At 38.7% G+C, this 72,089-nt stretch overlaps 1 long non-coding RNA gene and 1 pseudogene across 2 annotated transcripts; both read right to left on the bottom strand.

Moving 5' to 3' along the window:
- Positions 1 to 54,187: 54,187 nt before the first annotated feature.
- On the bottom strand, positions 54,188 to 55,879 carry LOC145162408 (uncharacterized). The gene is made up of 5 exons (XR_013739088.1): positions 55,748 to 55,879; positions 55,615 to 55,674; positions 55,445 to 55,527; positions 55,039 to 55,119; positions 54,188 to 54,207 (listed from the first exon to the last, which is right to left on the bottom strand). It is a non-coding gene; the product is annotated as an uncharacterized LOC145162408 (long non-coding RNA).
- Positions 55,880 to 56,016: 137 nt separating this feature from the next.
- LOC145163707 (DNA-directed RNA polymerase III subunit rpc8-like) lies at positions 56,017 to 59,302 on the bottom strand (annotated as a pseudogene). Its single transcript, XR_013739718.1, has 9 exons — positions 59,177 to 59,302; positions 58,620 to 58,688; positions 57,096 to 57,110; positions 56,867 to 56,962; positions 56,707 to 56,785; positions 56,510 to 56,599; positions 56,359 to 56,428; positions 56,168 to 56,254; positions 56,017 to 56,084 (listed from the first exon to the last, which is right to left on the bottom strand). The product of XR_013739718.1 is annotated as a DNA-directed RNA polymerase III subunit rpc8-like (transcript).
- Positions 59,303 to 72,089: the final 12,787 nt, after the last annotated feature.

The following is a 72,089-nucleotide window of genomic DNA, read 5'->3' as shown; positions in this document are numbered from 1 at the left end:
AAAAAATAAAAAAATAATATGTAAAAGTTTTTGTTTTGCCTCTAAATTAGGGTTCTTCGTGTTTCTCTGTTAACATTTCGTGGTTTAAGTAGAAGTAAAAGAACATAATTCAGATTTTCTCCTCTTTGTTCTTCGTTTCATATCGTTTCTGGGTTTTCGTTTCACTAATGCTGGAGTGAATTGATTTGAAAAATGGGGATTTCGAGTTCAAAAGCAGAGACTTGTGAAGCTTTGCGATTATGCAAAGAGAGAAAGAAGTTCATCAAACAAGCAATTGATTCAAGGTACAATTTAGCAGCAGCACATGTTATTTATGTTGAATCCCTTCAAAACATAGGAATCGCCCATCATAAATTCGCAGAAAGAGAAGTAATCTTAGACTCATCTTCAACCACATATGCCGAGAAACCCCCACCGCCATCTCCACCACAGATTGACCACAATGGTGCCGCCGGTGGCGGTGGCGACCAATCGGGTTTTCCATCTCCATCTCCGCTGCCAGATGTGAGCTTAAATTACATGAAATCAAGTGGGGCTGGAGATGTAACTATTAATGTAAACCCATCGAAGAGTAGTAATTGTAATAAGATTTATGTAGACGATGTTGAAAATCCGTCATTCACAAATAGGTTTTTGTTTTCCAAACTTTAGACAATGCAACTTAGATTTTTGTTTTCCTTATCAAGGTTGAACAACCGTTTTAAGTTTCTCTGCTCACAGATCGTCAATCTGAACAAGTTTCTGTTTAGTGGTTTTACATGCACGATATGTATTTGATAAAATGCATGAGTGAAATCTTGAAACAAGAATGATGTTTAAATCCATGGTTTGGTTAATTGTCGAAATGTTTCATGACCAATGATGACATGGTTGTGGATGAATATGATTTTATGAACCTCAAGCTGCAAAATTGATGGATTTAAGCTGTTTGATCTGCGTTGAAGAACCATATTTAGATGCTACTACTGATATTTTTTACTTCATGAAAGCTTACTCTTTGAATGTGATGAACTTAGTTAGAAATGTTGTGGACCAAAGTTTAAGCATAACAATCTGTTTCATTTTTAGCGTCGTTCTAAACTCGAACGATGGATGTGGTTTGGCGTTGTTGATCTGTAGCAGAAACAGTGAGGATAAGAAGAAAAAGGTAAAGTAAGAAGTGGAGTTTGCCACGGAAGAGATTTAGATTTTCCGGCCACCGTTGGTGGTGGTCAATTTTGGGTTGAATTAAAAGTCGAAGAGATGAAGATTGAAGAATAGGTATTTGAAATTGTTTCAGTGGAGTTGAGGTACATTGTGAGTTGGAGTAAGTGGGTTTGTGTCGGTATCTGCTCATATTTCAATCCGTCTCCACCAAAATTAAGAAACGGTGAGGATAGGTTGAAGGGTGTGGCCGCGGCCTGGGACCGCGGTTTGTGCCACCTGGACCGCGCACATCGCCCCCAGGCTGCGGTCTTGTGCGGTTTTGGCCGCAGTGCGGTTGTAAAATACCGTGGTTTGTGATTGGTTGGTGGTAAATTTGACCGTTAAATGCGTTTGCATTTTTTTTCTTTTTTCTTTTGCCTTTCTTTCCTATATATATACATATACACTTCATTTGTTTTTAACCACAATACAACACCTTTTCTCTTATTCTTTTTAAAAATAAATCACCAATCTTTCTCAAAAATGTCATATTCTCTCGATCTTCATTTGTTTTTTAAGTTTTTAGGATTATTTTAATGTCATTTTTTTTTGTATAATGCGATGTAATGTTTTTTGAATTTTTAATGTAATGTTTTTTTTAATTTTCAAGTAATGAAAAATTATGTTTTTTTATTAAAAAAGAAGTTTTAATTAAAATAGCTAAAAAAAAAAAAAAAAACATAAATAAAAGTGTGGCACCACTCCCTTGGTATGGTAAGAAACCACACTTGTGTGGTAAAAAATGACGTGACGCTTATGTGGCGGGGGAGGGAGTGCGGTTTCGGTGGCACCACTCCCTCCAGCCTAAGAAGAAAAAAGTAAAGTAAGAAATGAATATGATTATGGGTTTTAAGGTTTTTGGGATGATGGATAAAGAAGATGAAGATGGTGATTGTACACTTTGAGAGAGAGACCTTTGCATATTATATTTTTTATTTTTTAAAATAAGTGAAAACATCTTAAATCTTAAATGGTCACTATGTTAGTGAAACGACGAAAATGCATTTCAGTTAACGGACAAAACTTAACGGAGTTACCAATAAGGACCGATCGTCAAAAGTTTGGAAAGCACATGGACCATCTATGATGTTTTTAAACCACATGGACTAAACTTCATATATGTAGAAACCATAGGGACCATTTATGATGTTTTTTCTAACTAAAATTATCATTATATATCATATGACCAATGTATATTATGACTATTAAAATAGAACTTCAAATTTTGTATATAAAGAAGTTTTTAGAAATTTATGAAAAATTAGCATATTGTTTCTTTTAACAAATTTTATTTATTATTGATAATACATATTTATTCATCATTTTTTATTTGTATTTTATATTGTCATGTTTTTCTTTATATATGTTTTTTACATTATATTATTTTAAAATTTTAAATAAAACAATGTTTTTTTTAGACAAAACTTCAAAAATGGTCGCTGTGGTTTTCAAAAATATCAAGTTTAGTCCCTAAGTTCAAAAAACCTCACAGATGGTCCCTGTGGTTTCAAAACTTTTAACAAATGGTCCTTTTCGCTAACTCCGTTAGCTTTTGGGCGTTAAGTGAAGGGTATTTCCGTCATTTCACAAAAGAGGGACCATTTATGAAGTTTTTTGTTATTTAAAAAAATATAATTATTTAATAAAGGGTCTCTCTCTCTCTCTCTCTCTCTCTCTCTCTTTCTCTCTCTCTCTCTCTCTCCATGTCTTTTTCTTCTTCCTATAGAACCCACACATACATACACACTCTAAAGCAAAACACCCAAATCGATTGGAAACCTCATCAAATTTATGCTCACTCTGACGTGTAGCGGCTTTATTTACTTCCACTGTGGCTTTACTTGCTGGGTTGCCGGAAAAGATTCAACAGCCAAATCTGAATTCTCCGGCGGCTGTAAAGAAATCGATGAACATGCACTACTGTGTAATTAAAAAACGATATGCTCCTCTATGTTGTGGGTATATTTGCAATCATTAAGAGAAATCGAGATTGAAATAGAGGAAGGAAGGAAGGAAGTGACCTTGTTGCTATTGTTTTTGGTATGGATTGATGGTGGTGGTTCTGGTGTCGCAGCTGCCGGTGGTTGTTGCAGTGGAGGCTGGTGACGACTATGATCGGAGGTGTTGATTGTGGTACAGAGGTGAAATCGATTCCTCCATCTTTTTTTTTTTGCTCAGATTCATTTGACCCAAATTGTAGGTGGGTAACTATGGGAATATGCTCATGTAAGTTCTAAAACCTGCAAAAATGTACAACAGAGGTATTCGAAAGGGATGGGAGTAGGATTTGGTTGGTGAAGCACACCGGTCAATGAGAAAACCATCCAACAGAGCGATTCCTATTTCAAATGGGTTGACATACTATTTTCATGTTCTTCACTGTGTGTGTATGTGTTTCAATTTTTCAATGTGTGTATTGGACCCCAATCAAGTGTGTGTATCGAATCGAGCAAGTTTGTTGGCAGTTACAGAGGAAGCATCATGAATGGAGATACTTATTTTTGATCAATTTTGTTGATACATACTTGCAGATATAATTTTGATTTGGGTGTTTTTCAATCGAAAACACTTCCTATCACCCTCATACATTCACCGCTCCACCCCAACTGTCTTTTCATTTACATTATGATTTCATTTTGAAAATATAGTTTTCTCTAGGTTATTAAAGATTGGTTGAGCATTGAAGACAAGAGAAATGGGAATCCATGGTTGCACCAGGTGGGTATAAGAGAGAGAGAGAGAGAGAGAGAGAGAGAGAGAGAGAGAGAGAGACCCTTTATTAAATAATTATATTTTTTTAAATAACAAAAAACTTCATAAATGGTCCCTCTTTTGTGAAATGATGGAAATACCCTTCACTTAACGGCCAAAAGCTAACAGAGTTAGCGAAAAGGATCATTTGTTAAAAGTTTTGAAACCACAGGGACCATCTGTGAGGTTTTTTGAACTTAGGGACTAAACTTGATATTTTTGAAAACCACAAGGACCATTTTTGAAGTTTTGTCTTTTTTTTATAACTAATTCTTCTTTTTTTTTCAGCCTATTGAATTTTATATTTCTTTGTACAATATGATTATATTAATTTAAAGTAACGATATAATATATTTACCATTTACATATCAAACTTGTATTATAAATAGATCTATGCAAATCTAATATAATGATTATTTAAAAAAAAACATTTTAGTTATTATCATACAACGAATGATTATTATTTTTATATTCTATATATTATAGTTTATCAACCGTGGTTTCCACGGGTTATAACCTAATATTATATACATATTAAAAAGTGAATACTATCAAGGATTGAACCGTGAGTTTACTGCTTTAGCCATCGACTTCCTGGTTTAGCCATCGGAATGTAAGTAATTTCAAATTTTAGTCGACACTGCCTTCTCCACTCCAATAGACAGTGTTCCAAGGACACAACCCAATCCCTTCCTCCACTTCCCCTTAGACCGGAGGGTGTGCTCACCACTCACTTTTTCTATGTCACATCAGCTTTCCATTCACTCACAAAAGTCAGGTCATGATCACCTTTCATTACCATTTATTTTTTATCTTTATATATATATATATATATATATATATATATATATATATATATATATATTATCAGGGGCGGAGCCAGGAATTAAGATTAAGGGAGGCTTAGATCACAATAATAGACATGCTAATAATTTGTTGGTTGTTATTTTTAATTTTAAACCTAATGGAAAAGGTCGATATTATTTTAGTGTCAATGTAAGCAAGTCAATGTATGTCAATGACGAATCTAAATAGTAATATGGTATACGAATCATGATGTATGCCAAAAAAATTTTAAATGCGGTAAAGTAGATTTTCCACGGTAGAGTATGGTTATATAATTACGATGAAATAAAATTTTAAATAATATCATGTAAAACTAAGTATAATTTAGATATACAAATAACTATTTGGATTAAATACAATTAAGGATATAGTACTACTATTATTATAAAAATAAGTAAATAACTATATATTTTAATAATAATTCCTAAATACATATAAGCACATAGCAATAAACATAAACGGTAGAAAGAAATTAGGTCTCCTAATGCGAATGCAAATTTATGATACCATTTGATTTACAAAACAATCTATCTTGAAATAAAGTTATAAACTAGATGGTAATCTAACTTTCTAAACATTTAAAATAAAAAGAATTAAAAAAGAATAAAATGATGACCATGTAAAATCCAGCAACACATTAGCACATCTAGGGTACAGATAACAAAAATTGGTGTTGGAACTACAAGCAGCACATATATCAAAAACTAAAACCATCATTTACGAATATTTACAACAAAATGTCCTTTCATTTTTACCTTAAACAAAGAAAGAGATAGAGTTGGTGCTCACTCTACAAATAATTTTTCGAAGAGAGATAGACATGAAGGAGATCAACGCCTGTGTTTCCAGGATGAAGGCTGATGTTGAGAAGAGGAAAATGATGGCGGCGAAGGTGTGTAGGGCTGAGACGATTCATCCTAAGAGGATATGGTGGGAGCAAAAGACGACTTGTTTTCTTTGAATTTTCTTCTTTTTAACTTCTATCTTTTGCATTTTTTTTTTCATTCTTTTATCCAACATTTTCTCCTCTTTTATCTCTTGCCAACTGTAGTTTGTTATTTGTTAAGATTATTTTTATTTTTTTGCTGAGTAAAACGTGTATATATAACTTGAATAAATTTATTTCTTTTGAAATCTGCTTGGTCAAAGGATATCCAATTATCAGCATTAGATTTATCGTATGCAATTTTTGGATGGATGCACCCACCCAAGTGTACGTACGTAATAGCCCAAATTGCTAACGAGAGACAAGTTGGAGGGGGTTGAGCACCGGCTAGCCCCCTACTACCTCCGCCACTGTATATTATACAAATATTATACTCTTTTTATAGAGAACTGAAAACTATGAATTTTAATATATATTTTCTTATAATTTTTTAGTATATATATATATATATTAATAAATATTAAAAAAGCTGAAAAAAGAAAAAAAAAACTTTAACTTGTTGTCCAATCGGGAGAGGAGAAAGAACGTGAGGAGGATACCACTCACCCCTAAATTGGCCTAAACCGCACCTAGGGTGTGGTGTTCCTTGGTGCGGTTCCCACTTCCATTCACTCTTCCCGCGTCCACTCCGTCCGGCCTTAATGAGACATGTTTCATACTTTTAATTGCCTCAAAATTCTCCTATATCTCTATCTACTTCACCCACATGGACGAGAAAACCAACAGAGCTATAACACCATCATCAAAAATCCTCACTGGCTGCAACGACGACGATGCCATAGTGGACATATAGTTAGTTCTTTTCAATGGTCGGACTCCATTTACCTCTAATTTATGCCAATGTCGTGTTTGGGGTGTGTGGGGTGTGTGGCGGAGGTGGTTACCCCAACTAGGCTATCGATTGAAGCTTTTGATTTTTTTGGAAGCTTTGATTAAGTAAATCTTCCAAATCTTTGTTGGAACTTTGTTCTACACAAAACAACATATGTGGGATTTGTCCCACATAGGAAGTTGAGGAAACCTTTTCCCAACTTATAATTTTTGTCCCACTCATTTAATCAAATGAACCAAGTAATGGGTCAAGCATCTTGGGTTTGGGTTGTGGTGTCGGGTTAGTCATATTGGCTCTTGTGCCCTTCTTGACTAGAAAATCTATTTTTATTATGATAAATCCGTAATTAATTATTAATTAATTAATTTTTTATTTAGTAAAATTCTATTGATTAGAGATTTAACTGCTTGATAGTTTTTAGAAGTTATTGTCGGTTGGTGGTTTACAACCACCATTGGAAGCCTATAAATACTTGGAGCCTGACAAAATTCTGAGGCTAATGAAAACACACACATTCTCTTAAAAATTCTTTCTTGGTATAAGATGGAAGAATGGTGATTTTTGACATATTCAAGATCTGTTCTTGAATTGATTGTTGTATCCTCAAGACAGACCCATACCAGGGCAATTTCTGTCTTAGGACACTACAATTTGCAGGCCTCAATCTACTTATTTTCGTGGTTGTAATTTGTTGTAAACATCAACATTTAAGTATGTATTTTGATTTATGAATCTTTGACATATAAATTCGATTTATTTATGTTTCTGTTTGTTCACTTACGTGTTTTGATTGCTTTTGTGATCACAATCTTACGCCTCATTGCTTCCTACTTTCTCATAAGATAACACCAACAAGTTTCAGGTAACGTCCCCTTTCTGTTTTGGTTTCATGTACATATATGTCTATTTCCCCTGTAAAAGTTGTCAATATTCCTCTGATTTATATAACATAAGATTCGCTTCTTGATCTTTAGTTGGTTATAATGGATGTCATGTTTCTTTAACAGATGTACACACCAGATGTTCGTTATTTTGCCTCTTATTTATTAAGTGTTTGTTCCTCCACCGGTTTGAACACATGCACAAGAGAGTCGTTATTGTTACTTAGTACATGAATGATTACACTATAACAAACCTCATTTTGACCACAACTTTGATTTTCAACCTCTGTCCAAATTTGAAGAGTTTTATCAGTGTCACTTTTTTTTATAAAAAGACCTTTCATCAGGTACTTTTATTGATTCTTACTTGTATTATCAATTTTGTATGCAACTAAAATAGTTAAGAGGGGATACATGTATTATTTTATCTTGAGTGTTGTGAATTCATTCATGATCGGGTTCTGAGAAACTATTGTGAGTTTTTTTACATGTATTATTTTATCTTGAATGTCGATGTTGTTTTAGTGAATTCATTCATTATCAACATGACTGACAAGCTACTAAGCTACTTCGAGTTTTTTTTCCAATTATTATTTTATCTTGAATGTTGATGATGTTTTAGAGTCTCAAAAATTATTAATAAAAAAAGAAAAAGAACCAAATTTGACATTCTCTTGTCTAGTGTTTGCGTAATAAAAAAAACTTTCTTCTCTTCTTTTTGTTTATATTTGATTATTATAATTCTTGTATTACAAGGATATTACGCAGAAGTGTTTGTGATTTTTGATGAAGGTGTGACAGACAGTCTCTTGATAAAAAAATATTGAAATTTAGTGTGCAAATTATTTTCCATTTCTCTTTTTGTATGAAGATGAGTTGAAGCTTTCTCGAATACCCAAACATTTAGCATAATTCCAAAAGAACGACAATTGTTTCCGTTTTAAAGGAAGAAAATAATAGAAAGTTCACATCCTTAACCACCGAATTGAAAGGGGCTCTTCACTAATCTATACTTGATTACTTTATAGTCATGTATTCTCCAAAACCCTCAAACGATTTCAGTCAAAACTCCAGTTCAGATTCGTTTATCCCTCCTATATATGTACATGTATATTATACAGTAACCATATATCACATATTCATAGACACATGTGTTGTGCGATCAATTGAAGATAAAGGGGGCGTTTGGATGTGCATTTTATAAGTGATTCTTGTCAATTAGATAATGTAAATCAGTTGATTAGTTGCTTAATATTAAAATTAGTGACCGTGTGGTAACTTCATATCTATCTCTACAATTTTATTAAAGCAAGGTATTGCTTTGATCAGAAAAATAAAAATCTTAATCTATTTTTGCCAAATAATTAGGGTTATTGTGATTCATTTGAAAAAGCACAATGAAATACTCCATTAACAAAATTTGTAGGATGCAAAGCTAGGAACTTTATAATGGTTATTCCCATAGACAACTATGAATGCTTTGAGGTTTGGTATTGGATAATTCATAGATTTTTTTTGTTGATGACCTAATTTTGCTATCAAAGTTTTGAACATTTAACTGTGTAAGATTTCCTGGTAGAGCCACAAATATAGGCATAATTAATTGTATAATATCAAGTGTTCCCCTCCCTCCTTGAGGTTGAGGGTTCAAGTCCCGTTTGGGACATACGTAGAATCAGGAGTAGTTTAGGATTAGATAGGATTTGTCGTTCAAATAACATTTTAATTGTATAAACATTATACGGGCTATAGAGCTCAGTAAGAAAGAATATAAGAAAACAAATTTGTGTATATAAATGATCATGTGCGATTTTGTTTCAACTGTGAATATGGAAGTATTTGAATTGTATATGTGACATCTCCATTTTCACGGTCATTTTAAAACTTTTTATTTATGCTTATTTAATACGAAAATTTACTCATTAATGCAGAATTTGGTCCCGTAAAGGCATTTCCAAAGAAATGTTTCCATTGATTTATTAAGGTTAGGGATCCCACAACTGATACAAAAACATAAGCAAAAACATGATTATTACCGGCCTTACAACATCTTAATGACCTACATTTCCTTTAATCTCTCATCAAGTCCAAACATCAAATATCTTCGTATCGTTACCTATTATACAAACAAACTGTGCCAGGTTAGGAAACTTGGTGAGTGCATAGGTTTTCAGGCCACAATAATATAGTTAATTATGTTTAATTATCAAACAATTAACCCAATTACCCATCCTTGTTTTCTTCTTTATTCTCCCTTAAGGATCTATCCTAAGGGTAATTTTTAATCATCGTTGTTGACAGTATTGTTACAGGGATTTGTCCGCAATACATGTCAGTAGGTTTCTTTCTGTTTTCATTCCTAAGGAATAGGCACGAAGTCCACCGCTGCTAGTATTTATCTAATAGGCATGAAATCCATCGCTACCAATGTTTACCTAATAGGCACGGAGTCCATTGCTGCCAGTGTTCCACGAGATGGTCATGAATAGTCTGGTGGGCGTCACCTATACTTTGTTAGGTGACTACATCATTGGTACAGTAGTACCATTCCTACATCGTTGGCACACTAGTACCGTTTCTACATCGTTAGTACACTAGTACGAGTTCTAAAGTTGTGGCATTCTATCATTGTCTGCATCTTTCATCATATTGTGTCATCCTATCTTTCGTCGTACTACGATATCTTTCACCACCCTTCGTTAACCAATGTATAATATTGAAAAAATACATATACGGTATAAATCATATAAACTTATCTTTATAACATTTCATCTAACATATAACATCTTTGCACATAAGCACATATATCAATTAATTAATTAGATACATCATATCCATGTGTAAGATGAAAGTAACTATACATTGACCTGACTTAAGGTGGGTAGCTTAGGAATTTGGCAGTGCTCCGCCAATCTCCTTGACTTTTCTTCTGACATGACTTGGATACGAATGTCACTAGTTCTTAGTTTAATATTTTTGGTGATTAATGATGTAACGTCCCATTTTTCACAACCAAAAACTTTCCATTTTTATTAAGGTAAAACTTCCCAATTTATAAATTCATTATTAAGAAAATTGTTTATTCCAAATTACATTTGTTCATAATCAGAGTATTATGATGAATGTGAAATCCTCATTGCTGCTGATGAGTGTGTACAGTCCCGACTTCGCCTTCCCATAATCATCGATGATACCTGAAACTATAAACAACTGGATAAGCATAAAGCTTAGTGAGTTTCCCCCAAAATATCCCATACGATAAACATACATGCATGCATAATGGCCCACAACCTCCTGGTTGGAATGCCCAGGCCCAATCAGTCCCTTGGATTGGAATGCCAACATGCAACGGGTGCAATCAGCCATCGGGCTGAAATACCCAGGGTTTGTTGGCCTACCACCACAACCCAAATGCTCTTCTAGAGCGTCCATGCCTACGACTTATAGTCGGCCCGCACCAGGTATCTTAGCCTACAACACAAAGTAGGACTGCCTCAACCCACCACTACCATATGTCGACATATAAATAAACAAGGATCAAATAGGCACATAATACCGGAAAACATCAAACATACAACTCACTACCGCCTACAAGTCCTGTCACAACATACAGTACTGTTACCAACCATCCTCCATGAAATGTGTAACCATAAGTAACCAAGGGTGAGATAGCCACCCGAACAGATGATCTTACTCTAGATCCACAACCAAACAAGGAACATGTAAGAAAGCCTAGATCAAGAGTTCTCAGGCTATCCTATATGACCATAGACAGCCCCTAGGGCACTCCACTAGAGGATAACCGACATGTAGAGATAAAATACGGTTCTACATATCACTATGGCAACACGACATACTCGATACCAGGATATAACTCTAACAGATCACCACAACATAATAACATACTCGATTCCAGGATACAGATCTAACAGATCACTACATCATAACAACATACTCATCTCACAATCATCACTTAGCATTCTAAGTTTAAGTCTAGAAATCCTACAAATTTCTTAGTTCGCTTAAACTAATGCTTTGATACCAACTGTGACATCCCCTAATTTCTCGGCCAGAAAATACCGATTTATTTTATGCTTTTTAAAATAAAATCAGAGTAATCCTTTTAAAAGATGTTGCGGAATTTGTTCCCAAAACAAAACATGATAAAAGTTTATCAAAACCTTTCTTTATGAAATATATATTTTCATTTCATATCAAAACCTCGGGATGTCATGTTCCGATACAGATCAAAAGCATAAACAAGACATTATAAGCCTTACAACCGTTATTTACAACTACTGGCCTATAATCCAAAAATCACTCATCATCATCATCCGACTATGCTCGGGGTCCACTACCTGTAATATAAAAAGCTGAGTGGGTCACACTTGGAAGCCTGGTGAGCATATAGGGTTTTCAACCCACAATAAATAAATTTATTGTACTTAAACATCAACAATCAACCAAATTACCCCAACCCCATTATCTTATTTATTTCTTAAGGGTTTACCCTAAGAATCAACTATCACTCCTTACTAAGGATTCATCCTAAGGAATAGGCACGAAGTCACATCGTCGCCAGGGTTTATACAACAGGCACTAAGTTCATAGCTGCCAAGGTTTATTCAACATGTGCTAAGTCCATAGCTCTCATTTATCGACAGTATTATTCATAGGAATCCCCCCTGCAATACATGTCAATGGGTTTTTAGAGTACAACAGATGAACATATAGTTCACACACCTACAGGTTGCGGGCCTGCTAGTGTTCCGCAAACCGTCTAGAATAGTTCATGGTTGTCATCCATACTCTGTTGAATGACGGGGGCCAGCGTTTGGGTAAGTGATTCTCTCAAATTTCACCACTCACCCTCAACTCATGATCAATATCACTGATCATCTCATTTATCCAACTCACCTTTCATCACACCCACTATTTCATCTACCCATGTTTTACCCAACATTTTTTGTAGATAAAAATACATATACAGTTTAAATTATTTAAAAATCTGTATAAATCATTCATTCAACACCCATCTCAAATAAACAAACAATATATATTCACACAGCACGTATTTTATGTAAAATACTTCATATCTATGTGTAAGGTGAAAGTAACTACACACTCACCTGATTTAATGAAAATCGGGCAGCAATTCGTTTCCTAAAACGATCGTTTCTAATAAAACCGGGAGTTTTATTCAGAAACCGGGCTCTGCGAGGGTTGGGCTTCAAAACCGAAAAGATAAATTTTCCGAGCTTCTCGGGCACTTCGGGGCGTGTTTCGGGTGCTATAATCGATATTGGGGCTTCGGGGGATGTGAAAATAGCCAAAATATTGAAAAAGGGGCCAAAATTGCCAATTCTTAAATTCTAGCAGGGAGGGTTCGCACCCTCCTATTTATAGTATGCGAGGCTCCTGGTCCAAGGGCTGAGAAGCCTCCACGCGTCAGCAAATCTGAAGAGTAGTCCCATGGCTCGCACGTGGGTTGCGCATGCGAGGGCCTCGCTGGCAGCTTCTAAGTGGACCGAAGTCCGGGTCCGAGGATGGGGGGCTCGTGGCTCCTGCGAAGCTCGGATGGGTCAAGGCGACACGGGGCGCCCATGCAAGGTTCCAGCGCATCAGACACATCATCGATTTCGGACACATGGCACGATTTGAGCGAGGGTGACGTGGCCGAAGTCCACGTATGCGAAATTTCCCGGTTTTGACATTTTTTCTCGATTTTCGCTCCAAAACTTCTAAAATCCATAACTTTCGCATACGAGCTCCGTTTTTGACGTTCTTTATATGCACGCGTAGGTAAAATTACGCTCTACAACTTTCGTTTAGAATTTGTTGGCTAATTTTGACTTTAATTTTTATATTATTATTTTTAACAGACCGGGACAGGAAATCCGTTAAAAATTCATAACTTCTTGATCCGACGTCCGTTTTCGTCTGTCTTTTTACCGTTGTGATACTATTTACGAGACCTTCGATTCTCGTTTAGGTTGTGTCGGCTAAAAATCATTCGATCTAAAAATTCGAGTTTTTAGCTGTCTACTGCTAATCTGAAACTTCGAAAAATCAAAACTTTTTCATACGGAGTCAGATTTGGGCGTTCTTTTTATACCTACTATCGGTTTAACGAACACTTCGACTTTCGTTTAGATCACTATGGCTAAAAAGTAGTTTATCAAAAACTCACTTTTTACGACATTCGGCACCGTGCCGGTTTTGTCGCGAAACTTCGACAGGTCATAACTTCTTCGTTATAACTCGGATTTCGGCATTCTTTATATATCCGTAATCTTTGTCACGACCACTACAACTTTCTTAATAAATATCGACTTTATCTAATATTTATTTCTGACGCTCATTTTTAGTCTTAATTAATTAAACCCTAATAATTAAGCATAAAACACATAGTATTCACATAATTCCTTTTCATTTCTTCAAAATGAGTCACAAAGGTTAACCTAGACTATCATGTCAATATTAATGCCTAGCCTAGAAACTCGGACGTTACAATTCTCTCCCCCTTATAATGATTTTGTCCCCGGAATCACACATCAGCAAACAAATACGGGTAGCGACTCATCATGTCACTCTCCGTTTCCCAGGTGAGATTTGGCCCATTCGTATGTTTCCAACACACAAGCACTAAATCGACCATCTTGCGTCACAACGTTTTAGTCTTACGGTCAACGATTGCCTCAGGTTCTTCCATTAACCTCTTGTTCTCATCCAACCTTAATTTAGAAATGGGAATTATGTCGGGCACACCTCCCGTGAACTTTCTCAAATAACACACATGAAAGGTGTTATGAATACCCTCTAGTTCTTCCGGTAATTCTACCTTGTAAGCTTGATTCCCGATCCTCTGAAGAACTTTAAATGGTCCAATAAACCTTGGACTCAATTTTCCCCTTTTACCAAATCTTATAAGTCCCTTCCACGGCGAGACTTTAAGTAAAACCGAATCTCCAACTTCGAATGATATCGGTTATCTTTTCGTGTCAGCATAGCTCTCTTGAGCAGCTAACATCCTTTCCCTAATCACTTTCAACTTTTCAGCTGTCTGATGGACTATTTCAAGTCCCATAAACTGCTTTTCCCCAGCTTCCAGCCAACATGACGGCGTTCGACACTTTTCCCCATACAAAGCATGATAAGGTGCCATCTTGATGCTTGAGTGGAAACTATTATTATAGGAAAATTCTGCTAAAGGTAAATGTTCATCCCAGTTACCTTGGAATTCTAGGGTACATGCTCTCAGCATATCCTCCAATGTTTGAATTGTTCGTTTGCTCTGACCATCGGTTTGCGGATGGTAAGTTGTACTCAAACACAACTTAGTACCCAATTCCTATTGTAGACTCCTCCAAAACCTTGAGGTAAAACGGCTGTCACGATCTGATACAATCGTTATCAGAACACCGTGAAGCCTCACAATTTTCTTCACGTAAGAATTCGCAAGTTTATCCATAGACCATTTCCCGTTGGCTGCTATGAAATGCGCACTCTTAGTGAAGCGATCAACGACCACCCAAATCATGTCGTGACCGTTCCTTGTTCTGGGCAGTTTAGTCACAAAATCCATGGTAATGTCCTCCCATTTACCCATGGGTACAGGTAAAGGTTCTAAACTCCCATACAGTTTCTGATGTTGTGCCTTAACCCTAGCACAAGTTACACACTCGGCCACATACTTAGCAACATCGAGCTTCATCGTCGGCCACCAGTAATGGGGTTTTAGATCCCTATACATTTTTGTACTGCCGGGATGAATCAAGTACATGGTTTTGTGAGATTCTTCCATCAGAAGACCTCTTACTCCTCTCGTATTAGGTACCCAAATCCTATCTTTGAATACCTTCAATCCTTGACCATTTGTATCAAACACCAACGTTTTTCCCAAACGTTCCTCCTTTCGGTCATTTTTCTCTAAAGCTTCCTCCTGAGCTTTCTTTATACTTTCCACAATTGTCGAGACGACTTCAATTCTCAGCGCTCTTGGCCTTTTCTTTTCAAGATTTACCTTCCGACTGAGAGCATCAGCAACAACAATTGCTTTACCAGGGTAGTAAAGTATCTCACAGTCGTAGTCCTTGAGTAATTATAGCCAGCGCCGCTGCCTCATGTTCAATTCCTTCTGATTAAAGAGATATTGAAGACTCTTATGATCAGTGAAAAGTTTTCATTTAGTACTATAAAGATAGTGCCTCCATATCTTTAAGGCGAATACTACCGCTGCCAACTCCAGATCATGAGTGGGGTAGTTCTTTTCGTGCTCCTTCAATTGCCTCGATGCATACGCTATCACTTTATCCCTTTGGGTCAGAACACAACCTAACCCAACTCCAGAGGCATCACTATTAAACTGTGAAGTCATCAACTCCTTCAGGTAACGAAAGAATTGGTGCTTCACACAACTTCTTCTTTAACTTCTCAAAAACTTCCTTATGCTTCTCATTCCAAGTATAAATAGCTCCTTTATGGGTCAAAGCTATTAATGGAGTCGCGATCGAAGAAAAGCCTTGGATAAATCGGCGATAATATCCGGCTAATCCTAAAAAGCTTCGAATCTCCGTAGGACTTTCAATCGTAACCTTCAAGTTACAAAATAAATCCTTATTAAGGACTCCTTCTTCTTTTTAGAATAAGCACTTTCCTTCATTTATTGTAACAGACCGATGGGTCATGTTCTAATGATCTCTCATCGTATAATGCACTACTTAGACTCATATCTCCTAGGGACAAATTTTGGAACAAACTATACCTTCCTTCATGTTCTAATGTGATACAATCACAGTTCAACATGTATCATTTCTAACTACCAACTTCTTTAACAATGAGTGTGATACTTCTATTGATCGCTTTGATCATCTTTCAATTCAATCTTCTGGCTTAAGTCAAATGCTACATCGAATTTGGTTCTCGGAACCACGTGACACACTCATCTTAGTCGGACTCGATTTGATATGACCTCTAAGGTCGGAATAACAATCATCTTCTTAGTCATTACCGAAACGATGGTAACGATAGACTAGAACAAGACGGAATCAATTACTAGCTCCTTGGTAACCTTGTGACTTTTCCTGATCCAAGTACGAGTCCTGTGCTTCCGGTAGTATAGGCCTCTACTACCATTCACACCTACTCATACTCGTCCCAAGTATTGTCTCGCAGTTCTCCAAATCACCATACAAGAATTTCACATAGTCATTCAATTCATCAGATGACAAAACCAGGGTTTACATTATTTCCTTGAAACGATTACACAAAGGCTCAAGTTTACCCTATACTATGCCTCTAATAGGTTAAACCACTTATTACTATTCACATTACTACTTAATAACTTGATCTTCGGGTATCAAGTCTTTACTTCTAATTCCAAGCATTGATATTTGCTTCGTCAAGGATATTCTAAAATTCCCTTGGCGTTGGCGGTGCACTTGGCCTTGTTACTTCATTTTTCTTCGGAAAGTCCTTAGAAATATGGCCTTCTTCCTTACATACATAACGCACCCCCTTGGGAATCATACACTCATTGGCGTAATGCCCAATTTCTCCACACCTAAAGCACTTCACCTTCCTGTCACAATTCCCAGAGTGTTTATTTTTGCACTTCCCGCACCATTTTCCTTTACCTCTTCTTTTGCCAAACTTTGAGAATATGTTGCTCTTGTTGGGCCTTGAAGACCCCTCAAATTTCCTCTTTTTGTCAACTTCAACCTTGTTGGCGGTCCTGTCATTGATCATTTCTTCAATAGACTTAGCAACCCTGATAGTTGCCTCAAGAACAGATGCCTGGCGTACTGGCACAGTAAGTTCATCCTTACTTTGTTGAAGTAAACGTTTTGTTTCTTCCATCTGTTCATCCAACATCGTACGCACCATTGCCTGCACCCCAGTCATCGTGATTGGCTCAGGCTGCGGATTATCGTTTCCGAATTCACTTTGCGTACTCGCCATTTCGATCTATACACCAATCGTAGGTGAATTTAGATCTTTATTTTCGATAGACGTTAAATCTTCGTTATTACTATGAAACGTTTATATGTTAGTTCTAATATAGTAATCATACGTTTAGAATCCTACACACATAAGGTTTCCAGATCCGGTCGGCAACAGACCATAGATCCGAACAAATAATGGCATATATGGCAAACATATAACATTTAGCACATAAAAGCATTTTAGGCATCTTTCCTAAAATAGACTAGTGCTCGTGTCTAAAATATGGTAGACACTCATCTCACAATCATCACTTAGCATTCTAAGTTTAAGTCTAGAAATCCTACAAATTTCTTAGTTCGCTTAAACTAATGCTTTGATACCAACTATGACATCCCCTAATTTCTCGGCCAGAAAATACCGATTTATTTTATGCTTTTTAAAATAAAATCAGAGTAATCCTTTTAAAAGATGTTGCGGAATTTGTTCCCAAAACAAAACATGATAAAAGTTTATCAAAACCTTTCTTTATGAAATATATATTTTCATTTCATATCAAAACCTCGGGATGTCATGTTCCGATACAGATCAAAAGCATAAACAAGACATTATAAGCCTTACAACCGTTATTTACAACTACTGGCCTATAATCCAAAAATCACTCATCATCATCATCCGACTATGCTCGGGGTCCACTACCTGTAATATAAAAAGCTGAGTGGGTCACACTTGGAAGCCTGGTGAGCATATAGGGTTTTCAACCCACAATAAATAAATTTATTGTACTTAAACATCAACAATCAACCAAATTACCCCAACCCCATTATCTTATTTATTTCTTAAGGGTTTACCCTAATAATCAACTATCACTCCTTACTAAGGATTCATCCTAAGGAATAGGCACGAAGTCACATCGTCGCCAGGGTTTATACAACAGGCACTAAGTCCATAGCTGCCAAGGTTTATTCAACATGTGCTAAGTCCATAGCTCTCATTTATCGACAATATTATTCACAGGAATCCCCCCTGCAATACATGTCAATGGGTTTTTAGAGTACAACAGATGAATATATAGTTCACACACCTACAGGTTGCGGGCCTGCTAGTGTTCCACAGACCGTCTAGAATAGTCCATGGTTGTCATCCATACTCTGCTGAATGACGGGGGCCAGCGTTTGGGTAAGTGATTCTCTCAAATTTCACCACTCACCCTCAACTCATGATCAATATCACTGATCATCTCATTTATCCAACTCACCTTTCATCACACCCACTATTTCATCTACCCATGTTTTACCCAACATTTTTTGTAGATAAAAATACATATACAATTTAAATTATTTAAAAACCTGTATAAATCATTCCTTCAACAACCATCTCAAATAAACAGACAATATATATTCACACAACACGTATTTTATGTAAAATACTTCATATCTATGTGTAAGGTGAAAGTAACTACACACTCACCTGATTTAATGAAAATCGGGCAGCAATTCGTTTCCTAAAACGATCGTTTCTAATAAAACCGGGAGTTTTATTCAGAAACCGGGCTCTGCGAGGGTCGGGCTTCAAAACCGAAAAGATAAATTTTCCGGGCTTCTCGGGCACTTCGGGGCGTGTTTCGGGTGCTATAATCGATACCGGGGCTTCGGGGGATGTGAAAATAGCCAAAATATTGAAAAAGGGTCCAAAATTGCCAATTCTTAAATTCTAGCCGGGAGGGTTCGCACCCTCCTATTTATAGTATGCGAGGCTCCTGATCCAAGGGCTGAGAAGCCTCCACGCGTCAGCAGATCCGAAGAGTAGTCCCATGGCTCGCACGTGGGTTGCGCATGCGAGGGCCTCGCTGGCAGCTTCTAAGTGGACCTAAGTCCGAGTCCGAGGAGGGGGGCTCGTGGCTCCTGCGAAGCTCGGATGGGTCAAGGCGACACGGGGCGCGCATGCAAGGTTCCAGCGCATCGGACACATCATCGATTTCGGACACGTGGCACGATTTGAGCAAGGGTGACTTGGCCGAAGTCCACGTATGCGAAATTTCCCGGTTTTGACATTTTTTCTCGATTTTCGCGCCAAAACTTCTAAAATTCATAACTTTCGCATACGAGCTTCGTTTTTTACGTTCTTTATATGCACGCGTAGGTAAAATTACGCTCTACAACTTTTGTTTAGACTTCGTTGGCTAATTTTGACTTTAATTTTTATATTATTATTTTTAACAGACCGGGACAGGAAATCCGTTAAAAATTCATAACTTCTTCATCCGACGTCCGTTTTCGTCTGTCTTTTTACCGTTGTGCTACTATTTACAAGACCTTCGATTCTCGTTTAGGTTGTGTCGGCTAAAAATCACTCGATCTAAAATTCAACTTTTTAGCTGTCTACTGCTAATCTGAAACTTTGAAAAATCATAACTTCTTCATACGAAGTCAGATTTGGACGTTCTTTTTATACATACTCTCGGTTTAACGAACACTACGACTTTCGTTTAGATCACTAAGGCTAAAAAGTAGTTTATCAAAAAGTTACTTTTTACGACATTCGGCACCGTGCCGGTTTTGTCGCGAAACTTCGACAGGTCATAACTTCTTCGTTATAACTCGGATTTCGGAATTCTTTATATATCCGTAATCTTTGTCACGACCACTACAACTTTCTTAATAAATATCGACTTTATCTAATATTTATTTTTGACGCTGATTTTTAGTCTTAATTAATTAAACCCTAATAAAACACATAAAACACATAGTATTCACATAATTCCTTTTTATTTCTTCAAAATGAGTCACAAAGGTTAACCTAGACTATCATGTCAATATTAATGCCTAGCCTAGAAACACGGGCGTTACATTAAGCCACTAAGACCCAGATCCAACACATTCATGGGCTAAATATCACCTTCAAGATCACATTTTTATGCTTCAAGACACTCCCAAACGTCTGAAAGGACCGCTCGAAAGGATTAGAGTACCACATACTCATAATACCAAGCTCATGGGACCAAAATAACCACAAATCTAAGGCTAACAAGATCTAATTGAAATCAACATGAAGTTCAAAACTTTATACCTCCAAAGGGTGTCAAAAGATGATGGAATCCTAGATCGAAAGTGTTCCACTCTTCAAGGATGATATGCTCTTCCGACTTGCTCCTTCAAGGACACCAAAATATACACCAAAGCTCAAAAGTGCACTTGAGAGGATTAGGGTTGGCTAAGGAATGATTTTTCAGATGGAGGCTGAAGGGTGAATGAGAAATGAGGAGTTAATGTTGTATATATATATGGACCAAACCCTAAAAATTAGGGTTTGAGGATCCACCACGTATGCCCTGCGTACGTGGAGTACGCCCAACGTACTAAGCTCCGCCCATGTACGCCCAATGTACTAAGTCCTTAGCCAAAATCACAAAAATGCCACTAAGGGCCAAAATGCAAACAACTATCATACTAAGTGGGTTAAAAGCTAAATACGTGAAAATCGTGATGTTACAATTCTCCCCCACTTAAATCAGACTTCGTCCTCGAAGTCCGCTATTGCAACTAACTCTTGGCAGTGATCCCGCATCTCACCTTAGGCCACTCAAACGGTTCTCCCCAGAACCCAATCCGAACCAAAAGTTGGCTCATTCAGGCGTCTACCTTCCCTTACTATCCTTAACCCAATCTTAACGAAACTCACGCCCCCAAGCAATAACGAATTCTTGACCGACTAAATTTTACCACTGAAGAAGACCTTCACAATCCTCCTAAAACCTGGAAATCCAATACCTCGAAAGATTCTCAAGCAAACAAATTATCTCGGAACACAGTTATTACAACTACTTTACAAGCTGAACCATACGAAATCCTTCCGACCCTGAATTACCTTGTTTATACCGCTAGGAAACGGAACTCCTGACCATTCACTGTTCTTGAACCCTTCACCCAAAAACAAGACGACTCCCAACACAAGCCTTAGCCAGTTAACTGCTGCAGACAAACACATATAATGACAACATATCCTACAACTTCTAGCGAAAACCACAGATTCGGGGACTCTCAAAACTACAATCATCAAATCAACTCTATCAGTATACTTCCCGAAACCGAAAGCCCATTAGATCCACACTTCATAACCCGTATTCCAGGGCGAATATTCATAATGCAACCACTTCGCGGAGACTTTCTGAGGCACGGCTGATACTCCCAACAACCCTTAACCGCTCACTTATCCAAATCAGCTGGTTCGTGTGGGTTTTCTTAACAATTTCCGAACAGACACATTGGCCAGCCTTTCGGCCGAAGAGCTATCTCAGACGACCAAAAAGTGGGCACTCTTGGTCAAAAGACCCACGATGTCACAATGGGGTATCACGATTCTCCCCCACTTAAGTTATGCTAGAATCTGACAACTCCACAATCCCTCGATTCCCAGACTAACCTGAACTCCAACACTAGACCCCAACCACTAATATCCAAATACGCAGGAAAATCTAAACCCACACAACATTCAAAAATCTCAACACATACAATCTAACAACAACAATGATTAATCCATTCATAACAAGAAGTCAAATTCAACTGGGCTAGTTAAGATAATTCCATTCAAATGATCATCCAAGATTACAACTAAACTTTGAAACACAAACATAAATTTCAGATAATGTAACACTCTAAATCAAGTATGACCTTGTAACCCTTGAAGTATTTCTATTATATCATAAGAGACCATTAAGTACGTTGGGCGTACTTATGAGTACGCATAGCGTACTTGGCAAGCAGGATCGCAGAGAGGCAGCACGTACGCTGGGCGTACTAGGAGTATGCTGGGCGTACGTGCCAGGATGTTCAAACCCTAAAATCTGGACTTGAGACCTATATAAACACCCTTAACTCTTTTGAGCCACACCCTTAACAACTTTCTTCACCTTCAAATGCCTCTGAAAACCCTAATATCATTTGTGAGTGCATTTTGAGCTTCAAGAGTGCATTTTTGGTCCTTTTAGTGTTCATCCAAGAAGAAGAAGTTGTCAAGGAAGCTTGGAGTGTCATTTGGCTTCAAGAATCTGCATATTGTCGACCTTCAGGAGCTTCTAGAGGTATAAAACTTGCACCTTTCCACTTAAATCACTAGATCTAGCTAGGGTTTTTTAGTTTTGTCCCTTTGCTTGGTTTTGGACCTCCTCTTGTGAGCTAAGCAACTCCAAAGGATGGAAATGACAGATCTGAGGTCCCTTAGTCCTTTTTCAACATAAAAATAGAGTCTTGGTGGGTATTTTGACCTCATGCATGGGTTAAGATCTTTAAAAAGGTCTTAATGAGGGTGTTGGGAGCATATGGGACATGCAAAGGCATAAAGTTACCAACTTTATGCCTTAAGTCGTCTTAATAGGCTTAGATCTGACTTCTGGACGTAAAAAAATCGAGTATTAAGCACTTAATGGAAAAAGTGCTTAATCTGTTAGTACGTTGCGCGTAAGCCCCAGAACCCCAATACTCTACGCGTACCAGGATGGTACGCTAAACGTACGCATCACAGTTGGGCTTGGATCTGTTTTGGGCTTTTGGACTGTTGGGCCTCATTTGGTTTTTGGAATTGGTTGCATTTTGAGAATAGTTGGCCATTTTATATGTTTGGGCCATTGGTGTTATGATTGGGTCTTATTGGGCCAAGAGGCCCATTAATGATTTTTAGACATGGATTTTGGGCCCGTTTGCAAAGAAAGGATATTTGGGCCTTCATGGAGGGACTTGGGGTTTGGGTTTTCCCTTTCATTGTGATGTCCTAACATGGGTTAATATTATTATTAAGCACGGGAGGTTACCGACTGTTAGGAGAGCAGCTTTCGCATTCATCAGATAGAGGTGAGTCTTCTCACCATACCAATGGGTCTAAGGCACCAAGGCCGACCCATGTTATGTGATGCAGATTGTGGATTGAATATGTGATATGATAGTATGACATTTGCATGAAAGACCACGTGAGGGTTCCCGTGGCATTTGGTATAAGACCTTGGAGGGTTTCCATGGCATCCTAGTATATCTGCTTGTATAGTTTGCATCATGTCTTGTTTGGTAAGAAGACCTTGTGGGGGTTCCCAAGGCAGGAAGACCTTGTGGGGGTTCCCAAGGCAAGAAGACCATGTGGGGGTTCCCATGGCAGATAAGACCACGTGGGGGTTCCCGTGGCATTAGGTGTAAGACCCTGGAGGGTTTCCAGGGCTTCCTTATATGTTGTATGCATGGCTTATGTGATATGTGTAGCTTTATAGCTAATTTGATATGTGTTATGTGGTTTGTGTGTGGGTTATGCTCTGCGAGACTCACTAAGCATTAGATTACAGTTTGTGGATTTGTTTCAGGTACATCTGAGCCGAACGGCAAGGGCAAGGCGTGATGGCGCGGCGTGCACTCTCTCACCGACATTTTATGGGACACTTTGATATTTTGGAAATAAAGTTGTAATGAATATGGTTTTGAAAACAATTGTAACTGGTTTTGTGGATGATGATCACACATTTTTATAATTAAAAATGAAAATTTTCTTTTGAAAATTTGGTCATTACAAGTTGGTATCAGAACCTTGGTTTGAGGGATTCGGGCACACCCTCGGGTGTGTCAGGACTCAAACTAAGGAAATGGTAAAACTGTTTTCAAAAATAACAAAAAAAAGGTTTTAAAAGAAATGAAAAGATGAGAGTGCAACGCGCGTGATCAGCCTAGCCAAGTAAGTAGTTTCCCCAGTATGTTAGCCATGTTATACTGATATTTGAGCTTTGTTGAACTTGCTATGTGTATGATTTTAAAATTGTATACGGTTAGGAGGTTATAGCCTCAAAATGATCGATTTGGCCTTATTTCATGTTCCTTGTTTGGTTGTGGTCCTAGGGTAGAATCGTTTATTCAAAAGTCTATTTGATCATTTTCTGTGTATAATTTGCATGCATAAAGGCAACCTGACATGATTGGTTTGATTGATATGAGTAGAGTAAATCTTAGGACAGCCTGATATTGATGTATGCGGTAGTTGTGGAATATGGTTCAGTTTTGGGACGAATTGGAGTTATCAGGTAGAGCATTGGGGAAAGGTACATGTAGGTGTGGAAAGTAGTATTGGGCCCATACTACTGGAAGCACAAGACTTGTACCTGAACCAATGTTAGATGTGACAGCTCTAAGGAGGACCGGTGTGGGAAGATCCCCTATATATATATATATATATATATATATATATATATATATATATATATATATATATATATATATATATATATATATATATATATATATATATATATATATATAGGCTGCTTAGGTTATTCTATTCAAACTAAGTATTTTGTTATTGTATGCATAATTGTGGGCCAATCATTTTACTTAATTTTGGAAAGTGAATAATACATATTATTAAATTAAATATAATAAAAAATACCATCTAATTTCATTCTAAGGGTATTTTAGTCAATTAACATAAATTTAAAAAAGGAAAATTGCATATTTTAAGGAAAATAGATTCTATTAATTTTAAAAATCTGATTGTATGTATGATAATTCTCCTAATTCGAAAATTCTGACGGAATATTTTTATCAATATATTGAAAAATAACAAATATGATTAAACCATACAAGAATACACATTCTGACATAATATATATATTTTGATTTAATGAACTTCTTGAAGAATAACAAAATTTTGGATACAAGTTAAAAAAATTTCATTACATTCTTAGAAAAGAAATATATATATATATATATATATATATATATATATATATATATATATATATATATATATATATATATATATATATATATACTATTCTATGAGAATGTTACACTTATTAATAACAAAAAAACACAATATATAAATCATTCTACCAGAATATACTATTACATTTATTTTTTTTCATTATATTGTATATTATTTTGGTAGAATAATCCATTCTTTTTGGAAGATCGGTGGTCATTGTTTATCTTCCTTCCATACAATGTTCATCTTCAAGATTCTATTATGACAGAATCATAATTCAAGATTCCATTCCAGTAGAATTGGAATTCGTGATTCTATCCCGATAGAACTGCAATCGTAGAAAATACACAAATCACAAAGGAAATATCGAGATTTAATTCCCACAGAATCGGAATTCGCCACCATCTGTAGCAGTGCAAATATGATTAATTTCTTCCAACTTGATCCTTACTCGATTCCTCTAAAATTAAATAGCAGCAAGTAATAAGATTTGAAACTAAAAGATCTAAGCATTACCAAAAAACGTACAAGGATATTGTATCCTGAAAGCAATAATCTAAGAAAAGAACCTGACACTTTGAAGGGTAGATACGTCCTTCGCCTGATTTTAGCAATGCTTTCACTTCTTTGGCTCTATCCAAGATTGTTAATATTGTTTCCTTGTCAAAATCGTTAATGTGCAAAAAGTCCTTGAACCCTGTCTTCTCTAATAAAAAATGATAATAAATCAGGCGTATTTGATCTTTCTGTGTTAAATAAAAAAGAAACATACATGTATAGCCTACTAGATTAAATCATATCAGTGTAACTTTTTTTCCTAATATGTAATTTAAGTTTGTATTTGCCAAAAATTAGCACAGAATGAGTGTACCTTCAACACAAGACAATGCAGATTTGATGTGCATAACTTTGGTTGGCATTTTGACTGGTCCTTTGACTTTCAGCTTGTCAGTGTGGGCTCCACGAACAAAAACTGTTGAATGTAATTGAACATATGAAATTAAGAAAACATAAAATTCAATGGTTAAGTAATGATATATGCACACAAAGAGGTTTGTCAAATCATACAATGAACAAAAACTTGTTATATTGGAAACATAAGAAAGAATAGTTATAGAATATACTCAGATTAAAAGGAACATATGCTCATATGATTAGAATGAAAATTAGTAAATGGATAAATGAAAGTAGAAGATGACCTTTACTGAGATTGTCCACATTCATGCAGGAAAATGGTTAAAATACAAAGAAAATTGCGATTAGGAACACGAAAATAGCTTCTGAAATCGTTCTTCATCTCGATTGAAACCAAAAAAAACGAAATACTTACCATCGACAAGGAACCTGAATCGGGAATGAGGAACCTGCACATCTTGAGCATTGAGATCTGAATCGGGAATGAGGAACCTGAATCGAGATTAGTACCAGATCCGATAACTCGATAGTTGTGGTGTCATCCGATTGGGGGGGATTGGACCTTGCAGCCGCTTTGTGCTTTCCTTAGCCTGCAATCGATCGGCATCCATTGGACCTTGCAGCCGCTTCGTGCTTTCCTTCTCACCTTCATCGATGTACAAATACACGTGTCAATGCCCATGAAATCAGAAATCAAGAAATCGGACTTTCTTTCCCCTTCTTTCTTCCTTCGAGCCCTAACTATGTGCGGGTGTGTGCGTATCGTTACTCTTAAATCAGAATTGCAGAAGAACATGTAGAGGTGATAATGGCTTGGTATTTTTTTTGAAGATGGCAAAGAGATGAAGGGAATAATAGCTGGTGTTCAGTCAAGATCCAAACTTTGGATCGTGGTGGCTGAAAGCTTTCGATCGAATCCTACGGGGGGTTTTTCAAAGTGACCTCGGTGGTAATTAAAAGGGGATAATTTAGGTTAAAATCAACTAGCATAATTATAGGAAAGTATTTGGGGAAGTTGTTTATAAAATTACCTAATTACCCTTATTTATTTATTTATTTATATTTTAAATTTTGATTGGCCCACATTTATGCCTACAATAACACAATAAATACTTTAAACAATTGAACCTAGCTCTCTCTCTCTCTCTCTCTCTCTATATATATATATATATATATATATATATATATATATATATATGTCTCGATTATTATGGTTTATGACTTTTCAGTTCAGCATGGTGGTGACACGATTTGGGACAGGGGGATCAAGATCGGGATCAGGATCTGGATCCAGATCGGGCAGAGGTGTAGAGCCCATGGATGAGTGGTTGCGCGAGGTCATTGCAGCAGAGGTTACGAAGGGCATCCTTGATGCTACCCCAGTGATCTTTGGGACGGTCAAGGAGGGTATTATGGAGATCATGGAGGAGAGGCTCAGGTCATTCAGAGCCGAGATTGCTACGGGCCAGATCGGGGCCCGAACTCCCTCATTTCGGGAGTTCAAGGCGTGTGGAGCGCCGAAGTTTTTTGGGGTTAGGGACCCCATCGTTAGCCGACGCTGGGTGGCGGACATGGAAAACGCCCAACGCACGAGTTCTTGCCCTGAAGCGGCGAAGGTGGGTTTTGCTTCCTGTATGTTGAGAGACAGAGGCCGGGATTGGTGGGGAGAGGTGACCAGCCAGGTGGGAGCAGCCGATGTGGCTGAGATGACGTGGGCCGAGTTTGTTAGGTGGTTTGATTTGGAGTTTGCACCACCGATTGAGGTGCAACGGCTTGTGAGGGAGTTTCATGACCTTCTGCAGACCACCGAGACTGTGGCGGAGATCACCGCCAAGTTCCGGGAACGAGCCTTGTTGATCCCACAATACGCTACCGATGAGGACATGAGGAGGACACGGTATCATTCCATGTTGAGGGATGATATCTGGGAGTTTGTGAACTTCACAGGGTGAAAAACCATAAACGAGATGGTGGAGAAGGCCCGTGAGCGGGAGATGGAGTTAGACTTCTACACCAAGCGGAAGCCTAAGCAGGCACATGCATCAGTAGGTCAGGCTAAAAAGCCTAAGACCTCGGATTCATCTAGTAGGGGTCATCAGGGTCGCGGCCGGTGTGCCAAGTGTGGGAGATCTCATGGGGAGCTTGCCGGGGGTCGAACCCGGTGTGTTATACGTGTGGTCAGTCGGGCCACGTGAGCAGGGACTGCCCCAGGAAGGGCTTTATATGTTTCCACTGCAACCAGACTGGCCATAAAAAGGCCGATTGTCCAAAGTTGCAGGGAGGGGGAGGAGCAGTGGCGGCGCCTACGCCCGCCACGATGAGGATTACTGATGGCCTCCCTGCTAAGGCGGATGCTCCAGCGGTGAAGAGCCGCGCATTTCAGCTGACTACCGAGAAGGCTCGGGCAGAGCCAGACGTTGTGGCGGGTACGTGTTTATTCTTTTCTGATATCTATTTATTTATATTACTTATATGTGCATTGTATTTATGTATAGGGACCTTTTGGTCAATGGTGTGTCAGTTCATGTTTTGTTTGATTCGGGAGCTACCCGATCATTTGTGTCTCTTGCGCTTAGCAAGAAGTTTCGGGATGCGTCGGGAATCTTGGATGCCCCGCTTGAGGTAGAGATTGCTGACGACCGCACTGTGAGTGTTGCGAGGGTGTATCGGGTCTGTGTCCTGAATGTGCTTGGAGAGAGGTTTCGCGTTGACTTGGTTCCGATACCGTTGCGGGGGCTGAAGGTGATTGTCGGGATGGATTGGTTGGGGGCTAATGGGGCTATGATCGATTGCGAGCATCAGTTAGTGAGGGTCATGTAGGTGCCCATTTTATCGATTGGATCGGTGCGGAAGATATTACCAAGAAGATAATCGTGTATGAACATGATGAACAATATATGTGAGTAAAAACTGTAGTAGATAAATAGAGAGATATCAAATATTACAAGAACACTCATGGTTGGGTGAGATAACTCTCCCATGGTGGGAGAGATCCCACCACACACTCTCTAAACTACATGTCTACATAGTGAACACTTACAATAAAATGACCATCACCTCCACTTTATATACTAGTGGAGGGAATATGCTTTACATACAAGGGAATATTCAAACCTAATAAACACTCAACATTGTAGAGCATTTTCATGCTCCAACAATCTCCCCTTAAATGCTCGGAAATGGTGAGGGTAAAGTAGTGATAAAAGGCAGATAATCCGACAGGCAGGTCCGGTGGGTTTGGTGTTGAAGCATCTCGGAAAAGCTAAAGTTGTCGTGATCTCGGAATCTGGCAATGGAATCTATAGTATCAAAGAACAAGCAGAGAAACCCCAATCTCTGAATAAAAGTATGAAATTCCAATCTTCGAATGTGATCAGTCCCTCAACAACTAATCATGTTCACAGTCTCCCCCTCGACTGTAAAACCGAAGAGCACAATCTCGAATCACACAACGTCTTCAATATTCCGAAATCGAATGATAATGCACCAAATAATCTCTGAAGAATAACCTGCTGAAAATGTGAAGCATCCAAAAGTGAAGTCCGAATGATAAATAATGTGAATCCGAAGACATGGTCTAGCAATGCCAAAAATTTGATCGTGAGATCAAAAATAAGTGCCACGCCACATCGCTAAAATAATCATCGTCTTCAAAATATCGCAAATCCAAACTCGAACAATCATAATATCTGAACCGGATGCAAACACAAATGAGACATCCCAAAGTGTAGAGTCTGAAGATAAATAATCATAATCCGAAGAACATCAAGTAATGCCAAAAATTCGATTTGTAAAGAGCAAAAATCAGTGCCACGTCACACTACAAAATGAATCTTCGTCTTCAAATGTCTCTAACGTCAAAACTCCAATAATAAACCAGAATGGATGCTCATGATTCTCCCCTTATTTTTGATCGACCATGCAATAAAGATAAAAAATAATCATGAAACTGGGCAAGAGAATATGTCGGATATGATGGAGCATCGCACGCTCCCCCTTGATGTGAGCATCTACCCGTAAAAACGAGGATATTATTTTTCGGTCATGGGTAGACATGGTGATGTATCGCTGAACTGAACAAACACTGTAGAATATATCATAAAACCCGCTGCTGAAAAATCATAATGCTGGACCGAAGTAATGCCGAAAACCGAAATGCAAACCCGAACTCCCAAATAATGGTCTGAGACCATATATAAATAGTCTGAAGGGAGTAAAAATATGAGTAGCTCGTTAGAAGTGAGACACAAAAATAATAATCTCTGAACCAACTGTGTCGTCACTCATAATCAGCAAAAAGAATAAAGCCTTGAACCATGAGACAAAAATTGGTGTTAAAAAAAATAATTGGTTTTAATAAAAAAAATGGTTTTTAAAAAAAATAATTGGTATTAAAAAAATAATGGGTTTTAAAAAAAATAATTGGTGTTAAAAAAATTAATTGGTTTAAAAAAAAATGAATAAATTGGCTATAAAAAATGGAAATTGGTTTTAATAAAAAAGCTTAAAATGAATGAGAAAAAAATTCAAAGGTAAAAAAAGATGGGTTAGGAGGTGGATCCATAATGAAAATGGATTTACTCTTGACAATGGGTAAGGAGTGAAAAATGTTAGGAGTAAAAAAAAGTTTAGGAGTGGAAATGGTTAGGAATGGAGATTCAGGAGTGAAAAAGAAAAATAGGGTCAGGAATCAAAAAGAGGTTAAGGTCCGAAATAGGTGGGTTCCAGATTTTTTTTTTAAAGAATCCGGAATGGTTGGGTAATGGGTTTTAAAAGAAAATTTTCGAAATGGGTTTTAAATAAAGAAATTCAGAGCTAAAATTTGAGTCCGAACTTTTTTTTTTGTTTTGATTTCGGAACTAATGGAGAGTCCAAACTTCATTTCGGTCAAATTCTGCCAGTTCGTCTTGCATGGCTGTAATCCAGTCAGCATGCTCCAATGCTTCCTTGATGGATTTGGGTTCAACCATGGATATGAATGCTGAGAAATGACATTCGTTTTGAATATTTGTAGCAGACCGAGTCTGTACACCAGCATTGGGGTTACCGATTACTTGGTTCGGAGGATGATCCTTCGTCCAAACATGTAATCGTGGGAGTTCTTGTGCAGCCGTCGAACCAACCTCCTCCGCAACACTCGAGTTCTGACACTGAATCCAATGTTGGTGACTACGTTGACCCCTTCGCTCTTCTCGAGATCCGAACCAATGTTTCTGACACCATGTAGAATGTGTCATCTGTGGAGGCATCCGTAACAGAGCTGAACTCTAAATTGGATCAAAAAGTCTCCGGACTTTATTCCAAACTTGATGTCATTCTCCAGTCATTATCCCAGCAGTCCGGACCATCAGTTGCCGAAAGAGAAGCTCACCTTGATCAGCTGATCTCCATCCGGCTCAAGCACACAATTGAGGAAGTTGACTCCAAGTACGATGCTTTGGTGGATAATTATCTCAACACCATCACTTCCATACTAAAGGTCCATGATGATCTGGGGTCTGCTACCAATGACCTAATCAAGCAGACCCACGTTCGTCATGAGAAATAAATTCAACGACTGGAGATAGAGATCCGGAAGAAGGACGAGATGAACATGATTATTCAACAAGTCCTCATTAAACTTCTTCGCTCAACTTGGAATATTGTTGATGTTCCGAACCAGAAGTTTGATGAGATGATTGCCATTCTCAGCAACATGTTCAAGCATCTCTCTGATCAATCCCCCACGGCCGAAGCCTACGACACTCTCACTCTTCAACTCTCCTCCGGACCTCAAAAAGTCTTCTCCAAGTTCGATGATCTCAAGGAGACCTTGATGCTTGCACCGGTTCCAAAATTCTCCGATGCAAGAGGGGGAGAAGGCCCAAGTAGACAATGGAAACCCGCCTCGGAATTTGTACTCCGGGATGAAGATCTGGATTCTGAAGAAGAAGACGTTCAAATCGTCTCCGGAATTCTAGGGATCACGGAAGGAGAAGAAAGTGAAGATGAAAATGTATATGTTCCGGATGAAGCTCCCAAGGAGTTCTTGGTCTTCAAGCTCCAAAGTTGACCATTCCAAAGGAAATGACTGAAGAACAAAAGAGGATCTGGTCCACAGTATCTTGGCCATCCTCTCTTCCGGACGCCTTTCAAATGGTTGTTAAAATGGCAAAGGCAAAATCAGCATTGACCGCTCAAGCCTTCCGAGCCACTTCTTCAGTTCAGCCTCCCATTCCGGAACCAAAAATAGCTCCAATCGACCAGGGCTCTCCCCTCCGGACCCCTAATGAGATTCCGGAAGAACCTCTTCCAACTCCCATTCCGAAATTCACGATTGATGAAAACATGAAGCTGGTCATTGATGCGCTTCAAAGAGACAAAGGGAAGAAACCAATGACTTCCGAACAACAAGCCTTCCACTCCGGACCTCCTCTCAAGCAAAAAAATGGATGGTCTCAGGAGGAAATTCATAAGGAATTAGAGGACATCATCCAGATTCAAGCTTTAAAAGACAATCCCGATCCGATGCGTGGTATCTCTCCTCTTTGCCGTGAAGGCATTCTTCAAGCACAGGAAATCATTCCAACTCTTTACTATGACCTTCCCACCAATGAAACTGATCAATTGGATCTTCCTCTCTCTCCTTGCCGTAAATTCTACACCAAATTTGCCCCTCTTCGTCCATCAGACAATCCGGAAGTAATCATCCGGACAGAGCGAGAAAGGCTCAAAACTTTCTATGCTAAAAATGCTCAACCCTTCAAGGAAGTGTGGTCAAGGAAAAGGATTACCAAAGTTCAAGGCTTTGGAAGAAAAATATTGGTGAAATTTGAGCTGAATTGTCCCTTATTCCGTTTCCACCTCCTCCGGAACAAGCCAACTCCCCGGACCGTTACTGATGCGGATTTTCCTTCAATGAATCCGAACGACATCCTCACCTTAGCAGCTTACTTCAGATAAAATCAAAAGGATGACATCAGTATGGGTGCTTACCACGCAACTCTCAGCTTTTTAAAAGATTATGTTGTCGAGTTCTGCCGATGTGACTACGAACTTGCACACCTCTACGGAACAGAACAATTCGTTGCCAAGATTGACTTCGTTCTTCCAGAAGCTGAAATTCTTGCAGATGGTCCGATTGAAGAACCGGTTCTAGGGTTTGTCTACACCACTAGAAGAACTAACAAGAAGGACTTCTTTCGAGTCCTTGACAAAAACATGGTTCCAACCAAACCTCTGCAGAAGTACATATCCCGTGCATCCAAGTCTGATGCTCCGGAAAAGGTCAAGGAAAAGTTTGTAAGTCAATTGGCGTGGTATATTGCGGTGCGAGAATGGTTGTTCAGAGCCTACACCTTCATCAAGGAAGAAATGAACTAAGCCTGCTGGATTGCTAAGTTCACTTAGGGGGAGATTGTTGGAACCTGAAAGTGAACCTCTAGCAATCCTAAGTCAGTATTCCGAAGTGTGTGAATTCTGAAACGAAGAGTGGTCCGGAACCTGTCCGGACCAAGTAAGAAGGAGAGAAGAATGAAGGCATTCCGGAGCTGATCCTCATGTCCGGAATGCATGCTGATCCGGAACTAACCTTTATGTCCGGAAGGATACTTGTCCGGAATGAAGTCATTTTGTCTTTTGTGCATTTATTACTTTTGTCTTGTATTTGATGTAACGTTTCGTAGGATTTAGTCTAAAGTTGTATTTGGACAATCAGAATGTCAGACTTATGTATTTTGTCCGGTCTTATGTAAACACTTGGGTTAATTCGCTGTAACATTCACTCCTATAAATAAGAGCATTCAATACAAGTCAACAACGGATCTTTCACTCACTTTATAGCATTTACTCTAAGCATATTCAAACATTCTTTTTGTTCTTCATTTATTAGCTTTACCTTGATCATTTACTATTATTCTTCATTTAATGGCTTGATTATTTGTTGAACATTTTATCTAAGACTTGACTAGTCTTTCAAGCCTTGACTTGAACATCTTTTAGTAAGCAGACATTGATCTTAAGCATTCACTCAAGGTTTGAGTTTTAAAACCTTGTCCCTGCGCATCGATCTTGTTCTCACAGGTCCGAACCCCAAGTGGGGGAGAACTGGTTATACATGGTGAGAGGGCCTCGCAGGGGCCGACCCTCTGTTCGGCTGCGAGGGCAAGGAGATTTCTGCAGCAGGGATGTACGAGATTTCTGGCTTATATCTCGGATACGAGGGTTGAGACCACGACAGATGTGGATAGTGTGCCGGTTGTACAGGAATTTTGAGATGTTTTTCCCTAAGAGTTACCAGGAGTGCCTCCGGTGAGGCAGGTTGAGTTTCGCATTGATTTGGTGTCGGGTGCCGCCCCGATAGCGAAGGCACCATACCTACTAGCACCGCCCGAGATGCAGGAACTATCTACGCAGCTTCAGGAGCTGCTAGACTGAGGGTTCATCCGTCCGAGCAGTTCCCCGTGGGGAGCACCGATCCTTTTCGTGAAAAAGAAGGATGGATTACACAGGATGTGCATCGATTATAGGGATCTGAAAAAGCTAACGGTGAAGAACCGTTATCCGTTGCCAAGGATCGATGATTTGTTTGATCAGCTGCAGGGTGCGTCTTGGTTTTCCAAGATTGATCTTCGGTCAGGATACCATCAGATGAGGATTCGGGATGAGGATATACCGAATACGACTTTCAGGACTCGGTATAGGCATTATGAGTTTGTGGTGATTCCGTTTGGGCTCACCAATGCTCCAACAACGTTCATGGATCTCATGAACAGGGTGTGTCGACCGATGCTAGATCGGTCGGTGATCGTTTTTATTGATGATATCCTGGTCTACTCTAGGACTAAGGAGCAGCACGAGCAGCATTGAGGGAGGTATTGGAGACTCTGAGGGCGAAGAGGCTGTATGCCAAGTTCTCCAAGTGTGATTTTTGGTTGTGGGAGATACGGTTTTTGGGGAACATCATCAATCAGGAGGGTAATTCGGTTGATCCAGCTAAGGTTGAGGCAGTGATGCAGTAGGAAGCACCGAAGAATGCTTCCGAGATCCGTAGCTTCTTGGGTCTAGAGGGCTATTATCGGAGATTCATCCAGGATTTCTCCAAGATCGTTGTGCCCTTGACCCACTTGACCAAGTAGAATGTGACTTTTCGATGGGGTACGGATCAACAGTTGGCTTTTGAGACCCTGAGACGGAAGCTATGCGAGGCTGCGATTCTAGTACTACCCGAGGGGTTAGATGATTTGGTGGTGTATTGCGACGCGTCGATTTCAGGGTTAGGTGCGGTACTGATGCAGATGAGGCATGTGATAGCTTATGCCTCGAGGCAGTTGAAGCCTCATGAGGAGAATTACCCCACTCACGACCTGGAATTGGAGGAAGTGGTGTTTACCCTCAAGATTTGGAAGCACTATTTGTATGGAGTGCGGTGCACCATTTATACCGATCACAAGAGTTTGAAGTATTTTATGGATCAGCAGAACCTCAATATGTGTCAGAGGAGGTGGTTGGATGTGCTGAAGGATTATGATTGTGAGATCCTATACCATCCAGGGAAGGCCAACGTGGTGGTCGATGCGTTGAGCCGCAAGACGGTGGGGTCCCCGATTGGGAACATTTGTATGAGGATGACGGTGATTTCTCCTTTGTTGGATATGATCAAAGAGGCTCAGGTCGAGGGGGTGAAGAAGGAGAATTGGAAGATAGAGCGGATTCGGGGGCAGTATCCTTTGTTTGTTAAGGATAGTCGTGGTCTTTTGACACAGTACAGCCGGGTATGGGTACCGGTGACTGCGGGAGTGAGGCAGAAGATATTGGAGGAGGCGCACAAGTCCAAGTTCTCTATACATCCAAGGGCTACAAAAATGTATAGAGACCTGAGACTGAGTTATTGGTGGCCCTGCATGAAGCGGGAGATCGCCTGGTTTGTGGAGCGGTGCTTGACCTGCAGGAAGGTTAAGGCCGAGCATCAGTGGCCTCATGGCAAGGTTCAACCGCTACCCATTCCCATGTGGAAATCGGAGAAGATCACTATGAACTTCATCAAGAAGTTACCTAGGACAGCGAGGGGTGTGGATGTCATATGGGTGATCGTAGACAGACTGACGAAGAGTGCCCACTTCATTCCGGTTTCTGAGAGTATATCCGCGGAGAAGTTGGCGGATATTTATGTACGAGAAGTGGTGGCTAGGTGTGACAACCCGAAAATTTTTGCCTTGTAAAGTCAGTACAATCAACCTTAAGTCAGACTCGCTCCTGCTATCTTTTAGCACTGTTTAGAGTCTGTCTGAGTGTTCTAAGCCTAGTACATTCAAGGAATGAGTGTTAGGAAGTACCTGCTAAAGTCACTATGCAACATTCAAGCCGAAGCTCCACCAAAAAGGAGTTCACGGCCATGGCACATGAGTTTACGGCCGTAAACTCAAGGTTGGCCATAAACTCCCCCCATAAGACTCCTTCCCTTCACTTTTCTTTCATTATTACACTTCCACCTCAAGAACACTTCCATTCTTTCTCAAGTATCATCAAGCCTTTCATCCTAGATCTTCAAAAACGTAAGTGTTCTTCCACCCTTGAGTTGTTATTCTTCTTAATCTAGTACACCCCTTTGATTTCATCCATGGAAATCATCTCTTTTGGTTAGATCTTCAAGATCATCAACTTTCACCAAGAACACCAAGAACACACACTTGTTCTTGGTGGCCGAAAACTCCTCAAAGACCCTCAAAAAGTGAGTATTCCTTCCATACACTTGTTATCTAGTAGAAGTCCATGATTTACATCCTTGAAATCAACCACTCTCCAAGATCAATGAGAGTTTACGGCCAGGAGCAATCTCCCTTGGCCGTAAACCCAAAATGACACCATTTGGAGAGTTTACAGCCATACACTTTTGGTGTGGCCGTAAACACCTCAACACCTCCTAATAGGTTAGTTTTGCTCATCCTCTTGTAGAGCAATGGTCCCACAAGTTTCCCTAGCATTCAAACACCCTCTTATGCACCTTTTACCATGAGTTTACGGCCGTAAACTCCATTGATGTAAACTCATGGCCGTAAACACCAAATGTGGCCTTAAACATCCCTTAGATGAATCACATGTGATTCTAACACTTGGTCCAAGTGTTTCCTAGTCCCCAAGGGTGTTTCCTTGCATGTTAGTTGCTTATAAACACTATATTCTTGCAAATACTTGCCATATATGTCATTTAGGACTCGTTTGTGTTTCGGGACTTCACTCGTGGAACTTCTCATCCTTACGCGCATATTCGTTTGAAATCACCCACATAAGGTGAGTTCATACCCCTATAATGAATTTGTTAACGGTTTTAAATGCTTTTAAGGGGGGGGGGGGAATACAAGTTGAACACAATGATAATTGTGTAATTTTTTGTTATAAACATCTATCAAAACATTGCTTATGTCTTTTATAAGTGATCAAAACATTTCACACAACTTTTCTATTAATCTAAGAACCTCATAAGAACAAGATAATTCAAATCATCAATCTTCAAGAAATTAGCATGAACATACAAACTAATACAAATCTTGAAATTATGACAATTATCTTAGAAATTGGATTAGCATGAACATTACCACATCAAAAACAAGTTTATAAGTCCAAAAACATCTTAGGGTAATGTTCCTAGTCCAATTCCAGCCAAAACAATCGAATATATGCATCCAACTCGATTTTTCAGCTACTTTTGCAAGTATAACAAGAAAACAAACCAGGCTCTGATACCACTGTTGGGTTATGAGCATTCTAACACACCTAAGTGTACATGCAACCCTAAATACCTTGGATCTATGTTTTCTCTATTATACATACAATTATGAACATCCAAGGTATTATCCTAATCTAGCATACAAAATAATAAATATAACAAGATAGAATACATACCTCTTTGATGTAGAATGTCTTCATGAAGCTTGAGTGCCTAGTGCCCCAAGTGTGACACCTCAAATGGTTCACACAACACCAAATACACTTGGAATAACTTGAGAGAAACTTGAACACTCCTTGAAATCGTCTAGCCCTCACACTCACACATTAGTGCACGATTTCTTGAGCCATGGGATTCTTTTATATGGTGGCTATTAGGGTTACACCATGTAACTCATAACTTTACCCATTCCTTATGCTCCATGGATTTTAACCTCCATGGAGTATCCATGGGTCACCCCATGGACTTAGTCCAACATAAGGAATCTTGGATCACAAGCCCACATATATAAGAATGAATGATTTACACAATCAACCCATATATTTAATTAGTCTCCTTTTGATCACTTAATTAATTCCAAATTAATTCTTGATCAATACTAATTAAATAACCTTATTAATATATTAGAACTTATAATATATTAACCAACCTTAAGTGTTATTTCTCTCATTATAGTCTATCCAAATGCATGATGCCATGCAACCCAAATGGACCATGCCGGGTCGGGTCAAGTCTTACCAATTATAGTTATGGACTTAGACATTAATCCAACAGTCTCCCACTTGGATAAGTCTAAAACTATTATTGCGTATGACTTCAGGAACCGATCAGCAATCGTAGCTCTCAAAAGCTTCTGTCGAACTCTGACCTTGTCGATGAACTCTGACCTTTGTCAATGACTTGTCCATTAGATAAGGGATCATATATTCCTCCATTCTAGATATCATATGGACTGAGACATGGATTATCAATCATTCTCTCTGTCCATTTGTTGTTTCCCGATTTCCGATTCATGATGACTGACTGATTGAACAAATCAAATCAGTCCTGGCTTGGCCAAGCACTCACATGTATCATCTTTAAATCATCGAGGGGCCCACATATATCGCTTTTATCCCGAAGGTAAAAGGAATGGATAAACTTCGACTCATATGGCTTGTTCTACTACTTGTTGAATCATACACAAAGGCACGTTTTATAACATCGAGTTACCAATGCGTTTTCGTGCAATCAATGTATAACCAACTCATAGTAACAACTCATATCTCTAGGTTTGAAGAATATAAGATATTATCGTCTCATGATCACTCGTGATAAAATCCATGAAGTGATTCAAATGAGCGTGGGTTGAATCCAATACTCATAACTTATGAGCACTCATGAGTGTTGTAGCACCACTTTTGTCCACCAACTTGGACCTCTACAAACCAACCCATGACAATCTTGATTCATATCTACTTCCAACATATGACCGACTGTGGATAGTTTGAATAACTTAATCATTCAGGAAGAGCGACTTAGTTATTCTGGAAGTCAAAACATGCAAAGTGAAACACAAGAATAAATGAATCAAATATGGTATCAAACCCTATGAATATAAATAAACACTTTTATTTATCACCATACCGATTACTCATTATTCATTGTTTCGGTTTTATCAACTTTATACTTGAATTTAAAACAATAGTTGTCCCATGCTCCGAGCATGTACACTATGTTTTCTAAACACTAGTCATGCCATACACCAAGTATGCATACTATGTTTGTCTATGATCTTTACTTTGTAAAATAGATCAATTGAACATCACTCCAATGATCCTCTTTTCACAGTCCCAAATCCTTACTGCAAATGCAAGAATTCCAAATTCGTGCCATTTACTGAAATATGTTAGATTCTAAACTTATATGCATTGATCCTCTTAATGATTATGCACGAAGTCAAAAAGACTTGACAACAATCATTACAGAGCATTCCAAAGGAGATCAGCTCCTTGGAAACATCCTTCTTTCATTAAGTTTCCTAATCTTACACAGATTGAATAATTTCTAACTTTGAAACATTTCCATATTCCATTTTGACTATCACTTCTGAACAAGAGTTGCCTCCTTACAGATTATGTCAATATGGTCCTTCCAGAATTAACATTATACTTCCAACTGTCCTTGAGCAACCAATCTTTGGTAAACCTTAGATTGTCCTCGACAATTGCTTAATCATTTTAGTCATATCCAATTCTAGACCTTTTCCCTTCATAATGCCCCAGGCATTTGGAAAATTTTAGAAAGGATGAATATAGCACATGTAATCGATCCTATATCCGAAGCATATGGGACACGATTCATGATGTCTCACATAAAGACTAAACCAGTATTTTGCTATAATATCTCCATTTCAATTTGCCAAGTTCTCAAAATTCAGATTATGAAAAGGGATGCCGTAATCATAATCGAATTTTAGAACGCAAATAATGGACCCATATATAGAATTTCCTTATGTTGAGCCATTCCAACATGAAATTCATATATATATCCTTGATTAAATACGATTAAAATCTCAATCTAAGCTTTTAGAATTGAAATGAAGTATAATTTCCTCTCCCTTAATTATAGCAAAACAACTTTTTCAACCCCTGCAACCTCACGAATTGAAACTTTTGTTTTCTATAATTAACATTGCTAACTTGCAACTTTTGTCATAATTATCATGCTCCTACTAACATGATGATTATTAGCATAACACTTATGCTCCCACTAGCTTTGACATGTACTCAGAAATCAGCTGACTTTCTTACCAAAGTTCAGATTTCTGATACTAGATTGTTTTGATAAAACTTTATCAAAATCATACACCTCTCTTAGATAGCTCACATGTGTGTCTAAACAATTTTAGAACTATGAAAAGGGATGCCGTAATCATAGTCTCAATTGTTTAGACCTTTGCCACTTCTCACAAGTCCATGTTAGTGTGTCGGTAAACCACACACGCTCCACTAACGACTTTGAGAATGCAAATATCACAATTGCTATCTAGCTAAAATCTACTTAGTGAAAGTGTTTCCTCACCATCATTTTCATGAATCGGAGAGAAACCTTATGACACTTAGATTTAATAGTGTATGTGTTCTTATCCATGTGAATTTGTCAAAACCATAATCACAAGACAAGGTTAGTGACAAATCCAAACTCATATTGATTAAACTTGTGCAATCTTAAATTCTTGCCATTTGGCAGCTCAGGTGCCTGCCATTGCTTCCAAGTAGTTGTGCAACCAATTGAGAACTCTCAGAACTCCTATGCAAAGCCAACTTGAATAGGCACAAAAATTTCAACACGATAGGTTATAAACCTCAAGTCGTGTGCTAGTGAAGGACTTTAGGTTTTATTCTTGATTCAGTCTTGAAACTTTCAAGAGCTTTAAGACTCCCACTGTCCTCTTGACATATAAGACTCCCTTGTCAAATATTCAAGAGATAGTGCGGATTCTTTATCAAGACTAACACTTTACACAATTGGCCTAAGTTGGTCTCTGTTTTATCCAAAACATCACAACTTACCAAGGTTTTGTGACTGGGATGCCGAGGATCACAAAACAAGGTGTGAATAACCATGCAAATATACTTGGTACCCTTAGTATTTACCCCTTAATCAGTGTGCCGGTTAACCACACACGCTCCACCGATACTATGATAAATATTAAGTTACCCTTTGCCTACCTTGTTAAGTCCAGGTTAGTGTGCCGGTTAACCACACACGCTCCACTAACGACTTAAGCAAAGTGCAAAGTGTAATTTCATGGGTTAGCACCAAATTCACATTTTCCTAAGTAACTAAGATTGGGTATTAATAAGAGTTTAGTTACTTAGTATTTATCATTAATACTTTTAATGAAAGGAGAATTATAGTCCTTGTCCTACCCGTTCGGCTAACGACCCTCCACCAGTCAAGGAAGCGGTGGGTGAGAGTGGACACCCATTAAACTGCCATTTTATAGGCAGTAACCTTATACCCCCCTTATAGACCGGCTTCGTGAATGAGGCCTACTAACGGTAAGACTGACTTTACTCTTATATATATATATATAAATATTATTAACTTATAATATTATAAAGTATAAGGGTTGAATTTTAACTTTTAAAATTCTAAGGGCTAACTTGGAATTAAAGTATTCATAAGTGAAAACTTTTCAAATTCCAAAACTTGAGGGCAAATTTTGAAACTATTCAAAACTAATTAATTCCATAACTTATGAGTTTAAAGTAGTTTTAATTAAAAAAAACTCTTCAAGTTCCATAACTTGAGGACAAATTATGGAAGACTTTAAACTAATTAATAAAAAAAATAACTTTTTTTATTGTAACTTATGGAACTAATTAAGGTTACACTTTTTTTTTAATTTAATGAAGAGACTCTTGAACCTCCATAACTTGAGGACAAGTTATGGAGTCATAAAACCATTTAATTAGAACTAGACTCTTCATTTTGTAACCTTTGCCAACTTTTATGAGTTTTATGATTCTTAAATGTGACTTTTCATATAACTTGAGGACAAGTTACAAAAACACACTTTGGAATCAACTCTTAGATTAAAATGGATTGAAAACAACTATTTCTATTAATCTAAGAACCTCATAAGAACAAGATAATTCAAATCATCAATCTTCAAGAAATTAGCATGAACATACAAACTAATACAAATCTTGAAATTATGACAATTATCTTAGAAATTGGATTAGCATGAACATTACCACATCAAAAACAAGTTTATAAGTCCAAAAACATCTTAGGGTAATGTTCCTAGTCCAATTCCAGCCAAAACAATCGAATATATGCATCCAACTCGATTTTTCAGCTACTTTTGCAAGTATAACAAGAAAATAAGCCTAGGCTCTGATACCACTGTTGGGTTATGAGCATTCTAACACTCCTAAGTGTACATGCAACCCTAAATACCTTGGATCTATGTTTTCTCTATTATACATACAATTATGAACATCCAAGGTATTATCCTAATCTAGCATACAAAATAATAAATATAACAAGATAGAATACATACCTCTTTGATGTAGAATGTCTTCATGAAGCTTGAGTGCCTAGTGCCCCAAGTGTGACACCTCAAATGGTTCACACAACACCAAATACACTTGGAATAACTTGAGAGAAACTTGAACACTCCTTGAAATCGTCTAGCCCTCACACTCACACATTAGTGCACGATTTCTTGAGCCATGGGATTCTTTTATATGGTGGCTATTAGGGTTACACCATGTAACTCATAACTTTACCCATTCCTTATGCTCCATGGATTTTAACCTCCATGGAGTATCCATGGGTCACCCCATGGACTTAGTCCAACATAAGGAATCTTGGATCACAAGCCCACATATATAAGAATGAATGATTTACACAATCAACCCATATATTTAATTAGTCTCCTTTTGATCACTTAATTAATTCCAAATTAATTCTTGATCAATACTAATTAAATAACCTTATTAATATATTAGAACTTATAATATATTAACCAACCTTAAGTGTTATTTCTCTCATTATAGTCTATCCAAATGCATGATGCCATGCAACCCAAATGGACCATGCCGGGTCGGGTCAAGTCTTACCAATTATAGTTATGGACTTAGACATTAATCCAACATATAGTATGGGTACTATTCATCACATTATGACCTTAATAAAACAAACATGTTTTAAAGGTAATCAGTACGTCAGGATGTCAATTCAAAAGACAATTGTGTACTTATAAGTTCCCATTACTTTCATTTTGTCACGGTTCCACTTAAAAGTTAATGCAAACTATTTTCGAGTCAAAATAGTTATAAACTAGGGAAAACTTACATTTTACAAACGACAAACGGAACAGTCGAGTCTAGTACATTCAGTAGAAAGGGGGTCTATAATGCTAACTTAATGATTCCTTAGTGTATGCATTTGGGTATATATATTAATCGGGTCTGACAGGTAATGGGATGTGTGCTTTCCGCTTCATTTCCTGTTCCTTGTTTGGTTGTGGGCTTAGAGCAGATTCACCCAGCCTACTATCTATCAGATCTTAGTTATATATATGTTCCGTATACACCAAGTAATCATAAGGGGTACCAGGTATGGGCCAGGTCATAGGACACTAATTCAATGCACAATTTTCTAGTACAAAACATACTTTTCAAATAGAACATTTGGTAGTCAAAACTAGAAACATACCAGTAAAGGGTTTAATCCATTTTATTAAACCAGTATAAACTTAAAGGACTTGAGGTGGTTAATTCTATAATAGCTTAGTTTATACATCAGGGTTATATATAATTAATACCCGATAGGTAGTTGGATGTGTGCTTTCCGCCTCATTTCTTGTTCCTTGTTTGGTTGTGGGCTTAGGGCAGATTCACACAATTAACTAACCGTTCGATATTAGATTATATATAGCTAGTATAAACTAAGTGATTATGGAAGGAACCACTGTGGTTACCATTTTTATTAAAAGAAATAAGGGTTTTCTTAAAGAATATTTTCATCAAATATAAAGGAACTATTACAGTTAACTCCGTGAGTACGAAGTGAATACGCCAGGGTTATAGACAACGATGATCTAACAAACAATGGGATGTGTGCTTTCCGCCTCATTTCTTATTCCATGTTTGGTTGTGGGCTTAGGGCAGATACACACAACCGATTGTTTGTTTACTCTGGGTTTTTATATAACTTGTATCCATTTAGTACTCATAGAAAGGATTGTAGAGTCATTTTTACTTATCTTTCATCAAAGCAGGAAATATAGGATTTTCTAGAGGAACAGGCGAACTTTTCTAAACAGAACTTACAAGCTTACTATAACTTACTACAACTTTCTACAACTTACATTACATCACTAAATCTTATGAACTCACCAGCTTAAATGTTGATCTACGCTTTCAAAATAACTTGTATTCTCAGGAGACCAGTAGACAGGTATGCGCATTGGGATTCAAAAGATGGAGCAGTATAGCTTCATGTCTTTCTGTTATTTGCTATGTATTCTATATTATGTGAATCACATACTTTGTAAACACGTTCTTTCTAATGAAATGGTTGTTTATTACTTTGCTTACTATGATGCATGACTTGTGATACTAAACATGACGTCCTCCACCCCAGAACGTTTCCGTCGTTCCGGTTTTGGGGTGTGATACTAGACACGGGATGCCAGTGTCGGTAGTCTCTGACAGGGATGTACGGTTTACATCCAGGTTCTGGAAGAAGTTCCACGAGGAACTGGGTACTCAACTACATTTTAGTACAGCGTATCACCCCCAGACTGATGGCCAGAGCGAGAGGACGATCCATACACTGGAGTACATGCTTCGAGCATACGTGTTGGATTTTGGAGGTAGTTGGGACGTGTACCTCCCACTGGCAGAGTTTTCGTACGATAACAGTTATCATGCCAGTATCGACCGAGCTCCATTTGAGATGTTATATGGTCGAAGGTGCAGGACCCCGGTTTGTTGGGACGAGGTTGGGCACCGGGTCATTGGGAGCACTGAGGTAGTGCTCAAGACGGCCGGACTGATTCAGCTGGTGCGCGACCGGTTGCGGGTCGCGCAGAGCCGTCAGAAAAGTTATGCTGACCGACGGCGATCAGATCTCGAGTTTCAGGTGAGGGATTTTGTGTTGCTGAAGGTGTCTCCCTGGAAGGGGATTATCAGGTTTCGAAAGAGGGGAAAGTTGGGGCCTCGGTATATAGGCCCGTTCAGGATTACAACCCGGGTTGGCAAGGTGGCATATCGCTTGGATCTGCCAGAGGAACTTAGCCAAATTCACAACACCTTCCACGTGTCTCAGCTTCAGAAGTGTGTCGCTGACGAGTCCGCAATCATTTCGTTGGACGACATTCAGGTGGATGAGGGCCTGAACTACATCGAGAGGCTGGTTACCATCTTAGATAGGAAGACGAAGGGTCTTCAGAACAAGGAGGTGAAACTGGTAAAGGTGCAATGGAATCACCGAAGAGTCTCCGAATGGACGTGGGAGCTGGAGGAGGAGATGCGGGAGCATTATCCCGATCTATTCGCAGCTATGGACTTCGAGGACAAAGTCTAGTTCAAGTGGGGGAGAGTTCTAACACTCTAAATCAGGTATGACCTTGTAACCCTTGAAGTATTTCTATTATATCATAAGAGACCCTTAAGTATGTTGGGCGTACTTATGAGTATGGATAGCGTACTTGGCAAGGAGGATCGCGGAGAGGCAGCACGTACGCTGGGCGTACGTGTCAGGATGTTCAAACCCTAAAATCCGGACTTGAGACCTATATAAACACCCTTAACTCTTTTGAGCCACACCCTTAACAGCCTCATTCACCTTCAAACACCTCTGAAAACCCTAATATCATTTGTGAGTGCATTTTGAGCTTCAAGAGTGCATTTTTGGTCCTTTTAGTGTTCATCCAAGAAGAAGAAGTTGTCAAGGAAGCTTGGAGTGTCATTTGCCATCAAGAATCTGCATATTGTCGACCTTGAGGAGCTTCTGGAGGTATAAAGCTTGCACCTTTCCACTTAAATCACTAGATCTAGCTAGGGTTTTATAGTTTTGTCCCTTTAGTTGGTTTTGGACCTCCTCTTGTGAGCTAAGCAACTCCAAAGGATGGAAATGACAGATCTATGGTCCCTTAGTCCTTTTTCAACATAAAAATGGAGTCTTGATGGGTATTTTGACCTCATGCATGGGTTAAGAGCTTTAAAAAGGTCTTAATGAGGGTGTTGGGAGCATATGGGACAATAAAAGGCATAAAGTTGCCAACTTTATGCCTTAGGTCGTCTTAATAGGCTTAGATCTGACTTCTGGACGTAAAAGAATCGAGTATTAAGCACTTAATGGAAAAAGTGCTTAATCTGTTAGTACGTTGGGCGTAACCCAATGTACCCTGCGTGTAAGCCACAGAACCCCAGTACGCTGCACGTACCAGGATGGTACGCTAAGCGTACGCATCACAGTTGGGCTTGGATTTGTTTTGGGCTTTTGGACTATTGGGCCTCATTTGGTTTTTGGACTTAGTTGCATTTTGAGAATAGTGGGCCATTTTATCTGTTTGGGCCATTGGTGTTATGATTGGGTCTTATTGGGCCAAGAGGCCCATAATGAATTTTGGAAATGGACTTTGGGCACATTTGCAAAGAAAGGATATTTGGGCCTTCATGTAGGGACTTGGGGTTTGGGTTTTCCCTTTGATTGTGATGTCCTAGCATGGGTTAATATTCTTATTCAGCACGGGAGGTTACCGACTGTTAGGAGAGCAGCTTTCGCATTCAGCAGACAGAGGTGAGTCTTCTCACCATACCAATGGGTCTAAGGCACCAAGGCAGGCCCATTTTATGTGATGCAGATTGTGGATTGAATAGGCGATATGATAGTATGACATTTGCATGAAAGACCATGTAGGGGTTCCCATGGCATTTGGTATAAGACCTTGGATGGTTTCCATGGCACCCTAGTATATCTGTTTGTATAGTTTGCATTATGTATTGTTTGGTAAGAAGACCTTGTGGGTGTTCCCAAGGCAGGAAGACCTTGTGGGGGTTCCCAAGGAAAGAAGACCATGTGGGGGTTCCCATCACAGATAAGACCACGTGGGGGTTCCCGTGGCATTAGGTGTAAGACCGTGGAGGGTTTCCAGGGCTTCCTTATATGTTGTATGCATGGCTCATGTGATATGTGTAGCTTTATAGCTAATTTGATATGTGTTATGTGGTTTGTGTGTGGGTTATGCTATGGGGGCTCACTAAGCATTAGCTTACAGTTTGTGGATTTGTTTAAGGTACATCTGAGCTCAAGGGCAGGGGCAAGGTGTGATGGCGCGGCGTGCACTCTCTCACCGACATTTTATGGGACACTCTGATATTTTGGAAATAAAGTTGTAATGAATATGGTTTTGAAAACAATTGTAACTGGTTTTGTGGATGATGAGCACACATTTTGATAATTAAAAATGAAAATTTTCTTTTGAAAATTTGGTTGTTACAGATAACTACCAATACCATCACAATTGCTAAAAAGAAGAACTGCCAACTCAAATCTCGGTCTCCGGGACTTTGGCCGTCCCATGACGACCGTCGGGCAACTGCCAAGCAAAGGGTGTAGTATCCAGCACCTCACCGAAAATGAGAAAAGGACAACGAGCTCTGATGCGGCCTTCCTAGACGCAATGAAAACAAACTCTTGCACTCCTCCTGCAGTCTCTTCGAAAATGACCCCCTCGCCACACCTGCGACATATAAAAGATCGGCACCTCCCTCCAACTGTTCCCGAACTCGGATCGACGGACTTGAACCACTTCGCTGCACGCTGGGATTGATCCGAAGCCTGACACTACTCCTTTTTCTGGGTCTCTATAGAACCGTAGCATTGGATGGACATGAACTGCCAAATATGTGTCTTGAGCATGCCTCAATACCGAGTCATCTGAGCTTGCTCAGAAGCAGCAAACTCAGGTCAAAACATTTATCTCTCTGTGAACATCTTGGTGATCTCCGTTACTGACTTAGTCCTTTGTCTCAAATCCAAATACTCTTGTGCCAGTCTCTCCCGCTCCACCAATGGGGCATATCTTGAGCGGAATATCTCAGAGAACTGCTCCCATGATATTGCAGCTCGCTGCTCTGGGTGTATGAACTAGTAACCAACCTCCACCAATCCTTCGCTCCAGAACGAAGAAGGTTTAGAGCGCAGTTGACCTTCTAGTCAGTTGGGCAAGAGCAAGTAAAGAAACATCCCTCAACATCTGACAACGACCTCATGGCGATGACCTGATCCTGAACCCTGTCAAACACCGGGGGCTTCGTCTTGTCGAAGTAAGCATGAGAAAACGGACCGAACCGGCCAGAACCGGGAACCGAATTCAGTCAAAATCAAGAACCAAACCGGCCAGGCGGTTCTACCGGTTCCGGTTCCAGGTCTGGTTTTTGTCGGGTTTTCGATTTTGGAACCGGTCTGATTTGACACGCTTCCTTGCGGGGCTTGTAACTCATTCAATGTTTAACCAAATCAAACGTTTTTATAGTCTAAACTTAACTAAAAAACCTAAAATATGTGCAGGAAAAAGATTCAGGTCAAAAAAACTTAAATTGAGTGAGTTATACACATTTGAAAAACAAAGTCAGATTACGTTTAATTGTTGTAACATAAAAAAATTCTTATTTGACACCCTTCCTTGCGGGGCTTGTAACTCATTCAATTTTTAACCAAATCAAGCGTTTTTATAGTCTAAGATTAAATAAAAATCTCAATCTACATGTAGGAAAAAGATTCAGGTGAAACCAAGTTAAATTGAGTGAGTTATGCACATTTGAACAACAAAGTCAGATTACATTTAATTGCTGAAACATAAAAAAAAATTCTGATTTGACACCCTTCCTTACGGGGCTTGTAACTCATTCAATTTTTAACCAAATCAAGCATTTTTATAGTCTAAACTTAACTAAAAATCCTAATATACATGTAGGAAAAAGATTAAGGTCAAAAAAAGTTAAATTGAGTGAGTTATGCACATTTGAACAACAAAGTCAAATTACATTTAATTGCTGAAACATAAAAAAAAATCTGATTTGACACCCTTCCTTGCGGGGCTTGTAACCCATTCAATTTTTAACCAAATCAAGTGTTTTTATAGTCTAAAATTAACTACAAATCATAATCTACATGTAGGAAAAAGATTCAGGTAAAAAAAAAAGTTAAATCGAGTGAGTTATGCAACTTTCAAAATTTGAGTGAGTTATCCGGCCCAGTTCCCGGTTTTGGGCAGGTTCCAACGACCGGTTCTTACCGGGTCCCGGTTCCAAAAATTGACGAAATTATAGTATCGGTCCCGGCCCGACCGGTTCCATCGGGTTCCGGTTTTGGTACCGGTTCTGGTTCTGGGACCGGTTCCGGCCGGTTCCCTGGTCCATATGCTCATCCCTATGTCGAAGTCCCGGTACTGGAAAGCTTTCCCAGCGCAAAACCCGACCGCATTGACGGTCGTGGTAGCCGCAACAGTGGCAGTCTCAGAAAGTACAACGTATAGGTCATCGAAGAACTCCATCATAGCAGTATTGAAAGACCCAACAATCTCTGGTATCTGCTCCCGGACAATAGAAACAACCTACTCATGAATGATCTCCGTAACCCGACCCTTTGTCAAACCTGTCCCATCCTGGTCACTAGCTCCGTCTCTTGATCCTAAACCTCCAATAGCCGCCATATTGAAAAATATATCAAGGAAAGATCAGACATCACAATACAATTCTCAACACACCAGGTCCTACTCCTATTAGTTCCTTAGCAGCCTCAAAATTATTCCTGAATCTCATATGGATCCTGTGCTTTCAGTAGTATGGGCCCATACTACCTTCCACACCTATCCGTAGTTGATTCATAATTCATCCCAAGGTCCTAAGTCACTACACTAGACCACTCATAGGTGTGCTAACACCCACTTCTCCTACGAGCTACAACTAACTTCCTAGGTACTCTTCCTAGGATTATCCTCTCTCCCGTACCACTGATTGCTTTTGTTCATGCTTTTTGTACAGAATGTGATATTAGATAGACTGTTGAATAATCTACTCTGCACTAAGTCCACAACCAAACAAGGAACGGGAAGTAAGGCCAAGTCGATCATTCTATGGCTATTCAATCCGACCATATACAAATAATCAAAATACACACAACAATCTCACAATCAAGTAATATAAATCTGGCAAGCAACTTCCTATATCATAAGGCATCAAAGAATCAGGCATTTCTATCCAACAGTTTCTAAAAGAACCTTATCCACTAGCATGCATTTTCTAACAGTTCATATATCTGCAAAATTAAAACTCAACAAATATAACAAGTATGGGTATTTTGGGAACCATTCTCCTGTTCGGGCTCTGGTTAACTGTACACATCGCATCTTCCTGAAAAAGTCAAAGTTAAGTCAAGGCCCACGTTCTCGATCCCAAGCCAACAATCAAACAAGAACATTACAAGAGACCGAGCCCATGTCCCTAACCCAAACCCTTTTATTATAAATTCTTTTTTTCAAAATCATTTTGAAAAAATCTCGGATCCTAGTTTGAGACTGGATTCACACAAGTGTTCCTCCAATTCACTCAAACCATGGCTCTGATACCAACCTGTAACGTCCCATTTTTCACAACCAAAATTTTCCATTTTTATTAAGGTAAAACATCCCAATATATAAATTCACTATTAAGAAAACTGTTTATTCAAAATTACATTTTTCAAAATCAGAGTATTATGATGCATGGGAAATCCTCATTGTTGCTGATGAGTGTGTACAGTCCCGCCTGCGCCTTCCCATAATCACTGCTGATACCAGAAACAATAAACCACTGGATAAGCATAAATCTTAGTGAGTTTCCCCCAAAATACCCCATACGATAAACATACAATCATGCATAATGGCCCACAACCTCCCGGTTGGAATGCCCACGCCCAATCAGTCCCTTGGACTGGAATGCCAACATGTAATGGGTCCAATCAGCCATCAGACTGGAATACCCAAGATTTGTTGGCCCACCGCCTCATCCCAACCGATCTTCTAGAGCCTTCGTGCCTACGGCTTATAGTCGGCCCGCACCGGGTTTCTTGGCCTACAACACAAAGTAGGACCACCTCAACCCACCACTACTATATGTCGACATATAAATAAACAAGGATCAAATAGGCACATAATACAGGAAAACATCAAACATACAACTCACTACCGTCTACAAGTCCTCTCACACCATACAGTCCTGTTACCAACCATCCTCCATGAAATGTGTTACCATAAGTAACCAAGGGTGAGATAGCCACCAGAATAGATGATCCTACTCTAGAGCCACAACCAAACAAGGAACATGAAAGAAAGCCTAGATCAAGAGTTCTCATGCTATCCTATATGACCATAGACAGTCCCTAGGGCACTCCACCATAGGATAACCGACATGCATAGATAACATACGGTTCTACAGATCACTATGGCAACGCAACATACTCGATACCATGATACAAATCTAACAAATCACCACTACATATCAACATACTCGATACCAGGATACAGATCTAACAGATCACTACAACATAACAACATACTCGATACTAGGATACAGATCTAACAGATCACAACAACATAACAACATACTCGATACCTGGATACGCATATAACAGATCACTACAACATAACAACATACTCGATACCTGGATACACATATAACATATCACTACAACATAACAACATACTAAGTATCAAAAACCAAGGAATGCATGAACGTATATATTCAGAGGTGAGATAGCCACCCACACATGTGGTCCTACTCTAGAACCACAACCAAACAAGTAACAGGTAAGAGAGCCTAGACCAAGAGTCCTCAGTCTATCCTACATGACTATATACAGTCCCTAATGCATCCTTCTACTAACAGATAACCAAAACTAGTGGGCCAACATTGGTGCCCTCGATCCACGATACAATGAGGCGAAACTCACCTGAAATGAAGAAACCCGAGAACACCGCGATACGCTCCCTGCTACACTTCTTGCTCCCGCAGATCCACTAACATCAGAATCAATAAAATCTTAATCACCAATCAAAACCCTCAAGTTTGACCTAAAGCCAAACTTGGTCGAAAAGTCAACGGTCAACAGAGTCAACAGAAGTCAAAGTCCAAGGTTGGTTGAGTATGCCCCTCCACAGGTCACCTATTCAACAGATAGAGACCAAGGCTAAACTATGGCTCAAAATACCCAAAATACCTATAAGTCAAGCTTGGTCAACCCTCGTCAAAGTCAGAAAATCAAAAGTCAAACTTGGTCAACGCTGTTGAGTACGGCCATCGTACTCAGCTCGTACGCCCCACGTACATGAGGGTCGACCCAATTACGGGCTGGTTGACTCAGTATGTCTGGTGTACATGGGTTATGCCCAGTGTAGCTGCATGTACTCCATTCATCCATTAAGAGCTTATTCCTTAAGCCCTTATGCTCAAATTCCAGATCCAACCTTAAACTAACATCCTTAACCATAAAGTTTCCAACTTTATGGTCATGCATGGCTAATAAATGCTTAATGTCCAAAACCCTATGTTCTTAACCCACTAATACCCTTTAACACATGCATGGGCTAAATATCACCTTCAAGATCACATTTTTATGCTTCAAGACACTCACAAACGTTTGAAAGGACAACTCAAAAGGATTAGAATACCACATACTCATAATAACAAGCTCATGGGACCAAAATAACCACAAATATAAGGCTAACAAGATCTAATTGAAATCAACATCAAGTTCAGAACTTTATACCTCCAAAAGATGTCAAAAGATGATGGAATCCTAGATCCAAAGTGTTCCACTCTTCAAGGATGATCTTACTTCCAACTTTCTCTTTCAAGGACACCAAAATATACACCAAAGCTCAAAAATACACTTGAGAGGATTAGGTTTGGCTAAGGAATGATTTTCCATATGGAGGCAGAAGGTGAATGAGAAATGAGGAGTTAATGTTGTATATATATGGACCAAACCCTAAAAATTAGGGTTTGAGGATCCACCACGTACCCCCTGTGTATGCGGAGTACGCCCATCGTACTAAGCTCCGCCCAAGTACGCCCAACGTACATAACGTATGCCCAGTATACTAAGTCCTTAGCCAAAATCACCAAAATGCCACTAAGGGACAAAATGCAAACAACTATCATACTAAGGGGATTAAAAGATAAATACTTGAAAATCGGGATGTTACAAATGATAGTCTAGATTCCTCACTAATCCTAATGTCTACATCAAGATCTATCATGCAAGGAACAACCAGGTAGGATCATATCAGAGCTGGGGCATGTTTGGTATACAATGTATACTGTGTGGAAATCCCACTTTAAACACCTCACTAACTCCAGCCTAGACATCATCCCCATAAGTAGATCAATCAATATAATGACTTGAAACTACTAATAAATCTTATTTTTAGATTCATAACAACGATTTTTGAATATAAATATAAATTACACTAATATAATATTGAGTGTAATTAAACTTACAGAGATTCCCTAGACAAAAGTTCGGGGATTGCACTGGCAGAATTCCGGCTGGCTAGCTTCAAGATGTTGGACTCTCAGGGACGTCACGGCTTCGCCAAATACTTAAACATAAGGGAAAATAGGCTCAAAGTTGAGAGAAACTCGATAAAATGTTGTGAATGTCGAATGAGGGGTTGCTGCCTTTTATAGGCATGAATTCGACCTGCACGCCGCGCACCTGACTTGTAACATCCCATTTTCACAACCAAAAAATATCATTTTTATTAAGGTAAAACTTCCCAATTTATTAATCTATTAATTAAGAAACCGTTTATTCCGAATTACATTTATTAAAAATCAGAGTATTGTAGAAACGTGGAATTCTTCAATGTTGCTGATGAGTGTGTACAATCCCTCCTTTGCTTTCCCGCAATTACTGATGATGCCTGAAACAATAAACAACTGGATAAGCATAAAGCTTAGTGAGTTTCCCCCAAAATATCACAAACCATACAACCACATAATACCATGTAATATATATATATATATATATATATATATATATATATATATATATATATATATATATACACACACACACTAGCCGTTTAACCGCGCCAAGCGACGGGTGCAAATAGTTTTTCAAAAATTTGTTTCTAGAGGAGATTAGTTCTTTACGGCCCATATCCAATATATTGTTGAATTTATTAACGGACCAAGATAAACAATGAGAGTAGTACACGACACAACCATTTGTTTAACTTATAATTACTTTATTTTCTCTTCTTAATACATTTTTAATTAATATTAATCCATTTCAATAAAAACATAATTCATAAAAAATTATAAACCAATAGTGCTATCGTTTTTTATTCTCTTGTCAAAAGCACAAACAACCAATTATGTCAAAAGCACAAACAACCATTTATCAAAGAAATATGCATGAACAAATTAATCGCCAAATGGGTAGGCAACTTGAAAGACCATAATATTGTATTAGATTTCATCAGTGATACGATTTATAGAAATGTCTCTACAAATCAAATATTTAGTTCACATGAAAAAAAGCATATTAAAAAAACCTCTATCTAAACACCTTGTTTTATACGCAATTTATCTACATATCATTTAAGAAACAAAACTATTAGACATCTTTAACATCAAAATATTGAAAAAACAACTCGTTTATTATTCCACATTTTCTTGGGAATTACTTATTTTCTAAGTGGATGTCAAATTAAAAATCACATATGATATAACTTTACATTCTTTCCCACCTTACCGATGATGTACTTTATGACATCATTTGCAAGATTCATGCTAGACTCAATAAGGGTAGGCACCACCATTTTCTTTACCTACATGTGACACAATAATCAATTAAGGTTACTTTCACCCATACAAATAGTAGCAGACGTCAAAGAAAGAATTCGGAAGTTTTCTAGACACATTAAATACAATGAAGATATTTGTGAGGGTATCCTAGTAATTTCCCCTGATTTACTCATTAAAAAGAATTATATTCAATGTTAAAACTTGTCGTGTGTGGGGGGGGGGGGGGGGGGGGGATGTGACTATTTTAGTTTTTGGGAATTACTTCTTCTCTTTCAATGTAAAAATTATAATAAATCATTGAAAATTAAATAGACTGGTAGAAAATTTGATGAATTATCTTGGGTTTACCTATTGGAAGCCAAATACACAAGCACTATGACCTTTGAACATGCTTAAGGAACGCCTGATGATGAAATTGATCCAACATCTTTCTATGTAAAAAAATAAAATACAAATCATAATATCTGTAAGTTCCTAGATAACAATGTAATACAACAGGATTTCTATCAGAACATTACCTTCATCTTCTTCTCGTTATATATCTTACAGTTAACTTTATCTTTAGTGGAAGCTCGTTGCTAGAACATGAATATGAACATTAGAAAAAGATTTAAAAAAAAGTCAAGATTCAAATGGATGAACAAGTCTAACCTGAAATGGACATGGAATAAGTTGGGTGTTTTCAAACCTGGAATACTCTAATTCATGCTGCCATCTAACCAAACAGGAAATTTGGATATTTTTTCTATAACTTTTGGTAAATTGAATTCCATTGTTATATCTTCTGATCTACCCATTTATAACAACATAATTTGATTTCTTCAAAATCTAAAGATTCAAAACTAAAGGCTTAGATAGAAAGAAACAAAAGTATGATGATGTAATAAACAAATCAACAAAAATATATTGTTGTTTCTTACATTAAATAAGAGGGATAAATGCAAGAAATAGAAACATACTTTTATCCCGCTTCACACACAAGCAACCCCTGCAATTAATACAACAATATTTATTCAATTTGAAATTTTTTTTTGGAATATGGAAACTCGAACAAATATTTTAGCAACTTACAATGACCACCATAGGTGCAAACGACTTTGAATCTTTTTGCTCTTTTGGGATTTCAGGAAACTTAACCTTATGAACTCGAAACCTAATCTGCAATAAAACAACAAATATTTTATAAATTAATTGTAAGGTCTCAAAGTACAATGTATAATAATGAAAGGAAGGGATATAGACTTGGTTAAAAGATACTGAACCTCATCATATCCATCTATGAGATATTCTGCTTGCTCTTCCTTATATGTCCATATCCATTTAACTTGGTTCCTAATGATAAAAAGGTCACAGAAATTTATTAACCCTAAATAACATAATTGAAAATTTTAAATTTTAAAATTGACAACTCACTTGTTTTGTTTTCTTAGTCAGGTTCAGCACGGATAGGACTTGGCAGCAGCAACTTTGGTATGTATATATCATCAAAAAATCCAACTGATACTGCAATTTATGACATAAACATGATTATTATTTTTTATAGTATATTTAAAAAAATATGCTCTGTGTGTGTGTGTGTTTTTATATATAAAAAAATTTACAACGTAAACCATCAGTGTTAGATTCTTTAAGTTTTGCAGATATAATTTCTCCTACAAAGGGCTGAAATACTATAAGCCTGAATTTTACCTGCCAAAAAAGGTCAATAATATTAAAATATTATTTATAACCAGAAATATTAAGAGATAGAAGTCAAAAGTTAAGACATACTGTGTAGGTTGGAGCACCCTCATTGGCAAAGATAAAACCACAATCAATTGGCTGAATATCATAAACAGATATGCAAAGTCCTAAATCTTTGATTATCTGTTAACAATTAAAAATTGTTCGGTTTTTGTATGTGTAACAAACAAACAAACACACAGTTAAAGAGAGACTCAATGTCCTTCCTGTAGATCATAAAATTGAAACTGAAGCTCATGACAGACATTGAACAGACCTGGAAACAAATGATCTGCAAAATTTCAGAAAAATCAACGATATGAAAGGGGATACGTTTAGAAAGACCAAGATGAGCATCAAATGGCTAGTTTGTTCAATATTTCCAGAGACATTAGAAAAAAAACCCAAAAAAACAAAAAAGAAAGAAGCATGACTTGTTAAAAAGTTAAAGCAGCAAGAACTAACACCAATGATAGATCGTTAGACATTCTTCGGAAGGTTTGCTGCAGATTTTCGAGACTATTAGTAAATCAAACATGTTATAAATATTTCTTAAGAAAAAAACATAAACCACACCTGTATTTGAGCCCTAGCACGTGAAATCGAAAAACACATGTTAACATACACAAAGTACGAACATAAAGAAACTCTTGAATAACCCACCTCGATCTGCTTTATACTGTGAGATGTCCGGTGGCGATGGTGGAGCCACTTTAGGGTTAGGGGTTCCGGTGTGCGATGTTGGCGTTGATAGAAGCGGACGGCAGATGCCAGTGAAGGTAATGACAACATCAGGAGGTTGGTGGTAACCGAGGCTACGGGAGATTGAAGAGAGTAAGGAGGGAGACGGAAGATACTTGGGAGAAATGACGGCTGATGGAAAATATTAGGGTTTTCCAAACATCTAGACAGAGGAGAAGCTAAGACCGTAAGTCACGATGACATGCGTGTATATACGCTTACATTGTAAGCTTAATAGGATTGTGCATGGTGTTATAAGAGTTATACCTCTTAATTTTCAAGAAATAGGCAATATGTTTAATAATATAGTAAATATATAGTTTGCCATGGACTCCCTCCATGGTCTTTAACTGGTATGCCATGGGATCCCCCCATGGTCTAATAACCAAGTGTCATGGGCTCCCCCATGGTCTTTACCTGGAATGACATGGGTTTCCCCCATGGTCCTTCACATAATTCATTACATGCTAACTAGCAACACTATTGCACATCAACTATTAAGACCACATATCAAGTAATGGGCCGGCATTGGTGCCTTCGACCCATGGGTATAATGAAAAGACTCACTACCGCCTACTAGTCCTCTCACAACATACAATCCCGCTACTAGCTAACCCCCACAGAATGTGTAACCATAAGTAAGCAGAGGTGAGATAGCCACCCGAACATATGGTCCTACTATAGAGTCACAACCAAACAAGGAACATGCAAGAGAGTCTAGACCAAGATTTCTCACGCTACCCTACATGACCACAGACAATCCCTAAAGGCACTCCAGAGATGATAACCAGCAAGCACATATAAATACAACCCTATAGATTATTATAACAAAGCAACCTACTCAATTCCAGGAGACAAATCTAACAGATCACCACAACATAGCAACATACTCGATATCAAAATACAAATCTGGTAAATCACTACAGCATAGCAACATACTCAATACTAGAACACAGATATAACAGATCCATAAGACATCCCTCTACTATTATCAAATAACCAAAACTAGTGGGCTGACATTGGTGCCTTCGACCCACGGGTATAGTGAGGCGAAACTCACCTCGATATACGCATAGATAACCATTGTAGCAATGAAGAACTCTACTAGCTGCAACTCATTTCCAATCACCTACAGGAAGATACTTGAGTCAACACCTGATCACATGTCATAGTCACTTGCAATAGTGACCACCTCACATGAAATGACGATTAGGGTTTCACATAAAATGATAACTAGGGTTAGTGTTCCACACTAACCCCTTAAGAACTTAATCCGTTAAGTCCAGTATTGCATTAAGTTAATTGTAGAGAATTATTAAGTATTATTTCAAGTTTAATTAATAGTTTTAACGCGGGTCCCGACCAACTCCAAAACTAGGGTTTCATGACATTAGGGTTTTCTAAACCCTAATTAGGGTTTCCAACCCAAATACTAGCCAACTAGGTTCTAGGTTATGCATTTAAGTTAATTAGTGTTTAATAAGTTGGGCACCGCCCATTACCACCTCGGGCGGTGGTGGTCAACGGTGGTTCACGGCGGCAGCCACCACCTCACGGTGGTGGTGATGGTTTAAGTCAAAACAATATCAAAAGCATCCCAAACATTGGTCCAATCACACTCATATGCACACAACCACCGGAGATGGTGGCTAGTAGTGGAAAAACGGCGACAGAAGGTGACAGCCACCACCTCATGGTGGTGGTGACGATTCTCTTTGATTTTCTCCAGCCAAGAACACCCATACAACATCTCATCAAAAGGAAACGTACACACACAAAATAACACACACAGCCACCACGTGGTGGCAGACGGTGGTCGGAGATGACAGCCACCACCTCATGGTGGTGGTGGTGGGTTCTCCTTTGATTCCCGGTCAAGCAAACACACACACACGAATTGCACTGGAATACGCACACCTACACACGAAAATACATACAACACAGCCGCTCACGTGGTGGAAGACGGCAGCCGAAAAATGCAGCAAAAGGAGCAGCCGCTCGGAGCGGAGGTGGCGACGGGACTCGAAGAAATGGCAGAAGAAGCGAAGGGAATGAAGGGTTGTGCCATTACCATAGAAGTAGATGCAACAGCGGACATAAAATCGTCGTCTTTGCTATCGCCGGTAACAACAGCATGCAAGGTTGGGTTCGGGGTTTCCGAATTCGTCGGCAACGGGTGCAACAGCGGGGTGCTCAATCGTTCAAGGCGGCGTCAAGGAAGGGGGTGGCGACGGCTGGACGTTGGAGATACAAGGTGGCGGATGAATAGTAATTAGGGTTAGGGTTTGAGATGGTATGGGTGTTATATGAGATGAAGGGAAGGGATGGGTGACGGGTTTCATGTCCTCGCCTCAATTCTCAAACTTGTGACCCATTTTTACATTTTTGGCCCCTCCCCCCTCAATTATTTTCAATTCGAGTCCAATATTCACACTCTAGCCCCTTGACACTAAAAATCCTTTCAACACAAGTCCAAAAATTACCAATCAATCCCTAGCATCCAAAAATATATTCATAACTAGTTCGAAAGTTGCATTGTAACCCCCATTGTCAAAAAAAATACTACTTTTAACTACCTGATTTCCATAATTTATTACATTTAACTCCTGCGTTAATACACTAATAATTTATTACGGATTCACGACCAATATAAAATATAAGAATATAAAATATAAATAAAAATAAAAATATAAAAATACATTTCGGGGGTTTTAGGGCTTCTCATTTATTTATTTATTCATTCATTTATTTACTTATTTTATTTTATTTATTTTGTTTTATACGGAATGTTACAACTCTCCCCCACTTAAATTAGATTTCGTCATCGAAATCAGCTCTCGCCTCTACTTCATCATGATGCACTCTCCCACAACAACCAATATGTACGTAAATCTGCAGAGTTAATCGGTTCCATAGCCTTTCGGCGAAACGCCGACACTCTAATCTCGACACCAAAAAGGGCATCATCGCAATGAAAACTATCTGATCTCATCATGAACTGAACCACATTCTTATTCTGCTCCGACAGCCCAACTGAGCTATCTACTACCAACACTCGGGCTCACCCCCGATCAGACGATACTAGACAAGCAAACCCTCATTCTGAGCTCCTAACACCCTAGGGTCTAAGAACATTCACGCCCTACAGATGCTAGCACAGCTAACACTAATACAAATCAAAGGGAAAATCCAATAGTTGACAATGATCTTGCCGCGAAACCAGGAGATTTAGCAGTTGCGCAGAATTCTGGAACCTAGAGAAATCCGAAAGAGAACTGAATCTTGGCTAAGAGTATTCCTGATGCGAGGTTCCACTCTCCCCCACTTGAAATATGCTAGATACTGAGAATTTCATAGTCCTTCGGTACCCCGACTAACTCGAACTCTATTCCTTAAAGCCAATCATTGATATCCTCATACACGGTAAGATCTGAATCCATACATCATTCATACATTCCAAAACACATATGATCGAGGAAAAAGACAATTAATCCATTCATAATAAGAATTCAATCATAATAGAGCTAATAAGATAATTCCTTTTAACTGATCTTCCAAAATTACAACTGAAAATTGAAACACAAACAAAATTACTAATAACTAGAAGAACTGCTAAATAAAAGAACTGCCAACTCAAATCTCAGTCCTCGGGACCCCGACGGTCCCCTAACGACCATCAGGTAACTGCCAAGCTAAGGGCGTAGGATCCAACACCTCACTGAGAAAAGGACAATGAGCTCTAATGTGGCCTTCCTGATCGCAATGAAAACAAACTCGCACACTCCGCCTGCAGTCTCTTCCAAATGACCCTCCTCATCACATCGACGACATGTAACAGATTTGCGCCTCCCTCTAACTGATCCTGGACTATGGATGGGGACTTGAACCGCTTTTCTGCAGGACGGGACTGATCCGGAGCCTGACACTGCTCCCTCACCTGGGTCTCTATCTCAATCTCTCGCCTCCTCGCGACATCCTGAAGCTCAGCAAGAGAAGAGAACCATAGCGCTTGATGGACACGAACTGTCGAATATCCGTCCTTGAGCATGCTCAAATACCGAGTCATCTAAGCCTGATCTGAAGCAGCAAACTCAGGACTGAACAAAGCCCTCTCAGTAAACATCTTGATGATCTTCGTCACTGACTCGGTCGTCTGTCTCAGATCCATATACTCCTGGGTCAGTCTCTCCCTCTCTACCAGGGGAACATACCTCGCACGGAACATCTCTGAGAACTGTTCCCAAGTCATCGCGGCCCTCTGCTCAGGAGTACAAGAACTAGTCACCAGTCTCCACCAATCTCTTACCCCCAACCTGAGAAGCTTCAGGGTGCACTTGACCTTCTGGTCATCTGGACAAGAACACATGAAGAAACAACCCTCCACGTCAGAAATCCATCTCATCTCCATGATCGGGTCTGAGGCCCCATCAAAATATAGGGGCTTCGTACAATCGAAGTCCCGATACTGGAAATCTCTTTCTCTCCTCGAGGCCCAAAGGCAGCAACAACCGCGGTGGCTGCAACAACAACAACCTCAGAAAGTGTAGCATATCGGTCATCGAAGTACTCCATCATAGCGGCCTTGACAAGCCTAACCAGCTCCGGTATCTGTCCCCGTACAAAAGAAACAACTTCCTCACGAATGATCTCCCTAACTCAGTCCTCTGTTAATCCTGGCCCATCATGGCCTCTAGTTTCGGCTCCTGATCCTGAATCTCCAATAACCGCCATACTAAAAATATATCAAGAAAAGATTGGACATCACAATATAGTGCTCCACACGAGGTCCTACTCCTATTAGTTCCTTAGCAGCCTGAAAATTCCTCCTGAATATCATAAGGATCCTGTACTTTCTGTAGTACGGGCACATACTACCTTCCACACCTATCCGCAGTTGATTCAGAATTCCTCCCAAGGTTCTAAGTCACTGCACTAAGCCACTCCTAGTTGTGCTACACCTACTTCTCCTATGAGTTACAACTAACTTCCTAGACACTCTCCCTAGGATTACCCTCACTCCTGCACCACCAGTTACTTTTATGCATGCTTGTTGTACACAAACCGAGATCAAATAGGCTGTCGAATAATCGACTTTGCCTTAAATCCACAACCAAACAAGGAACATGAAGAAAGGCCAAGTCGATCATTCTAGGGCTATCCAATCCGACCATATACAACTAATCAACATACACGAAGCAATCACACAATCAAAAACATATATCAGGTAAATAGCTCCCTAAATCAGAAGGCATCACAGAATCAGGCATCACTATCCAATAGTTCCTAAAAGAACCTTATTCACTAGCATGCTTTTCTAACAATTCATATATCAGGAAAATCAAAAGTCAACAAACATAACAAGTATAAGTATTTTGGGAACCACTCTCCTGATCGGCCTCTGGCTGACTGTACGCACCACATCCTCTTAAAAGTCAAAGTTAAGTCAAGGCCCACGTTCCCGATCCCAAGCCAACAATCAAACATGACAAGAGACCGAGCCCATGTCCTTAACCTAACTCTTTTATTATAATTTCTTTTTCAAAAACCTTTTGCAAAAACTCTCGGATCTTAGTTTGAGACTGGATTCACACAAGTGTTCATCCAATACACTCAAACCAGGGCTCTGCAACCAACTTGTAATGAAAGACCCACACTTTCATACTTGACAATTGTTACTCCAAAACATGCTACATGCATATTCATAAAAATAATGTTTTATATTGATAAAGTGATTACAAACTACTGGATACAAACTGACTATTTCAAAGTGTTATATATTACATAACTTCCTAGGATTCTATAGTTTTATACATATGTGAGTGCAAAATACAATAGTTTCAAACTATTCGAAAATCTTCTATCAATACCATAGTTTCAAACTATTCAAAAATCTTCTATCAGTATATAACTATACTGGATGCTTATCTCCTGCAATTTGTTAAACATTGAGAGGGTAAGCGGTGACGCTTAGTGAGTTCAATAATACATACAATATAACGTTATGCCATATATATACTTCAATATGGCAGAAGCAAAGACGAACAAGGAACAATAAAGGCATATGTGAATCATGTGACAAACTTTCCATATCAATCATTGATTTGATTCAAAGATATACAATCAATGAGACATAACAATTTCCATACTTGATATACATCAATAAAGCTTTGGCCCAAATGGCACAGAAGACATACAACTTCAGATTAAGATTTTGGTAGATTTCAGGCTTATAGCCCTGTCTAACCTTCTGCCAATACCATAGAATAGAAGTCATTCTCTTACGGAGACATGTTCTACATGGCCAGAGGCTACATACCAGTACCAATGTGAATCTAAGTCCTTTCACTGATTACATGGTCAAAGGTATTACTTTGATATTAAAATAGCGAATAAAAATAACATGGGAAAATAACCCGGAATAATAACACTGAAAAACACATAGCACATATAACACAACATACAATTGTTCCTATATATTAAACTCACCGTGAAATAACCGGGGGTTAAAATAGTAATTTGGGCAGCACTTCGGCTCTAAATATATCTTCCTTCGTTGAAAACCGGGAGTTTTCTTGAAAACCGAGCCCTGCGAGGGTTGGGCTTCAAAACCGAAAAGATAAATTTTTCGGGCTTCTCGGGAACTTCGGGGCGTGTTTCGGGTGCTAAAATTGATACCGGGGCTTCGAGGGATGTCAAAATAGTGAAAATATTGAAAAAGGGGTGTAAAATGGCAAAATATCCAAAACTATCCGGGAAGGCTCGCAAGCCTTGTATTTATAGGGGAGGTCCGAAGGTCGGCCGAGAGGAGTGAGTCAACAGCGAGGGCACGAGGCAGTAGGAGGCGAAGGCACGTGGCTCGGACAAATGGCGCGCATGCGAGGTGCCAGCGCTTCGGACACCTGTGCGACACGCGTTGCTCCTTGGACGCACCACGACTTGGATGACGCAGCTGCTTCGGATACGTGGCCAGCTCGGAGCGAGGGTGACGTGGCTGGTCCGGATGAAGCTTGTCAATGCGAATATTCTCGAAAATTGTGCCCCAGTCTTCTAAAATCCATAACTTTCGCATACGAGCTCCGTTTTTGACGTTCTTTATATGCACACGTAGGGAAAATTATGCTCTACAACTTTCGTTTAGACTTCGTTGGATAATTTTGACTTTATTTTTAATATTATTATTTTTAACAGACCGAGACAGGAAAATCCGTTAAAAATTTATAACTTCTTCATCTGACGTCCGTTTTCGTCTGTCTTTTTACCGTTGTACTACTATTGACGAGATCTTCAATTCTCGTTTAGGTTGTGTCGGCTAAAAATCACTCGATCTAAAATTCGAGTTTTTAGCTGTCTACTGCTAAGCTGAAACTTAGAAAAATCATAACTTCCTCATACGAAGTCAGATTTTGGCGTTCTTTTTATCGAACTTCTCGGTTTAACGAATACTACGACTTTCATTTAGATTACTAAGGCTAAAAAGTAGTTTATCAAAAACTCACTTTTTACGTCATTCGGTGTCGTGCCGGTTTTGTCGCGGATCTTCGATTGGTCATAACTTCTTCGTTATAACTCGGATTTCGATGAGGTTTTCGCCTAAATGTTTCTAACGAGATTATCTACAACTTTGAATAATAAAATTTTACTTATTTCAAATTTTATATTTTCGTTAAATTTCGATATTTATCTTTTAATTGGAATCTCGTAAGACTTCCAATATTTTCCGAGTGATTCTAAACATAGTTTTACTTCATTTCTAGTAAAAAAACTATCCATTAGAACTCAATACTCAATATCACATAATATTTCATAATATTATTTACTTAAAACACGATTTCAAAACGTGTATGTTACATGTAATGTCCAATTTTCACAACAAAAAATTTTCATTTTTATTAAGGTAAAACTTCCCAATTTATTAATCTTTAAGAAACCATTTATTACGAATTACATTTATTAAAAATCAAAGTATTGTAGAAACGTGGAAGTATTCAATGTTGTTGATGAGTATGTACAATCCCGCCTTTGCCTTCCCGTAATTACTGATGATGCCTGAAACAATAAACAAATGGGTAAGCATAAAGCTTAGTGAGTTTCCCCCAAAATATCACAAACCATACAACCACATAATACCATGCAACATATATATATATATATATATATATATATATATATATATATAGTTTGCCATGGGATCCCCCCATGGTCTTTACTTGGATTGCCATGGACTTCCCCCATGGTCTTCACATAATTCATTACATGCTAACTAGCAACACTATTGCACATCAACTATTAAGACCACGTATCAAGTAATGGGCCGACATTCGTGCCTTCGACCCATGGGTATAATGAAAAGACTCACTGCCGCCTACTAGTCCTCTCACTATATACAGTCCCGCTACCAGCTAACCCCCACATAATGTGTAACCATAAGTAACCAGAGGTGAGATAGCCACCCGAACATATGGTCCTACTCTAGAGTCACAACCAAACAAGGAACATGCAAGAGAGACTAGACCAAGAGTTCTCAGGCTACCCTACATGACCACAGACAATCCCTAAGGGCACTCCATAGATGATAACCAGCAAGCACATATACATACATTCCTATAGATTATTACAACAAAGCAACCTACTCAATTCCAGGAGACATATCTAACAGATCACCACAGCATAGCAAAATACTCAATATTAAAATACAAATCTAGTAGATCATTACATCATAGCAACATACTCTATACTAGAAAACAGATATAACAGATCCCTAAGGCATCCCTCTACTATTATCAAATAATAAAAACTAGTGGGACGACATTGGTGCCTTCGACCCACGGGTATAGTGAGGCGAAAGTCACCTCAATATACGTGTGGATAACTACTGTAGCAACTAAGGGGGTGTTTGGCTTGTCTTTTTGAGAGGCAAAAGTCCTTTTTGTAAAAGATAAAAGGTAAAAGATGTTTGGTAAAAACATTTTAAAAGCTACTTTTGGATTTTGGATATAAGGAAAACTAACTTTTTGGAAAAGTTATGAAATCTTGACTTTTTGTAACTTTTCCAAAAAGGACTTTTGCCTCTCAAAAAGACAAGCCAAACACCCCCTAAGAACTCTACCAACTTCAACTCACTTCCAATCACCTACCGGAAGATACTTGATTCAACACCCGATCACAGGTCATAGTCACTTGCAACAGTGACCACCTCACATGAAATGACGATTAGGGTTTCACATAAAATGATAACTAGGGTTAGTGTTCCACACTAACCCCTTAAGGAATTAATCCATTAAGTCTAGTATTGCATTAAGTTAATTGTAGAGAATTATTAAGTATTATTTCAAGTTTAATTAATAGTTTTAACGCGGGTCCCGACCAACTCCAAAAACTAGGGTTTCATGACATTAGGGTTTTATAAACCCTAATTAGGGTTTCCAACCCAAATACTAGCCAACTAGGTTCCAGGTTAGGATTTTAGGTTAATTAGTGTTTAATAAGTTGGGCACCACCCATTACCACCTCGGGCGGTGGTGGTCAACGGTGGTTCACGGCAGCAGCCACCACCTCACGGTGGTGGTGGTTATGTTTTTAAGTAAAACCAATATTAAAAGCATCCCAAACATTGGTCCAATCACACTCATATGCACACAACCACTGAAGATGGTGGCAGAAGGTGGAAGCCATGACCTCATGGTGGTGGTGACGGGTTTCTCTTTGCTTTTACCCAGCCAAGAACACCCATACAACATCTCATCAAAAGGAAACACACACACACAAAATAACACACACAACCACCCACGTGGTGGCAGACGGTGGTCAGACATGACAGCCACCACCTCACGGTGGTGGTGGTGGGTTCTCCTTTGATTCCCGGTCAAGAAAACACACACACATGAATTGCACTGGAATATGCACACCTACACACGAAAATACATACAACACGGCCACCCACGTGGTGGCAGACGACAGCCGAAAAATGCAGTAAAAGGAGCAGCCGCTAGGAGCGGAGGTGGCGACGGGACTCGAAGAAATGGCAGAATAAGCGAAGGGAAGGAAGGGTTGCGCCATTACCGGAGAAGGAGATACAACAGCGGACACGAAATCTACGTCTTTGCTATTGCCGACAACAACGACGTGTGTAACATACACGATCAGTTATCGTGTTATGTAATTTTAAAAGTGAATAATATTATGAAATATTATATAATTATGAGCATTGAGTTCCAACAGATAGTTTTTACTAGAAATGAAGTAAAACTATGTTTAGAATCGCTCGGAAAATATTGGAAGTCTTATGAGATTCCAATCAAAAGTCAAATATTGAAATTTAACGAAAATATAAAATTTGAAATAAGTAAAATTTTATTACTGAAAGTTGTAAAGAATCTCATTAGAAGCATTTAGGCGAAAACCTCATCGAAATCCGAGTTATAACGAAGAAGTTATGACCAATAGAAGATCCGCGACAAAACCGGCACGACGCCGAATGACGTAAAAAGTAAGTTTTCGATAAACTACTTTTTAGCTTTAGAGATCTAAATGAAAGTCGTAGTATTTGTTAAACCGAGAATTTTGATAAAAAGAACGCCAAAATCCGACTTCGTATGAGGAAGTTATGATTTTTCTAAGTTTCAGCTTAGCAGTAGACAGCTAAAAACTCGAATTTTTGACCGAGTGATTTTTAGCCGACACAACCTAAACGAGAATCGAAGCTCTCATCAATAATAGTATAACGGTAAAAGACGGACGAAAATGGACGTCGGATGAAGAAGTTATGAATTTTTAACGGATTTTCCTGTCCCGGTCTGTTAAAAATAATAATATTAAAAATAAAGTCAAAGTTAGCCGACGAAGTCTAAATGAAGGTTGTAGAGTATATTCCCGCCTACGCGTGTATATAAAGAACGTCAAAAACGGAGCCCGTATGCGAAAGTTATGGATTTTAGAAGATTTGGTCACAATTTCCGAGAAATCTCGCATGGATAAGGTCCGGAATAGGCCACGTCATCGGATCCTCGCATGCGGGGCCGCCTTGTGTCCGCCACGTGTTCGCTGCTGATTCGACTGAAGATGCGGCCCAGTAAGACGTCGAGGCGCCTCGCACCGGTGGCAGTTCCGAGCTTCTGACGCGTGTCATGATGACTCTCGCATCCGAGCCAGCTGCTTCGCCCCGCGGACGCCACCTGCCCATCGCTGCTGAAGCAACGTGCCCTCTCCGGATCCGAAGCCTCCCCTATAAATAGAAGGCTGCGAGCCTTCCCGAGTAATTTTGGAAAATTGCCAATTTTGACCCCTAAACCGATTTTTAAGCTATTTCCACTCCCCCGAAGCCCCGATATTATTTCCAACGCCCGAAACACGCCCCGAAGTGCCCGAAGACCCCGAGAAATTTATCTTTTCGGTTTGAAGCTCTACCTTCGCAGAGCCCGGTTTTCAATAAATCTCCCGGTTTTCAACGAAGGAAGTTATATTTAGAGCCGAAGTGCTGCCCAAATTACTATTTTAACCCCCGGTTATTTCACGGTGAGTTTAATATATAGGAACAAATGTATGTTATGTGTTATATGTGCTATGTGCTTTTCAGTGTTATTATTCCGGGTTATTTTCCCGTGTTTTTTTATCCCTGCTATTTATGATAGCAAAGCTATACCTTTAACCATGTGATCAGTGAAAGGACTTAGATTCACGGTGGTACTGGTACGTAGCCTCTGGCCATGTAGAGCATGTCTCCGTAAGAGAATGACTTCTATTCTATGGCATTGGCAGATGGTTAGACAGGGCTATAAGCCTGAAATCTACCGAAATGTTTAAATCAGAAAGTGTATGTCTTCTGTGCCATTTGGGCCGAAGCTTTATTGATGTATATCAAGTATAGAAATTGTCATGTCTCATTGATCGTATATCTTCGAATCAAATCATTGATTGATATGAAAAGTTTGTCACATGATTCATATATGCCTTTGTTGTTCCTTGTTCCTCTTTGCTTCTGGCATATTGAAGTATATATATGGTATAACATTATATTGTATCTATTATTGAACTCACTAAGCGTCACCGCTTACCCCTCTCAGTGTTTAACAATTGCAGGAGATAAGTAACCAGTATGGTTATATACTGTCGGAGGATGTAGAATTGTTTTTACTATTACTTTTGTATTTCAGTTTATGTTTGTATAAAATTACAATATCTTGGGTAGTTATGTAAAATATTAAAACATAGTCGGTTTGTATCCAATCTTTTGTAATCACCTTATCAATGTAAGATATTGTTTTATAAATATGCATGTAGCATGTTTTGGAGTAACAATTGTCAAATATGAAAGTTTGGGTCTTTCAGAAATACGAAAGTTTAGAAAGGGGTTCTTCCAGCGTGCAAGGTTCGCTTCGGGGTTTCCGGGCTCATCGGCAGCGGGTGTAACGGCGGGGTGCTCGGTCGTTCAAGGCGGCGTGAAGGAAGGGGGTGGCGGCGGATGGACGTTGGAGATACAAGGCGGCGGATGAATAGTAATTAGGGTTAGGGTTTGAAAGGATATGGGTGTTATATGAGATGAAGGGAAGGGATGGGTGACGAGTTTCATGTCCCCGTCTCAATTCTCAAACTTGTGACCCATTTTTACTTTTCCGACCCCTCCCCCCTCAATTCTTTTCAATTCGAGTCCATTATTTACACTCTAGCCCCCCTAACTCTAAAAATCCTTTCAACACAAGTCCAAAAATTACCAACCAACCCCTAGCATCCAAAAATCTATTCACAACTAGTCTGAAAGTTACACTTTAACCCCCATTGTCCAAAAATACTACTTTTAACTCCCTGATTTCCATAATTTATTACATTTAACTCCTGCGTTAATACACTAATAATTTATTACAGATATAGGGCCAATATAAAATATAAATATAAATAAAAATATAAAAATACATCTCTAGGGTTTTAGGGCTTGTCTTTTATTTATTCATTCATACATTTACTTATTTTATTTTATTCGGAATGTTACATGACTTGCATGGCCTGCATCTGGTCGGGGTGGGTGATGTGGCTCCAGTAGGTGTATGACACGTGGCAAAAATTCGGTGGTCCGCATCGAAGTGTCAGTGTGCGCCGCGCATGCGAGTATTTTTCAGTTTCTTCAAAAATTCATATCTTCTTTATAGGAGCTCTATTTTCAACGGGTTTTATGTCCACGTGTAGCTATCGACGAGAGCTACAACTTTCATTAAGACTCTGTTGGCTAATTGTAACCTTGTGTTCCCAGGTATTTTCATTTGTGGCTTAATGTACAGAATATTTGCGACGCGGGGCGTACCCTATGGGTACGCTAGGCGTAGTTCATTAAAAGTGTCGAGGACTCTTTTGAGTACGTTGGACGTACATGAGAAGTATGCAGGGCGTACTCACGCTGATCCTAAACCCTAATTTTTAGGGTTTAGACCCTATTTAAATGGCCTTATGTCCTTTAGACCTCCCTTACCTTCAGCCTCTACTCCCTCATCCTGTCATTTTGAAGCCCTAATCCTTGAGAGCTTGTTTTGGACCTTTCTGAGTGTTCTTGGTGCCTTGTGGGAGAAGGAGAAGTTCATCATTGAGGATTGGTGGGCTTGGAGCTTGAAGATCCAGAACTTTCATCACCTTTGCAAGCTTTTGGAGGTATAAAGTTCTCACCTTTATGGTTTCATGATTAGATCTAAGTTTGAGCCTTGATTTGCAAGCTTTTTGTCCCATGGTTTTGGTTCTTGTGAGTAAAATATACTCCAGTGGGCAAATTTGTCATTTTAAGTTTTCAGAGGATCATGTGTCATAAAAATGAAGTCTTTGTTGTTATGTCTCACTCATGTAAGAGTTTGAGGTTAGAACTGGTTAGAACTCGATGCTCGAATGTTGTTTGCTTTGTGCTTTTAGGAACCTCCACTAGTAAAATCGTTCAGCGGTAGCTCGACGGTTGACTGACGTTAAGCGATTAATCGAACTAGGCGGCGTTTAATCGGGGATTAATTGGGGACCCTAAATTACTAATAAAATTATTTAAAAAAAATATATATATATCCTAAAAAAATAAGTATTTGAAAATTTTAAATTTTAAAAATTTGAAATTTTGAAAATTTTAGTATAATATTTTAACATTTGAAAACTTAAAAACTTGAAATTTTAAAATTTTGGTGTAATATTTGAAAATTAAAAAATTTGAATTTTTTAAATATTTTCCGCCTATGACCACCGAGGACCGCCAAGCCCTAGTTTGACCGATTTTGACCAATTTCCGCTAAACACCATCATCGTAATCGGTTCAAGGCCGTCAAACGATTAATCACCGATTAAACAGCCGCCAATGCCGATTTCTGCAACACTGATAAATGGTATGTGTAGTAATTGGATCTTTATTATCATGACGTGGTTATGTGATTTTTTGAGTAAAGGGCATTTTGATTAAACCTAAAAATACCAGACATAATATATAAATAATATATTATATAAAGTAAGCATCGACAACATAAGCATTAAACTCATTTACTTAATCTGAATGAACATCCGACCGAGCGCGCAACGC

This window comes from Lactuca virosa, chromosome 3, assembly GCF_052849685.1.
Source record: "Lactuca virosa cultivar CGN04683 chromosome 3, Lactuca_virosa_CGN04683_v6, whole genome shotgun sequence".
NCBI lineage: Eukaryota > Viridiplantae > Streptophyta > Magnoliopsida > Asterales > Asteraceae > Lactuca > Lactuca virosa.
The sequence above is the reverse complement of the archived record's forward strand: the minus strand, read 5'-3'. Positions and strand labels throughout refer to the sequence as shown.